Source organism: Rousettus aegyptiacus, unplaced genomic scaffold, assembly GCF_014176215.1.
Source record: "Rousettus aegyptiacus isolate mRouAeg1 unplaced genomic scaffold, mRouAeg1.p scaffold_m13_p_10, whole genome shotgun sequence".
In the NCBI taxonomy this organism is placed as follows: Eukaryota; Metazoa; Chordata; class Mammalia; order Chiroptera; family Pteropodidae; genus Rousettus; species Rousettus aegyptiacus.
This window is the reverse complement of record NW_023416285.1, coordinates 69,370,063-69,442,151: the sequence shown is the minus strand read 5'-3', so window position 1 is coordinate 69,442,151 and position 72,089 is coordinate 69,370,063. Positions and strand designations below refer to the sequence as shown.

At 33.1% G+C, this 72,089-nt stretch overlaps 2 protein-coding genes across 5 annotated transcripts; one reads left to right on the top strand and one right to left on the bottom strand.

Annotated features, from left to right (window-relative positions):
• Positions 1 to 11,810: 11,810 nt before the first annotated feature.
• Positions 11,811 to 35,731, top strand: GUF1 (GUF1 homolog, GTPase). The gene is given in 18 exon segments (XM_036227968.1): positions 11,811 to 12,163; positions 13,880 to 13,991; positions 14,135 to 14,211; positions 14,213 to 14,284; positions 14,531 to 14,611; positions 15,494 to 15,571; positions 16,347 to 16,430; positions 20,367 to 20,431; positions 20,949 to 21,152; positions 22,529 to 22,668; positions 23,816 to 23,939; positions 24,295 to 24,427; positions 25,174 to 25,317; positions 26,235 to 26,368; positions 29,410 to 29,511; positions 30,335 to 30,454; positions 34,253 to 34,289; positions 35,036 to 35,731. Coding segments are annotated over 18 exon segments (2,010 nt in total). The 5' UTR covers positions 11,811 to 11,998; the 3' UTR covers positions 35,174 to 35,731.
• Positions 35,732 to 37,278: 1,547 nt separating this feature from the next.
• GNPDA2 (glucosamine-6-phosphate deaminase 2) lies at positions 37,279 to 65,998 on the bottom strand. Of its 4 annotated transcripts, XM_016132747.2 has the most exons (8): positions 65,875 to 65,998; positions 65,458 to 65,602; positions 63,286 to 63,447; positions 59,324 to 59,425; positions 57,134 to 57,316; positions 51,583 to 51,767; positions 46,255 to 46,429; positions 37,279 to 38,309 (listed from the first exon to the last, which is right to left on the bottom strand). In XM_016132747.2, exons 3-8 carry the CDS (start codon positions 63,407 to 63,409, stop codon positions 38,248 to 38,250), a joined length of 831 nt encoding a protein of 276 aa, XP_015988233.1. In that variant the 5' UTR covers positions 63,410 to 63,447; positions 65,458 to 65,602; positions 65,875 to 65,998; the 3' UTR covers positions 37,279 to 38,247. The 4 variants fall into 4 exon arrangements, with proteins under 4 accessions (XP_015988233.1, XP_015988235.1, XP_015988232.1 ...); XM_016132749.2 differs by lacking the exon at positions 65,458 to 65,602 and having other exon boundaries at positions 65,875 to 65,981; XM_016132746.2 differs by lacking the exons at positions 65,458 to 65,602; positions 65,875 to 65,998 and adding an exon at positions 65,633 to 65,865.
• Positions 65,999 to 72,089: the final 6,091 nt, after the last annotated feature.

Below are 72,089 nucleotides of genomic sequence, written 5' to 3'. Positions count from 1 at the left end.
TATTCTCAATTTTTACCTGGATCTGGTTGTTTGTCCCTAACATTAGCCTCATGGCTAGAGATCAGGTTCCCCTGTGATCTGCTTCATGCTGATTCTCCTCCTTCTAGGACTTGAACTTTCAATGTATCCAGAGCTCAGTAATTAAATTATGTTGTTCAAGGGTAGATTATCTGCTCTTTAGGAATTTTCAACCAGTGTCAAAGGCAGAATAGTAATTTTTTTCCACATTGTTTGAAAACATTTGGAATTTGAATTTTTTTAATTCAAGCTGTTCTTTAGCAGGTCACTAGTCAGGTAACAGTGGATCACACATTTATTGAGGATCTATTATTGAGTATTAGACTATGTTCTGAATGTCATAGTTAAAGAGGGGGACAAAGTAAAAGGACCTGCATTTTAAAGAGATATTTTAGTACTGATTCTACTATCAGGCATTGTTCTATACACTTTAGGTTTAAATCATTTAAGTTTTGCAACAACTTTATTATTATCACATTTTATAGAAAAAGTAATAGAAATTTAAATAACTTGCCTAGGTGAAAGCTAGTAGGTGGAAGAGCCAATGTTTGCAACCTGGTAGACTCTGCCCAGAACCCACATAATTACCCAATAATTTCAGGAATTAACCCAAATCTATTAAGATGTTAGCATATGCTATTAAGATGGAGTGTGCACAAGGGAGAGGAAATGGGCATTTAGTGAGGGGTTCTTAAGAAAGTCATTTGGTTTGAGACCTGACTAAATGAGAAGAAAGAAGATGGTTGAAAGACTATGTGAAAAGGATTTTAATCAAATGATCTAAGATGGCCAGGAATTTGGCACTTTGTGGTTTAGAAAGAAAGCCACACAATAGTGATTTTTGAATCAGGAAAAAGTTAAAGATGAGGTCAGAGGCATAGGCAGAGGCCAGATCATAAAGGTCATGATAAGGAGTCTAGGTTTTATGATAACTAAAATGAGGTACCACTGTGGGGTTTAAGCAATGAGATGACAATGATACATTTTGACAGAAACAGAAAAGTAATAGTGTTTAGGAGGTTGTTACGGCAATAATATGAGATACAGATGGCTTGGACTAGAGTAGCAGTGGAAATGGGAGAACTGGTAGAAAAGCCTTAGGCCATGGAAAAAGGGATTGAAAGGGTCAAGACTGGAGAAGGCATATAAAGAATAAGAGAATTCATTCCTGGAAAACGATAAGTTGTCCGAACTGGAGAAGGTACAATGGAGATAGGACTGAAGAGATAAAAAAGATATGTGGAAAGAAAACTTTATAGAACTCATCTTCTATTGGATGAGAAGAAGAGGACAATTAATGAGGATGATTTATAGCATTCTGTCAACTTTTCTGTCCTAATGTATTAATGTTATAAGAAAAGGCCAAATCTAGATCATATTTTATAGTCTTTCTTTCAAAATTCTGTATGTGAAGACATAGGTCCTATAACAGCAAAGATAAAGAATGTATTATTTTTTTCTGACATATAAATTCAATAAAAAGTTTCCCGAAGATAAGATTTTTAATCTTAAGTCCACTTAATTAAATTTTAAACTTTGTAATTTTGTACTTTTCACCTTAGTTTTTCTTTTCTAAGCCTCAAGTAAACCATAAGCCATGAAACATTAAAAGACCAAATAACTCCATTCTCCTGACCAGTGCCTTAGTGGAACATTGATATGTACACTAGAATATTTTAAAGCTACTCTATGTATGTAACATTATAAATATATAACATATGCATTTAAATGTGTTTTTTTTTTCATTAAAGAAGCATCCAATTGTTATCATGTTTGTTGAAGAATAGAGTTTAAATCCATATTAGGGCCGCAGTTTCATCAATTGATTATTTTAGTTAATCTACTTAATTATTTCTGGGTTCTGAATGATCAAAAAGACTGGATAATATGAGTAAGGATTCTCACTTGATGTAAAGAGCACCATGTTCTACTCACACTTTGCTTTCTTTTCCTTTCCTTTTCTCTTTTTCTTCTCTCCTTTCCTCTATCCTTTCCTCCCTTTCCTGTGCTCTCTCTCTAAACTATATCCTAAGGTGATCTCATCCATACCTTAGGCTTTGTAGACCATCTCTATATAGACAGTTCCTAAAGTCACATACGCAGCCCTTATTTTTCTTCGCAGCTCCTTGATATATCATAGACATTTCAAATTTATAATCCAAATAGCTTTTTTTATTTTTAAATCTCTACCCTCTCAAACCCATTGCTCTCTTCTCTATTCCAAGAAATGACATCACAAACCACTTGTTCACTCAAATCAGAAATCATCTAATCTTCCAAAGAATTTTATCAATTCTATCTTTAAAATATATCTCTCACTAACCAATTCTCTTCATCTCCACTGCTATCATTTTGAGTTAAGCCACTATGTTCTCCTACTTATATTTCTGTTTGTAATTAATCAATAAAGAGAGATAACCCTTTTAAAGAGGCAGATTAGTAGATGGTTATAAATTTAACATAAAAAAGACTGCAAAGTTATACCTTTAATGGCACAGAGACTTGCCAAAATCAGGAAAAAAATTTCTTCTGTAGTCATTGACTGCAATTATCAGTGGGAATAAGGAAAATAATTTCCTTATTTTTTATACTCCGTAATTTTTTTATACTCTGGTGATATGTTAAGTGTTGAAGAGACTATGAGCTGATCAACAGCTATATCTGAAACAATTTGCCCTGTACCTGACAAGTGTGTGTGTGTGTGTGTGTGTGTGTGTGTGTGTGCATGTGTGTAATTAAAGAATTAATGGTTTGATGGATTAATGAATAAACATTACTTTTAATTTTGCATATTCAGAACCTTGTATTTCAATTGCTGTATATCAATCTAAGAATCATACAAGATTATGACATCCATTATTGCAATCCTTTTATATAAAAATGGAGACTCAGAGAGGTTAAATGACTTGTTCAAAGTCATACACCTAGTATGTGACAGAACCTAGTTTGAGACACTAATCCTTCCACTCGGCCCAGTTTTCTTTCATAACTCACACTGTTCCTTCCAGATAACTACCTATGGCTGTTCAAAATACTGGTATTAGAAATGTATCTGTTTGGAAGCATTAAATAATATTTATTCACAAACTCCAAAAAAATATTTTTAGCTGAACAAAGCTGTCAGTGAACCAAGAGAAAAATATGTCATCATTTTCTACCTCAGCTCACAAAAAAATGGGTTGTTACTAGAGTTTAAGAAGTAATTACTTTGGCAATCTGTATTGCAATTTAATGTACACTGATTCCTTTGTATCTATTTTTCTGTCTTAGTAAGACAGAAAAAATACAATATATCTGTGCTCCATTACTTTTTAAAAATACATTTGGTCATGCTTCTTTTCTCTACATACTTCTTTTGTTAATACCACATAAGATTTGTTCCTGATCATCTGACCTTTAAAGACTAGTTTCTATTTTATAAGCCTGAGACTGCAGCCCTGAATACTACCCAGTCACTTGAAAATGGGCATAAAATTCCATTTCAGTACCTGAATTTTAAAGACCATAATGTGTTCCATAGTAAGAACAAAATTAGAGTTTTTCTTCATTAATACTATGATAATTATCTTTGAGCTTTAATTTGGCTATTTCTTGATAGCTTTTATTTTTGTCTTGGAAAAAATTGGAATCTAGAAGAATATTACTAAACATTTATGAGGTTTTTAGTTTGATAATAACTGTTAGTAAAAATATAATTTGTACCTGCAACTATGAAAATTGATATTAATATTTGAGTTGTACATTCTTAGTAACCATATTATTATTATAATCACTTTAAAATGTAATAATAAATCTAATTTAGCAGTCTGATATAACTAATTTTTCTAGGAAACACGTCTTAGGAATTACATAAATTCCTCCATGAGTTATTTAACCACATGGATCCTCAGTTCCCTCCTTTATAAAACAAGAATAAAATTTATACCTACTTCTTAGGGACTATTTATTTTATCTTTAGCTTCTCAACATAATTTTATTTTTCATGTTTTATAATATCTAGATTATTAATCAATACATATATATATATATAACTTATACATGTGTATATGTTTACGTACATAAATACATTTGTGTACAAATATGAGAATTAGATGAGATTTTGCAACAGAAACAATTAATATAGTGGGGGCAACTAGTAAACGTTCAGAAAATGTTACCTGTTATGATTCTACTTCTAGGCGAAAGCAACTTGGGATCAATAACAGGTGTCTGTATTTACCCTTGTGTTCCTTATTTATAGTCACTCAACACATAGCTTTTAGTAAATTCTATTTTGATACAATATAAATCTATATAAAAAATCCATCTTACCAAAAGAAGATGGAGAGGGGAAGGAGTATTAGCAAATGCTGTGTCGTGTAAACAGATTAGACATAAAGTATTTATTCAGCATTCATCTCTTATTTTTTAACAAAGAAATAAAATTTCTAATTATAGAAAGGCTAAGAACAGACTTTATTGCCAGATACCACTTATTTTTTTGACTAAACTCCCTTAGATACCAGTTAGGAAAGATGAAATTATAAATTGGCTATATTTCTTTCAGCAAAGAAAGGCTGAAATGCTCTACCATAATTATACCTTTGCAATTATATCATTATTAAGACTTTTTTCAAGGCATTCCAAGTGTAATAAATATTTTATTATATTTAGTTTGAAAAAGTAGTTATAGCAGTTTGGGGGAAAAGACCAGATAAGGTATATATTTAAGTGTACTTGTCAATAGAGAAATTCTATCTAATAAGATGGTATCTCCCCTTCCTTTTGGCACTAGGACATCGCTAACTACTTATAGCCTGCAGTTTTAACTTAATGGAACATGTACTCAAACACCGCTGTGACATAGAGGAGCACTTTTATGGATAACTCTGTACTTTGCAATACTTATATTTTAATTTACAAATATGGGCTAGGGAAAGTAGTATACGGAACAACAAAATAAAATTTCGAGTACAATTTTAAGTTCTTTAAAAAAAAAATTGTTAGGTATCTGGTTTAAAATGGCACTGGGTTGACTCACAATTCTTAGAAGAATACTTTTGAGTGTTTGGAAAAAGATAAACATTCCACAATCTGAAAAACTAATCCTTGGAATGAACTTGCTGCAGAATTTCTATGATAAAGCTGATGAGTCTGTAGTTAGAAAAATGATTTTTGACCTCCGCATTTTTCCCTCTCATGCAAAAGAACAGCCTACTCATATGAAAAGAAGTAGGAAGATTCAAGACTCCTAGAAACTTAGGTTTTACACTAAAAAGAACAAAGAGCAGCTGTCTCTCTATTGTAAGAATGTTACTTTTGTAAGTGCCATCGGAATAATCCTACCACCTTTTCCTGTATCCCGATACATATTTAGAGAGAGTTATTCTTGATGGGAAAGGGGACTGGTGAACAAAAATATGGTGAAAGGGAACTGGGATATTAGTGGGATTGGGGCGGAGTTTCTTGCTAATTATGGTTCTCTGCATGCTAGGAACTATCACCCTACCCTTCCCCCCCAACCTCATTTCCATTGGTAGGGTCAGAGACAAGAAGCATCCAGTGACAATGTATTTGAAAGAAATAGAGCTTTTTTTTTTACCACGTTACTTTCACTCAGTGATCTGATATGAAAGATATGCAGCACTATCCAGTAAAGTATAGAAACCAATATAAGAACTGCTATTTGTATCTATTCTTATCTCTGAGAAAAATATTAAGCTTTACTAGCATTTAGCCTACAAATTTACTCTGTGCTCCCCCTGTTTGTCAGGGTTTATCTACAGCATTGATGAGGTCCTCTGGAACAGTGGGAGCTTACAACTTGGAGAGGTTGACAGTGGAGCCCATTTTAATCCCTTTTCTTTTATAGGACCACAAGGTATTATGGTTTATGAATGCCCATTAAGTGAAGTTGTGCACTGGAGTTTTTTTCTTTCTTTCTTTCTTTTTTTTAAATTTTTACCTCCTCCTCACTTCCCTCTCCCCTCTGGTAACCACATCCATAAACTTAAATTTCCCTCACAATATGTATACATGGCTTCAAAGTCAAAGTCAGAGAACAGATTAAATGAGAAGACGATGGATTAGAACAAAACAGGAAGCTAACAAAACAGATAGTTGTGTTATTTAGGAAGCATGCAAAAAAAAAAAAAAAAACATTTGGTAAATTCGAAAAAATTAAATCTTCATTGAAAAATAGTAAAGTATAAATGGTAGTGTAAAAAAGTTTAAACAGGGCTATAGAAAACACACTTAAGATATTATCTTCCAATATAGAATAAAAGGACAAAGAAATTAAAATGAAAGAGAAAAGAATGAAGAAATAAGCAATTCGTAATAAGCAAAACCATGACAAATATTAAACTCACTATTAATAATTTTAAAATAAAATAAGATATAATTTAAGTTAATAACATAAAATTAAATGAAAACATCTAGTTTTAGTAAAGATGAAGGCAACCAGAATCTTCATATAAAGTTTATTTTACTATATATTGTTTTAAAAAATCATTAGCAGGTAATTAGACATTTAAATTCACTATAAGACTTGTATATCCCTCTGTCTTATCAAATCCAAGTGAAGAATTTATCCTAAAGATATAATTAAAGACTCAAGTAAAATCTTATACTGGCCAGAATGTTTACTATTAGAGGACTGGTTAAAAAACTCATATCTTTGTAACTGAATACTTTTCAATTTGAACCATAGTAAGATAGTTGTAAATTCTTTAACATTCCTCTTATTAGGAAGCGGGATATAATTCTCTTCATAATGAATATTGGCTGGCCTTAGCGACTTGCTTGACCAATAAAATGTGGGGGAAGTGGTGTTCGCAGACTGTAAAGACTGGATAATAAGCCATTCAGCTTTTCCTGGCTCTCTTAAATACTTGTTCTTGGAATCCAGCTGCCATGTAATAAGACCAACTATCGTGAGATTCACATGCTGGAGAGAACATGTGCCAAGACTGCAGGGAGAGGTCCTGCAACTGAAAAAAAGAAAAAGAAAAAGAGATACTGAGTATTTTAAGTCCCAAGCTTTTTCAGTCATCCCAGTTGAGGTCACAGACATCAGGGAACATGCAGAAAAAAAATGGACTACTATATGTATATAGCTATCATTTACATATTCATAATGGTAACCACAAGCCAAAGATTTAGAATTAAAGTATATAACATAAAACAAGAAGGACCAGAGAGAAAACCTACAAAACCCAACCAAAATTAAAAACACGTACAAGGATAAGGAAGCAATAGAAAGACGAAGCTACCAGAAAGTAAAACGGCTATAGGAAATGAACTCCATGAAATACTAAGTTGCAATGTTACTGCTCTTGCCTAAAACCTCTCTGATCTTGCTGGTAGCTACAATTTCCTGTAACATAAGGCCATGCTCCTCCTTTCATTGTCTGGCTTATTCATTCATTCTTCATTCACTCATTCATTCATTCATTCATTCATTTTCTTCCAGCTTCACATCATTCTGAAGTTTAAATTCCTGCAACCTAGAGTGCCGGAAGTTTCCTGCATATATCATGCTCACATAGGTCTCTGGAATGCCACCCCACACTTTCATTTCTCTGCTTGGTTAAACTTGATTTACCTTTTAACAACCAAACTAGAGAGCATCACTTTGTGATAAATGAAATGGTTTTGAAATCTTTTAGATTAATGTTTGACTATTCTTTTGCTACATACTATTTGTGTATTTAGACACATTATTTAACCAGGCTAAGCCTCAATTTCACCATCTGTAAAACAGGGACAGTTATAGTAACCATGGCGCTGTTTTAAGGATTGAAGTAATATTTAAAAAGTGCTTAGAAGAGGTCATGGCACATAGTGAGTCTTTTTAAATGTGTATAAATAAATATTATTGTCACCTGCTATGTGAAGACTTTCCTGATACCTCCACCCTTGACAGCAGAAGGTGCCTCCTCTCTGTTCTTCTAAAATTAGCTATCCATATTTCTATTATAGTAATTACAGCATTGTAATATAACATTTTTATATATAATGACTTTCTTCCCTTGATTGTGGATCTTTTCAGTATCATAACCACATCTATTTCATTTTTTGCATCCCCATGGCTTAATGTTGCACTCTTGGATACTTAGGGAAATTTCTGAAAAATGTAAACACACACCATACCTGCTATTCTATGACTGTGAGGTTTCTTTCTCTCATTTCACAAAAGGGTATTCTAAGATATTTAGAGTTTTTTTCTCAACTATTTTATTTCTAAGTCTCTGATCTCAAAAAGTCACCCAATACCACAGTTTTTATTTTTTATATATGCTTTCTAGAACTCTAGCCCTGAACTTTCCCCAAGCTCTCTATATAACTACCTGTTGTAGACTGAATATCTAAATTTTACATCTGGTAAATATCAATTACATTTTCCAATATACCAATGCTAGAGATTTGGAGTTATCTTGGACTTCTCCCCCTCTATATACATCAAATTAACCCTGTTTAATTTTATCTCCAAAATGTTTACCGGTCACTCCATCCTTGTATTCTGTCAGTGATCCAATAAAGTCCTTACTGTGTCTCACCTAGATTATTAAAATCGTAGACTTTCCTCTCTTTCTGTCTCCTGTTTCTCTCATCACTTCATTCACTTTCCCCTTCAAAGCATTTACACGTCATTGTTAGAATAAGCTTCCTAAAGCCAAAACCTGATGTGTTATATCTACACTTACAATGGCTTAGGTATAGTACATTGGTGAAATGCTAACTAGCCAGAACCAACCGATGGCCCTTCACAAATGTGGCTGAAATTATTATTTCTATATATAGTTCCTGCAACTTTCCTCCTCCTTTCTCCAAACATTTTCTATCTTGTCATTTAAAAATATTTAAAATTCCTATTCATGTCCAAAATTTGAAGCTATATAAAATTCTTTAAAAAAAATCATAGAAGATTTTAAAAACTGGACAAAAAATGAACTCCAATCTGTATTTTCCACTATAGACATATAGTAGCACCATTTTAGCTGCCTTACAGCAGTACTGGAGATCCTTTAACATCCTATGAATATGTTACAAATTTGTGCATGTGCTCATGATGACTATTGTGATATTAAACATTTACTAATGGTATGTTAGTGTTAAAAATGTTCCACAATATCAACAACTTTAAAACAAAATTTAGTGGTGATAAAAATCATAATTTATATATTTATTATTATTCCCTTTGTTAGGAGCTGAATTGTGTTCCCCTCCAAATATATGTGTTAAATTCCTATTCCCTAGTACATCTCAGAAGGTGACTCTATTTGTAGATAATTTTTTAAGAGGTAATTAATTTAGAATGAGGTCATTAGAGTGGGACCTCATTAAAAAAAATTAGGATGCAGGCAGGTACAGAGAGAGAAACGTGTGAAGACACAGGGAAAAGATGGCCACCTACAAGCTAAGGAATGAGGTCTCACAAAAATCTAACCCAGCAACACCTTGATCTCAGACTTCTAGATTCCAGAACTGTAAGAAAATACATTTATGTTGGTTAAGCCATTCAGTCTATGGTACTTTATCATGGTAGCCCTAGCAAACTAATATAGTCTTCAAATATGTTTAAAACCATAAATATGTCTATAGCCATGCTATCCTCAACAAGCCCAATCTTGTCTGATTTCAGAAGCTAAGCAGGGTAGGACCTGGTTAGTACTTGGATGGGACCACGTAGGAAGACTAGGTGCTATATGTGTAAAATAAATAAATAAATAGATAGATAAATAAATAAATAAATAGATAAATAAATCAATAAATACATCAAAGATTGTAAGCTGGCAAAGTCCTTGCAGTCTGTTAGGACAACCGAGGGTTGCTTTGCATAAGCAACAACAAAATAATAAAAAAATAAAAAATGAAAACATAACTACAAAAGTGTGGATTAATGTAGTATGTAAGAATGTAATCTCCCTATTATACATTTATGCCTAGAGGAATATTTGTCTTGGTTTATGTATATTCTTAACTATGTGAGCTCTTTAGAAATCATTGCTTCAAGTAAAATGCCACTGTCCTAAATCTTGACCATTTTCCTTTACTGACCATTAACTTGGGACCACATATTTTTACTAACTTATTCTTCTTAAACAGAGTTAATGGAGTGGTTAAGGGTGCAGGTTCTGAAGGATGCCTGAGCTCACTGTCCACTTCATCAATGTGTGACACTGGGCCACGTTTTTCTCAGCTGTACAACCGAAACATTCATAAGAGTACTTGCATTAGAAGGCTCTGTAAGGATTAAGTAAATTGATATATACAAATTGTATAGGACAGTACTGGGAACATAGTGTACATATGCTGTCCATGATTCCTCTTCTTGATTAGGCTCCAGGTATCTCTTTGAGAAACTTTTATCCTTTCATGCCCAGGAAAAAATATACCTCCTCTTTGAAACTTTAGTGACTCCATCTCTTTTTTCTTCCCAGGTTGAATATGAAATAAACTTGTGCCATTAGACATAATGCAGAGGAATGAGTCTTGGCTTCCAACAATCCAAATTCAAATATAGATTTTTTTTTCCATTTGCCTATCATACAATTTCATCAATTTGCTTAATTTCTCTGAGTTTCTATATCTAGTACATTACCTAATAGAAGGACGCTTTGTATTTTCCTAAGAAAGACAGACTTTATCTGTGGGTTTAGAAATATGTCAACCAAATAAGATGTTGCAGTGTACCCAAAGTGTAAGACTAACGGAGGTGCCAAAATGATTTTGGATGAGGCACACATGGCATTAAGAATACTTAATCAAGCAGGGAAAATTCTTTCAGTTTTATTTTAATACTGCTTTGTCAGGGAGAAAATATCTGTTTGGCGCTATGTTTTTAAATAATTATTGAATTCTTGCTTATCTCTGGTTTTAATCAAGAGATTCAGAGCCTTAGCAGGTAACATCCTAGCTAGAATTGAATCATCTTTTTGTTTTTTTTAATTCATTACACTTATTTTTACTGTTATTTATTTTTTTAACTTAAGTCAAGTCATAGTACTTTTCCCATTAATGATAATGATACAAATTTTTATTTTAAAATAAACTAAGTATAAAAAGTAAGTTGATTTAAAGAAAAATATTGAGTAATAATAGCAACATGAAGATATGGGGAAATCAATGAGAATATGCGACTTATTGAATTTGGGCAACATTGATTTATATGAACTATTAGGAATTACTAGGTAGCTCTTATGTTCATTCTTTAACAAAGGTGACTACTAATTACTGGTGTATCAAGTACCATCATAATTTATAGTAGTTCCAAGAACAAACTAGAAACATTGCTAAAACACAGCTGCTATCTCCTTCCTCCACACCACACCCTGTATAGTCCAGAAAATTCCACGGGAGTTGGTGGACTAGACGCTAGGTGTCGGTCGAATACAGATCTCATTCTCTTTCATTTACTTAACCAGAGCTCTGCGTTCTGCAAGGTAAACATCTGTTGAAGTCGTAACCTGAAGATGATGGAGACATTAGGGTGTTCCGGTTGTAACTTTTTTCAACCTTCACTTCTGGCCAAAACTTTTCCAGGTTACACTGTAAGCAATTTTACCGCCCGTTTCCTTTCAAACGAGCTAAAATATTAGCGACATTACTGACAACGTGGGGAATAAATTTAGCCTTCCAGATTTTAAAACAATTGTAGTATCACTTAGCCATCTATTTGGAGGCAAAATCCCACGTTTAGCTAACAGCACAATTAAGATTGCTTGGGAGCGCTTCCTCTCACGTGATTTCTTAACACCCTTGCGCAGAGGCACGCTAACGTCAAGACGTCTTGAGACGTGCGAACGTCGGCGTGCGGTGCTGCGTCTCCGACCTTCCTCCTGAGCGGCTAGTTGCGGATCGCAGTACACAGCAGGTTTTCGTCAGGTTGAATTTTGTTCCCCGGCCCCTAGCCATAGCGTCTTGGAGAAAAGTGAGCCGCAGGCGATAGCGCTGTAGCCTCTGGGACCCTCTCCTGACGCCTCCGTAGCCTGGGAGGATGCGGATTCTTGTGGGTCGAGGCTGGTGGCGCGGACGCGCGATCACGGCGTGGGTCTCCGGGGCTGCCTGTCGGATGCTGCCCTGGCCTCTCCCCGCGCTGAGCCGCGGGGCTGCTGCCCACTCCGGGGCTCTGGAGAGGCGCTACAGCTCTGCAGAGCGCAAGGTGACCCCCTTCCCTTTTAGTTTCACATTAGCTACGTATTAAAACTTGGGAGGGTGCACCTTGCGAATTTGGAAATGTGAAGGGTTTCCTAGAACTACCTGTGAAATCAGGTTACGATGTTGAAAAGGAGGCGGAGCTGAGCGCACGCGCTCCGCTGAGGTTTCTGAATTCTTGGTTGCTCACCTATGATCTTGCCCGTCACTCCTGAGTTTCCTAATTTGTAACGTCAGTAACTCATAATTCATGTGAGTTACTGATCTAAGCACTTTGCGTATATTACATTACTACTAAAATCCTACTGAAGAAGATTCTATTTGCATTTACCTGAAATTTATTAGCTTTGTGTTCTGGGCAGGCAAGCTTGTCCTTTCTGTGAATGTTTCTTCATTTATTAAATGAGGTACTAATAAAGCCATCATGCCCATTTATGAGGATTACACGATGGAAGGCATAGAACTTTGAGTCTAATACTAAGAAGATAAGAAAAGCTGGATACGCCTTAGCTTTTTATTACTGTATTTTGCATCAAAACAAACTTGTATAATTCTGACTATTCTTGTGGTTGGAGAAGGTAGGGGTTCAGCATTGTAGAAAGTACACTATCTGATAACTACGAAGAGATAATAGATTAGAAAGAAAAGTGAAGTAGTTGATTGCAAGTTATGAGTAATTGGAGAAAAATAAGACTACATAATGTTTTGCCCTTTTCTAAAATGCCTGTGGAATTTAAAATGAATTTATGTTGCAATTCAAACTTCTTAAATGTGGTGCAGTTCTGTATCTTTTGAATAGAATGAGGGAGAAATCTATAGGGCGAACAAATCGTTTAGTTTTTTCCAGAATTTCTTTCAGATATAGTCGCACTGTTATTGTCGGCCTTATAAAAAGGGAAACGTCAAGCTTGTGAGAATGTTGTATTTTCATTGTTATTTCAGGGACTTTGTGTGTGTGTGTGTGTGTGTGCGTGTGTGTGTGTGTGTGTGCGCGTGCCCCGACTATAAAGTATAGATTTTATTGGAAAAATAAAATGTTAAGAGTCCAAAAAACTGACATTTTTCTTGAATATCAACTTTTTAGCAGTTTTTGTAATGAATCTCAGTAAAAAACTAAAGATGCATGCAACTAAAAATCAGAATTTACGTTTTAAATTATTTTTGAATTTGAAGTTAGTAAATAACCTTTTTTTTAGCGATGTAATTTTTTTTGTCTTTCTAGAGAAGTTGCGAGTAACAAAATTGTATCTAATTTAAACTTTTGAAGGCTCTTCGGAGCACAGAGTTTTAAATAGAGTTTTAAATGTGATAGAGATAAAGGATTTTTTTTTTTCTTTTAGCTTTTCTGCACCTTTTTGCCTCAAGAGGTTTTATTAAACATGGTGGTCTAAGGCACTTTGTGAATTCTAGGTATCTTATGTTCTCCTTTCATGAAAATAAATTCAGTTCCTCATAAGTGGTGGAAATATTATAAGGAACTTTTGTTTAGCTGTATGGTCACTTTTGACAGTGAAACTAATGTATTCAATGAGTCATATTGTAATTCACTGTAATATGAGTTATGCCATACATTACTTTGTCAGAAGAATCATATAAACAATATAAATGCTATTAATGAAATTGTTCAAAGGAGGCTAAAAGAATATTCTTTGAATTAGTGTACTTATTTCATATTGTGTCAGATTTATAACTCATAAATGTAATATTTCTCTCCCCTTTCTAGGAAAAAGTTGACATGTCTAGATTCCCTTTTGAAAATATTAGCAATTTTAGTATCGTTGCACATGTGGATCATAGCAAAAGTACTTTAGCTGACAGGCTCCTAGAATTGACAGGTATTTTCATTTTATTTACTTAATTGATGGCGATGAGTAATTGATAATTTTATCATGCTTTTTACAATTTGTTTTTAATTTTATGTGCACAGTATTGTTTCTTTTTAAAAGCCCTTAGATATATCATGCATTTCTATTTAAAGGGACAATTGGTAAAACAAACAATAATAAGCAAGTTCTTGATAAATTGCAAGTGGAAAGAGAAAGAGGAATCACTGTTAAAAGCACAGACAGCATCTCTCTTCTGTAATTGTGAAGGAAGCCAGTACTTTTTACATCTCATTGATACACCAGTAAGTTGAATATTAATTAATAGTGTAAACAAATCCTAGTTTAGTTTTCAAACTGATATTAGACACCTAACTTTGCTTTTTGTTTTCTCATTGTTCTTAGGTTAGTGTAAGTTGTTTTACAAATGTGGACTAAACAAAAGAAAACTATTAACTTTTTCTGGGTGGAGTCAATAGGTTTGCCATAACCTAAGCTGAAACAATTATAGCTAATATTTAGAGGTATCGATATATTTTTTTCTTTCTCAGGGTCATGTTGATTTTAGTTATGAAGTATCCAGGTCACTGTCTGCTTGCCAGGGTGTTTTACTTGTGGTTGATGCAAATGAGGTATGTACTTTTAATTTTATATGATGTAACATACTGTTTGGTTGTTTCAAGAGGTTATTTTTTAAAGTGTTTCAGAAATAGAATTTTTATGTTTGATAAAAATAAGATTTATTGTATTAACCAAAGTTTATATGCTTTGGTCCTTTTAATTTGATGTTATTTTGTGAAATTGTCTTGTTCATCTTTTAAAATTTTTTTATCTGATCAGAGGAATTATTCCATTGTATTTTTGTTGAAGTATGTCATATTTTATATCCTACCAAAAAACTCATTTGTTAAGTTTTTAATCTGAGTTTTCCACATCAATTTTTAGCAGGGCTTGAAAGTATGTCTTTATTTTTGAGGTATTTTTTGGATGATTTAAAGGTAATAATATATGAAGTGTTAAAGAAACATATCAATAACATTACCCATTTATTTTGTGGTATGAATAAAACCATAAAAGCATATTCAACAATTGACCATATAAGAACTATGATATACTATTTAAGATAAATCTTTTGATATATCAGTTTCTCACAAACTCTTCATCCAAAACCCAAAAATGTTTCATTTGTTGTGTTAAACCTTTCCTGATTCTGTCAGAGAAAGTCAGTCTACCTTATATATGTGTACTGGGTTTATAAACTGCATCACATGGCTCTATCCTTTAGTAGGCTTTGATGACCTGAGTCTTTGTGTGTCTAATGCTGAACACAGTTCCCTCCAACAGATGCTTCTTGAACTGAAATAAATTTCACAGGGAATAATCCATCTAAGTATAGATGCCATAGTTTGCCTTATATTGTGCTTTCGATGAAGATGTGTGGTATAGTCTTGAATCACATGTTTTGTGACAGATGATAGAATGAGCCTCTCAGTATATTGTGTTGCTATTTCCAGGGTATTCAAGCCCAAACTGTAGCGAACTTCTTTCTTACCTTTGAAGCACAGCTATCAGCGATTCCAGTTATAAACAAGGTAACAATGAGAGAGCAATGCTATTTATTACTTTCTAAAAGTAAATTTAGTGTTTGAGTGTCAAGTGTACTTTTTTTATATGAGGGATTTTCAGCTGTTTATTAAATATATTGATGAGATTTATGTCTTTGAATTGCACGTGATAGAATTGTAACTTCTATATCCTTGCACGTAGTTGACAAGATAGTTTCTCTGAATTACATGGAGTGATGAAAGGCTGTTTCTATAGAAAAGGTATATGTGCAGGGCAGCTAACATATGTCTGTTACACTAAACTACATATAGGAAAAGAAAAGGAGCTTGTGATCTAGGAGGAAACAATGTAATACAACATGAAATATAACAGTAAAGTGCTAAAGTGAGCACTGTGTGTAAATTGTAACTTTTATATTTTAAAATGAATAAATTAAGAAATTTTATTTAAAAATCTGCATTGCATTGTTATATTTTTTGATATTGGGAGTTATGTTTAAAAGAAGTTGGGTTGCTGATAGGTAAGACTGTTGTTGTAAGCTGTACCTAACTTAATGTCCTCTTATATGGTGTTAATTAATAAATTGTTATTGAACTCTTCTACTGCCTAAATTTTTTGCATGCTCTTCTGTCTTCCCTGTTTTTCAGTGGCCATGCTTATTAAAATTGTATTGACTATATATAAGTCATTTTAATACTTTTGAAAGAAAAATCATGGATAGCTTTTAACTATCTCCAAATACTCTTAATTAATATTTAATACATTTTATTTATTAAGTTAAGACATGATTGTTTTTTTAAGATAGATCTGAAGAATGCTGATCCTAAAAGGGTTGAAAAACAAATTGAAAAGGTGTTTGATATTCCAAGTGATGAATGTATTAAGGTAAAATACCTTTATTTATTTTATTTATTATTATTATTTATGCCTACAGCACTTGGTGTTCATAGGTGGTCTTCCATCAAAGTACTAACCAGGCCCAACTCTGCTTAGCTTCCAAGATCAGACATTGGGCTTATTCAGGTTAGCATGGCTGTAGACCATGGACTGTGGCTCCACTGGGGTGCGAACCCAGGACCTTCTGTGTGTAAAGCAGTCTTGCTAACTGCTACACTAAAGAACCATGTCCCCTTTATTTATTTATTTATTTTAAAGACTTGGTTATACTTTTTAAAACCTCAGATATTTGGTCTAAGTGAAATTTCATAGTTTTTGATAGCTCATCATTATGTAATATTTTCAGTTTTACAAAGTTCTTTTTACTAATACTTCATTTGATCTTCACCCAAAATCCTCGTTGCATGGTTAGGACAGACAGGAATTATTCTTGTGATTCAAAGGTTTTGTCAGTTAAAATCAGACAAAATCTTAAGTTAGCTAATTTGTCAGGACTAAAATGTAGATTTTTCTGCCACACATTACGATATTTTTTGTATGCCATTTTGCCTCTATGGAAATATTGTCTTCGAAGAGCAGGTCCAAACTAATTTTAGGGCATTTATATGTTGGAATTGACAAAGACCTTTTATTTTTCATTTTTTAAATAAAAGAGCTAGCTAGAGTAATAATCTTAGGAAACAATAAATTTTATTTACATCCAAATAATACTATTTAAATTTGAATTTCTAAATTTACTTTTCAAATGTTGGTTTGCTCATTAAATAGCCACAGCTAAACTATGCTACATGCTTATATAGTAAGTATGTCAGTGCAACAATATGTTTAGATTACACTTTCAATCTTGTTTGATTTTTGGAAAAGCAAGTTTCAGGTGTTGAGTGTTTTTTGTTTGTTTAAACTTCACACAGTGGATGATTACATACAACTTGGTAATAAGTGAAAAAGCAATAATTTTTTTTCTTAGACACACATACACACAGAATTTAATGGTTTTTAATATGAAGTGGAACATCATTATAAGGCATTCCTGGAATTATGTTTTCATAATTTGGATTGTGTTATATTAAAGTATAATTAACTATTCTGATTTTAATACATCTTTATACAATTCACTTAGATACTTATTTGGTATGTTACAGCCAGGGGCACAGCAATGAACAGACAGACAAGACACCTATCTTATTGTGTTTATTTTCTACTTGGAAGTGCAGCCATTAAATAGTAAATAAAGAAGTAAGCATAATGATTATTGAATGAGACAGATGTCAAGGAAATTCATACAACAAATTGTATTTTCAGGTGGAATACCATAGTTAACAATGGAAAAGTCCTGTTTCTTAGAGAGATGCTGTGATACAGACTAACTTAGGGAAGATCTCTCTGATGAGCTAAGGTTTGAAGAAATGAAGAGTTGGGAGAAATGCATTCCAGGAAGAAGAAAGAGCAAGTGTAAAGGCTTGGCATCTTTGGCAAGAATTGGCATGTTTCAGGGACAGAAAGCAGGCAAGTTAGATGAGTTGGCTTTGAAGTAGCCAGGAATCAAGTCATGCTGGGACTCTTGCTGTACCAAAGAGTTTGAAAATTATTCTAAGATAATAAAAGATTTTAAAGCAAGAGAGGAAATAAACTGATCGTTCAGGTTTCCTTATAGAGAATGTGTTGGAAAAAAGTAAGAAGAGATAGAGGAAACCAGCATGCAATAATAGCCCAGGTGCAAAATGGTGATGGCTAAGTATATGATGGTAATGTTGGAAAAGGGGACAAATTTGATGTATATTTTATAGATGTAAGAAATTTATTGGTGAGTTACATGTAAGGAAGTGAAATAAAGGTAAGAATCAGGAATCTTTGGGTTTGAACAATTAATTGAATACTAGTGTTAATATGGAGTGGACCTGGAAAGGAACAGATATAGGGGGAAAATAAAAAACTCTGTTTTGGACATAGTGTCTACTATTAGAAATGTCTACTACACGTCCAAGTAGAGATAGCGCATACATCTACAATTCAGGCATTCACAGAGAGTTGGTTCAGAGATAGATACTTAGAAGTTATTAGCATTTTTGTGGTATTGAGGCCATAGAAATGGATGCAGTTTCCTAGGGGTAAAGTATAAATAGAGAAAAAGGTCCTAGAAGTCATGTTACATTATTGTCAGTTTTTAGGGTGTTTTGAGTAAGAGCTTGAGGAGGATTAGAGGGAGTAAGATTCAGAATAGAAGTGTGGAAGGATTGAATTTTCAGAGAAGTGGGTATAATTCTCGTTATAACAAGAGAAGGCAAAGAAGTTGTGGGTATAGGTGCAGATGGATTTATATGTTTGGATAAGGGAGTTTTTGATATTTTCTGTTCCCTTAAATAAAATGAGGCAAAATTATCAACTGAGTGAATTCGCCAGAGGAGAAAATGTAGAGTGAAGGAAAGTGGTGTGAATTATCTTACTGAATGGCACTGTGAATTTACTAGGGGACATACCCTGGGAGTGCCAGGAAGTGTTAACTACATAGTGAGATCTGTGGTCATGAATTCAAAGAAACTAGCCGGACCACTTACTTGATTTTTCTTCACTAATGTTAAGCTGCTCTGATAATAAGCATAGAAAAGGCATATAGTTGGATGCATCCACAGTTGAGATTTTATCATCTGCATATGCTCTTTGAGAGAATAGAAAGTGGTTGAACAATGATTCTAAGTAGTGGACCTTGGAGTCTCAGCTGGGAAAGAAGGGGGCAGAGGACTAATGAATAATGAAAAAAGTAGTCCATTCAATGGATTAGAGGTGGTGGTCTTAAAGGATTGTTGCAAAAAAGTTATTAGAGTCTGGAGCAGTGGTTCTCATTAGGGGTCAGTGTTATCCCCAGAAAACATTTGGTAATGTCTGGAGACTTTTTTTCTTGTCACACTGAGAAGTGAGTGCTACTGGCATCTTGTAGGTAGATGAGATTTCATGGTTGCTGTTAAACATCCTACAATGCACAGAACAGCCCGGCTGTCCTTGCTGAGTTGTGAAACTGATATAGAGGGAATTTAAAGTGTAAGAGGTGGTATTCAGATAATGATGGGTTTTGAAATCAAGATTTCAGAGACAGTCCAATTACTGGTAATGACAAAGGTCAGTCATGCACATGAGTTTTGAGTCTTTTGGCTTGCTTTTTCAGTGAGAGAACAATAGTAATTATATACTTTATAATTATTGTATGTCATCCACATATATTGCTTAATCTGTCCATACAACAACCTTGAGGTTTAGGCAAAATAAGAATAATCACTTATCAGATGAGGAACTTGAAGCTCAAAGAAGTATGTATAGGTCAAAGTCATACATTCCATGCAGAATCATGATTGTTAACCTAGAATTTTTTAACACTTAGACCACTGCTTTTTCAACACCATAATCAGAATGCTTTTATAATTTAATCCAAGAACCACAGAATCACCTAACTGTACTGGAAGGACATTTGTCAATACAATATATGCTTTGTGCTTCCTTTTACTATGTTCAAACAAATTGTAATTGTTTGTTCTTTCTTTTTTCTGATCATAAAGCTCCATCACTAGGGTAGAAGAAAAGTAGAGCTTTAAATTTAAATGTTTGTTTTTTTCATGTGTGCTTCCAGTTCTTTTTTATTAAATTTATTGAGGTGACATTGGTTAATAAAATTATATAGATTTTAAGTATACAGTTCAATAATGCATCATCTACATATTGCATTGTGTGTTCACCACCCAAAGTCAGATCTCCTTCTGTCACCATATATTTGACCCCCTTTACCCTGACCTACCTGCTTTCTGCCCCTCTTTCCCTCTGGTAACCACTAAACTGTTGTCTGTGTCTGTGAGTTTTTGTTTGTCTTGTTTGTTTGTTGCTTTTTAGTTTTATATCCAACATATGAGCGAAATCACTGTATGTATATATTTTTAGATTTCTGCTAAACTTGGAACAAATATTGAAAGTGTTCTTCAGGCAATCATTGAAAGAATACCCCCGTAAGTATTTTGCTGTTTTTATACTGTTCAGTAATCTTTAATAGTGCACAGACCATCCAGTTGATCCATTATTGTAGCTTAGTTGATATGGGAAATAGACTCTTGTGGTCAATAGGAATAAATTTTTAAATTTATTTTTAGTAATGTACGGAGGGCAAACACTACAGAAAAATAAGAAAAAACAAGGATAGAGATCTTCTCTTAACAATCATTGTAATAAAGAGACTTGAACATTGACAATTACTGTTCTTTGCTATAATACTGAACAAATATATTTCATCAGTTTTGTAAGTAATTTTAAAAGTCATTTATTTAAAACATGAGGTTGAATTAAAACTAATATAGAAATAGGCATCGTACCTTATTTTAGAGAAAGATCCTTTTACTTTGGCTATCAGTTATCAACCTTTCTTAAGTACTAGAATGTATTAAGCATAATATTTGAGTTTTAAAAAAGGCATTTTATTAATATTTTAATTTACTATGTGTGTATTTACTTTTTACTTATTTTTAATAGTCCTAAAGTACATCGCAAAAATCCCCTGAGAGCTTTGGTATTTGACTCCACCTTTGACCAGTATAGGGGTGTGATAACGAATGTAGCATTGTTTGATGGAGTGGTTTCCAAAGGAGATAGAGTTGTATCTGCACATACTCAAAAGACATATGAAGTTAACGAAGTAGGAGTTCTGAATCCTAATGAGCTGCCAACTCATAAACTGTAAGTAATATACATTAGTAATTAAAATATCCTTGTGTTTCTGTTTAAATCTTTCTCAACTTGATATACTTCCAATGATCCCAATGTGGTGACTAATTATTTAATGCAACTACAGAGTGAATGCTCTTTTAAAAAGAATCTCATGTGTGAAGGACAGTGGAAATTTGATATCTTTTTATTCTTCCTGACTAGTTACAACTAATTTTATGATCTGGTACAGAGTGGATTCTGTATTGATATATTTGATGAGACAGTGAAAGAAATAGTTCCATCACCTATATCCATATCAGGTATCATTTTGACAATTTTTTTGTGATTAGATTTTTTAATATAAAAGTAAAGAAAATATGATAATTCTTTTCTTTAGTATAGAATTCATGGTAAAACTTGGATTAACTAGAATTCGTGGCCCATGGGGTTAGCAAGGTACTGTGTATTGGAAAAACAGTTCTAGTTCACTTATTAATATTTGAGTGCCTACTCCATCAGTACTTCAGATATTGTTGAGATAAATTACCTTGGGCAAATAGTTGGAGCTTTCTATCCTCGTCTGTAAAAATTAAGGTATTGAATCAGGTGACCGTATTGGTCACACTTGATAGTTTAATGTCATATGTCTAAAACTAGCATGTTTTGCTCATTGCATTTTTTTATCAAGTTATAAAGTATTCTAATTTTACTTAAATATTTCTAAAGTCTATATTCTGCCATATATATCCTATACCAACCGTTACTACATGTCCAATTAAGAATCTCATACTAAATGTAAATTAGTTTATTATCATGTAGGAAATTTACTTAAAAGAAAAACAGAATAAACATTACTCCAAAATGTTGAGATTTGCTCTTAGAACCGGAATATCAGATATAAGTCAAATTTGTTGAGAGTTCACATATTTCTGCTTGGTTAAAAATTAATCTTATTTTTTCTTTTAAAGCACATTTGTAACACAATTTGTTGATAAAATAGTGTTTTGCACCACATTACAAGAATTGTTTTGTTTCTGCACTTATCAGTTTCACTATGTTTACACTGTATTTTACAAGCTGTTGTTTAATATGCAAAGGTGGGCAAAGTCATGAAAAAGGTCTTAAGCTTGTTGTGTTGTAGAAGTCCCTGGTAATGGATTTTAAGGCATTGTATGTTCTTTTGCTGCTAAGCCTTAGAGTTGAGAAGAGATATGTAGCACTTTTAGTTTCATGGAATTTTTGTTTAGAAAGTGATCATTTCCTGGAAAAGTAGAGCTTATTGTAGCACTTTCAGTTTCATGGAATTTTTGTTTAGAAAGTGATCATTTCCTGGAAAAGTAGAGCTTATTGTGTATGCATTTGAAACATTAAAGCAGTAAATATTTCCATATAATAATTTTATTTAGATATGCAGGACAGGTGGGCTATCTGATTGCTGGGATGAAAGATGTCACTGAAGCACAAGTAGGAGATACATTATATTTACATAAACAACCAGTGGAGCCCTTGCCTGGGTTTAAATCAGCGAAACCAATGGTATTTGCAGGTGAGGAGCTCACAGATTCAAAGAATGAGGGCCAATTTATTCTGTAAATTAAAATAAAAATTACTAGAAATACTCATTTTAAATAACAGCTGTTTCCAAGATACTCTGTTTTTGTGTGTGTGTACTATTTATATGTTAGCCAATTTCATATGTATAGTAAAACTTTTTTGTGGGAGATAATTTCTAAAAAATTTTTAGGACTTCATAAGAAACAGGCTTTTAAGAAACAAGCATTTGATATATGGAAGGGCATACTAATATCAATTTTCCAAATGGTTGGTCCCTATATTTGATGTATTTTTCTAATTAGGATGTTTTTTATTACTTAATACCTCCTCCTTAGCTGGCCTTTCTTTAATATTGTAATAGTGTAGATAAGGCAGAGGTTGTCACCTCACATATATGTAACTTCACATCCTTTTACTACTGTGTGGAGTTATAGATATTTGAAAAATAAGACCTATTTGAAGGTCATCAGGTTACTCTGTGAAGGGTATCCAACCAGCCCTTGTTTTTCTACTTTTAGTATCTCTTATTGGGAATTATTAAATTCGTTTATCTCTGCTTTTAGGCAAAAGTTAGTCCTTTGGATTTAGAGTTCAGAGGTGAGGACTTCAGGTGTCAGATGAAAGAAAATCTGAATAATCAATAACTTCATAGTTTTTGTCAGCGAATTAAAAAAAGCAAAATTTATTTTTGTCTGTAATGGATAATCTGCCCTAGAGAATTACTAACTAATTCAGTGTAGGTTTTTTTTATACTCCTATTTTTTATCTGCTAATGCAGTTTCATTTGCAGTTGTGGAATGTCTTCCACTTTTGTTTCTGGAAATAAACAGAATGTATTTTCCTAGGTCTAATTCCCATCGTTCTTTTTTGTTTTCCCTATATTTTTGCAAAATTATAAAAACATCACTTGGAATATTAATCCAGTGTACATTCATTAAGGGTATGAAACTTTCAATATACTTTGAAGTCAGTGTAACTTAATATTCATAGTGTTTTTTTAGCAAACCAATATTTTGTTGAATAAAATATAGGGAAGTTATTGAAAAGCTAAGTGATTGATTTTGACCTCGGAAGCATTGCATATTTAGTTCTTTAGGCAGCTTTTCACATGTGATAACTAGAAATCTTTATGTTCTCAGGAATGTACCCTGTAGATCAATCTGAATATAATAGCCTGAAAAGTGCTATAGAAAAACTGACTTTAAATGATTCCAGTGTGACAGTTCATCGGGATAGTAGCCTTGCCCTAGGTGCTGGCTGGAGGTAAGATTTACTTACATTCTGGTTCCCATTTTTATTGAAAAGTAAGTTTAAATGGTTTATTGCTCCTGAACATTTCTGAGGATAAGTTCATATTAGTGTGAAGTGAAATAAAACGATATCTGCCTATTTCACACTGTGGATTCATATCCAATGGGTAAGTTTTATAGTAATTTTTCAATAAAATCCCAGTGAAACATTTGAATCTTAATAAAATTATGCTAGTATTCAATTATGATGGGAATTGCTGAATAACTCTTTATTCCACCCCTTCCCCACAAAGTAAAAATATATTCATCAAAAAAAAATAGAGTCCATGGGACAGAAACATTTTGGAATTTGGCTTTTTCTCCCTCAGATTGGGATTTCTTGGACTTTTGCATATGGAAGTTTTCAACCAGAGACTAGAGCAAGAATATAATGCTTCTGTTATTTTGACAACCCCTACTGTTCCATACAAAGCTGTTCTTTCATCAGCAAAATTGATAAAGGTACTGTTGTGAATCAGGAACAAGGGAAAACGGTGCGTGTGTGCACGCGTGTGCACAGAATGCAAGAGAAACTTTTTGTATACCATTAGCTGACTAGGTGTCAAAGCTAAAGATTTATTCAGTATTCTTAACTTGATAAAATCTCCACATTATTATTACTGGTCTGTTACTTAGGGTAAAAAGTAGCCTTAGTAATTAAAATGCTATTGAAAAGCCAGTGCAAGGACGAAGAATCTATTTTTGGTCATGAGTAATTTATTTTATAAAAAGTGAAACACTCATTCCTACCTGGCAGTAGAGCTGTAGGAGAGTTTAGATTTCAGGTTAACGATAAAGACAGTATTCCATCTAAGTGGCAATATGTTAATTTAAACAAATGTTAACTTTGGCATTGATAAATATTTTCCAACAAAATTTACTTAGGAAAGTTATTATAATGCTTTATAAAAGGCAGATTAAATTATAGTATTACATCATACTTTTCTAAATGGTACATGAAATGTGTTTCGTAAATGTCAATAACCAGAATATATTACTTATTATAATTTTTATTAATGTTAAATGATTATAATTGGAGGTTTTTTTAATCTAAAGCATGTTAAAATAATATTAGAACATTAGGAATTATGTTTATTCCAATACATTCAATAACAAAATAAATTCTAACATATACTATAAATTAAAAGCAAATTTTGAAACAATCATTTATTAAGATTTTAATTATTGGTGATTTTTCTTATTTTTAGGAATACAGAGAAAAGGAAATTACAATCATCAATCCTGCACAGTTCCCTGATAAATCAAAAGTAACAGAATACTTGGAGCCAGTTGTTTTGGGTACAGTTATCACACCAGATGAATATACTGGGAAAATAATGATGCTTTGCCAGGTATAAATGTAATATAGTTTAATAGAAAAGTAAATTTTACTTCTTTCAAGCAGTGGTTCCCTGCTCAGGTTTTGAAAGATTTTTCTCTGTGGAGCACACTGAATTTATAAGAAGTTTTCATAAAGAGATGTACACACATAGATAGATACATATACTTTAAAATTATTTTTATTTTAAATTTAAAAAAAAGAGCCAGAATTTTGATAATCTTTGTTAATTTACTGAATGGATATTTTTGCACAGAGGAGAGAAATTTGATGTTTATTTATTTTGAGTAGCTAAAAATATACTTTCTCTTAGCTTTATTACGACTTGATATTGAATATGATAATTATAGTGAGAGACCTTTGGGAAGTATTTCCCATATTGCTTTAGTTCTCGCCACATTGTAATAAATGATTTGTTCCAAAAATGGGATGTAATCATAATCCTCAAAAATATGTTTTTGAAATACTCTGTCATGCATTCGAAAGAATTCTCAAATGATGGCTAGTGGACCTGAATCTTAATTGTTAATCACAAACTAGATTATAACTTTGTTTAATCAATTCCTTTCCCTGGACCTAAGTTTCTTTATTTGTAAAACCGGAAATTAGAACTTCGACTTTATCTGTAGTTATATTTGACTTATTTTTAAATGAACTACTCTATAATTAAAAAAGATAAAATTGTTAGATAAAGGATTAAAAGCTTTAGTAGGAAGTATATAGTAATTGAAATACTAAATGGTTCTCCCTGTATTATAAATATTGCTTGCAAGTTTTTATTAGGCAATTAATAAAGAAGTATTCCTTCATTTTGTACACTCTTTATTAGGACTCATAAGGAAATTTTTAAGTTGGCAATTGACATCTGTTTATATTTTAAATCATTTGAATAGGCTATAATTAAACACATTTTTTTTCTGTCTTTTTTAGGCTCGAAGAGCAATTCAGAAGAATATGGTTTTTATTGATCAAAATAGAGTTATGCTTAAATATCTCTTCCCTTTGAATGAAATTGTGGTGGATTTTTATGATTCTTTGAAATCCCTGTCTTCTGGATATGCTAGGTAAAAATTTAATGGGAAATTGATATATTTGGACAGTTTTTTAAAAAATACTGACCAAGAAGAGTATCTTATCTATCTCTCTTTGTATTCTGCATAGTATTTAATATGGTACCTTTTATACAGTAAATGCTTAATTATGTTTGTGGAGAAAAGAAAGGATTTTAGCAACACTTTAGGAAGTAATCTTTTTTTTGGAGTACTAGTATCACCTTGTGACTTCCTTGCTTAAAACTTTTAGAAAACATTTGCAACTCTAGGCACTAGCTTGTTTTAAAATTAAGACAATAGTATATTTGTTCTTGTCCATAATCAGAAAGACATGTAAGCATAAGTCAAACCTGTCTATTTTGATGAGTATTGTAAGCTTTTACCATATTGTTAATATTAATAGCTGCCACTTACTAAGTGCTTATATGTGCTTTGCTAGGCTCTGTTTTGTTTTATTATTATTTTTTTTTTATTAAGTTGATTGGGGGTAACATTGGTTAATACAATTATATAATTTTCAGGTGTACACCCACAGTCCAGTTTCCTTCAGCTACCATATATTTGATCCCCTTTACCCACTTCACCCTCCCCCTCTCTCCCTATATTTGACCCCCTTTATCCCATCTGCCTAATCCCTCCTCCCCTACCCCCTGCCCTCTGGTAACCACTAGTCTATAGTCCATGTCCATGAGTCTCTGTTCGTGTGTCCTGTTCATTTGTTCTTTTTAGGTTTATGTTTCACATACAAGTGATATCATGTGATTTTCAACTTTTTCTGTCTGGATTATTTTGCTTAGCATGATTACCTCGAGGTCCATCTATATTGTCACAAATGGCAGTGTTTCATCTCTTCTTATGATTGAGTAATATTCCATTGTATATATGTACCACAGCTTCTTTAGCTAATCATTCATCATAGGACACTTTGGTTGCTTCCATGTCCTGGCCACTGTGAATAATGCTGCTATGAACATTGGTGTGCAATTATCTTTTTGGATATGGATTTTCGAGTCTTTGGGGTAAATACCCAGTAGAAGGATTGCTAGATCATATGGTAGATACATTCCTAGTTTTTTGAGGAACCTCCATACTGTTTTCCATAGTGGCTGTACCAATTTACAGTCTCACCAGCAGTGTATGAGGGGTCCTTTTTCTCCACATCCTCTTTAACACTTGTTATTACTTGTCCTGTTGATTATAGCTGTTTTAACATGTGTGAGATGGTATCTCATTGTTTTGATTTGCATTTCCAAAATAAGTAGCGATGTTGAGCATCTTTTCATATATTTGTTGGCCATTTGTATGTCCTCTAGAGAGAAGTGTCTGTTCAGGTCCTCTGTCCATTTTTTGATTGGATCGTTTGATATTTTTGTTGTTGTTGTTGAGTCGTATGAGTTCTTTGTATATTTTGGATATTAGGCCCTTATTGGAAGCATCGCTTGCAAGTATATTTTCCCATTTAGATGGCTGTCTCTTTACCTTGTTGACAGTTTCTTTCGGTGAGCAGAAGCTTTTTAATTTGACGTAGTCCCATTCATTTATTTTAGCTTTTACTTCCCTTGCCTTTGAGGTCAAATTCATATAATTTTCTTTATGTCCAAGGTACTTGAGTTTAGTTCCTACGTTTTCTTCTATGCAATTTATTGTTTCAGGTCTTATATTCAGGTCCTTAATCCATTTTGAGTTAATTTTGGTGTGTGGGATAGAAAGCAGTCTAGCTTCATTTCTTTTTGCAGATGGCCTTCCAGTTTTCTCAGCATTATTTATTGAAGAGGCTTTTCTTTCTCCACTGTATATTTTTGGCTTTTTTGTCAAAAATTATTTATCCATATAAATATGGGTTTACTTCTGGACTCTCGATTCTGTTCCACTGGTCTGTGTGTCTGTTTTTCTGCCAATACCATGCTGTTTTGATTACTGTCCTTTTGTAATATAATTTGAAGTAGGGCAGAGTGATGCCTCCAGCCTTGTTTTTTTTTTTTTTTTTTTTTTTTTTCCCCTCAGAATGGATTTAGCTACTCAGGGTCTCTTGTACTTCCATACAAATCTGATGATTTCTTGTTCTATTTCTTTAAAAAATGCCATTGGGATTCTGATGGAGATTGCATTATATCTGTATAATGCTTTAGGTAATGAGGTCATTTTAACTATGTTGATTCTTCCAATCCAAGAACACGGAATATCTTTCCATTTCCTTGTATTTTAATAGGGTCTCGTAGTTTTCATTATATAGGTCCTTCACATGTTTCATTGAATTTATTCCTAGGTATTTTATCCTTTTTGGTACAATTGTAAAAGGAATTATTTTTTCTACTTCTTTCTGACACTTCATTATTAGTATAGGAATGCTATGGATTTTTGAACGTTGATTTTGTATCCAGTGTCTTTACTGTAGTTGCTTATTGTTTCTAGTAGTGCTCTTGTGGAGTCTTTAGGGTTTTCTCTGTAGAGAATCATGTCATCTGCAAATAGTGACAGTTTGATGACTTCATTTACTGTTTGGATAGGCTCTGTTTTTAAACACTTTTTATATATTAGGTACTGTTCTAGTGTTTTACATGTATTAACACGTTTCGTTATCAAAAAAAGCTCTGTGAAGGTTCAAACTGAAGAGCCATATCTGAAATCCAAAAGTTATTAATGGCTGTTTGTTAGTGCCATAGCATTTATTAGAAAACTAAAAGAAATCCAACTTATGAATCTGAAATGACCCATTAGTATATACTATTGTCTATAGCCAGCCAGCTGCTGGGAGGGAGCATTGGGAAAAGTGACATTTGCCTAGAGTGATTCCTAAACTTGCTTACCAGTTTCTTTTCATTCTGTATATAGAGCATGTTCCCCTTGCTTTTGCCCTTCATCTCATAAATGTAAAAATATGGTGAAGTTTATTCTGTATAGCGGTCATTTAAATCCATTCATCTGAAATATATATGTAATATTTTGATGGAAAGTGAGACCTGTTTTGGGAAATATGGGGGATAGAAAAAAAAAAATGTAACCTCTTGGGAAGTGTAATGTTTATTTATTACTTGGACATTTTTCCTTGTTAGTTTTGATTACGAAGATGCAGGCTACCAGACTGCAGAACTTGTAAAAATGGATATTCTACTGAATGGAAATATTGTAGAGGAGCTAGTAACTATTGTACACAAGTAAGTTGAATATAAACTAATCATGTAATGTGAAAGCAACCACTTTTAACATATTTTTATATAATTATTGGTTGCTCATTTTTGACTGTATATTTTGAAAACTTAAAAGATAATTAAATTTCTCTCTACCAGTTTTTCCTTCGATTCTTTTTCCTTCTCTTTCTAAACTGTTAAAATGTTAAAGGGAGATTGGAAGTACAGTAGTCAGAAAGAACAGCATCATAGGAAGAAATGTTTCCTTTACCATGTAAGACAAATTAAAAGAAAATGTTTTTAAAACTTTATGACAGATTTAGAATTGAGAACAAAGTTTATAAGACTCATAAAAAATTATAGTAATAAAAATGAAATCCTGAATGTTCAAGAAATAGATTGGTTAAAATAAATTGTAGTGCACTCATATCTATTATTTTAAGCCATAAAACTATATTGTAGAGTAATAGTGACATAAAAATGCCTATTAAATAAAAAGGTAGAATATGTATATACTGTGATCCAAAGTATAAAAAATTATGTAGAAAAATATAACAGTGTATGTTTAACAAAAACTTTTTATGATGTTTAACAGTGGTTTTCTATGGGTGAGGGGAAGGACATCAGGGGTGGTTTTTATTCTCTAATGTATGTTTTCCTCTATTTTCTGTAACAGATTGAATGTTATTTTTGCAATTAGAAAAGTCAGATATGATTCAGAGAGCAAGTGATGTTTATGATAAATAAACATTCCTTAAGGAATCACCTTTACATTGTTATGCATATGGACTAGAAAGCTACTTAAACATTCTAATTTAGCATATGTAAATAATTGCATTTTCTGATTCAGAGACAAAGCACACTCTGTTGGCAAAGCGATATGTGAACGTCTGAAGGATTCTCTTCCCAGGCAGCTGTTTGAAATAGCAATTCAAGCTGCTATTGGAAGTAAAATCATTGCAAGAGAAACGTGAGTTGAAATTCATTTTATTTCAGATTGGTTTTAGAAATGATATACCTAGAAAATGAAATATTGAAAGATTTAACTTAACATTGGCCTAAGCTTTATTACTGCTTGTGGAAACAGTAATCTTACTCTTAATTCTATTAACTCAAGTGATGACTATTACTTTTAATTACTTATATAACACTTTGGGTGATATTATTTGTGATTATTAATAGAATGTATATGGGTTTGAGGAGTTGCTGTATTTCTACTTGTTTTATCGAACGACTACTGAATTTCTTGGTTAAGGACCTTTTGTACAGTTCTATGGTATTATCCCTTCAGGTAGATTATAAGCTAATAAGAACAGAAACTAAAAAAGTTTTGGAGATATTCTTATAAATGATAAAACTAAGTTATGATTTTTTACTCGAAGTATTTACTATCACTTCCTCAGAGCTAGTCAGGTTGTAACTCTGAGAGAAGAATGCTAACATGGTAAGGCTTTTGCATTCTAGATTAAGGACCTCACATATGATAATAGACATGGAAGATAGGCTAATTTGTTTAGGAAACTGGTCTTTTGTATGTTTCTTGATACATAATGTATATAAATCAGGACATTGAATAAAATGCTCTACTAATAAGTGCAGGAAGTATCTCACAGCATTTCCTATTTCCTTTCCTTCATAGTCTTAATATTTCTTAGAAATCAAGTCTCTTCAGTTGGAAGTTGCTATTCATTTCTAGTTTAACACAAACCTAATGTTTCAGTAGTAGAGTCTTGGAATAAATCATTTTTTGTAAAGTCTTGGAATAAATTTTATGCCTATATTTGCAATAAATTTAATTCTCTAATACCATTTTACTTTAGTCGAGTTATTTTGTATTTCATAAATACCCAGAGATTAGGCAGAATGGAATTGATAACCAATGGAATTGATAACTTAGAAAGTGCAATTTAAAACAGCAAATGTAATTGTGTTGAAGTAGAGAATACCATAAAGAAAAGAGAATTTTATCGCTTCTTATGGAATACATAAATATGGAGCTATTTTCAAATTTCTTATCCTTCACAATTTTCAATAAACATTATAGAAATAAGTTAATTTATAACTGCTTGTGTGGATACATTAAAATATTTAATTTATCCTGAAGTTGGTTATATAAAAGTAATATTATGTTCTTTATATTCCTAGTCACTGTTGACCCACATTAGGTAAATTTAGTAATTAAGATTATAATGATTTTTAATTTTTGCAAGTAGCAGTTGTTAGTGGTAGTAGTTTTTGAGTTGAACCAGAAATGACTTTATATAATTCTTATAATCAAGGTCACACCATGCTTGAATCTGGCCTCATCAGGCCTACCCACAAGACTTGACCTTCTTATTATTAATAAAATATATTCATGTTGAATTTTCTATTTTATCTCAAATACATTAGGATAAAATACTAGAGTATTTGAGCTACTTAATTATTTGCTTATGGCAGTTTTTAAAGCTTATTTTAATTTCAAGTATACAATACATTGGTTAGACATTTATACAGTTCATAAAATGATCCCCCCAATTGCTCCCTCCTCCCCTTGCCCTCCACCTAGCCACTGTATTAATGCTAACTGCATTCTCTATGCCGTGCTCCTCATCCCTGTGGCCTAACATCAGCTACTGATTTGTACATCTTTAACCCTTCACCCCATTCTCCTAGCCCTCTAACCGCCCCTCCCCTCTGTCACCAAATGTCCACTATATTTATGAGTCTGTTTTGATTAGTTTGTTCTTTTTATTTAGATTCCGCATGTAAGTGAAATCATATAGTGTTTATCTTTTTGTGACGTAAATACCTTCTGGGTCCATCAGAGCAATATCTTTTTCCATCCCATTTCTTTAGTGTGTGTGTGTCTTTTAATCTGAAGTGAGTCTTTTGTATTTTTTCTTCTTAAGTCCCTCAACATTTCCTGTAATACTGCCTTGGTGTTGATAAATTCCTTTAGCTTATTCTTATCTGGGAAGCTCTTTATTTGTCTTTCAACTCTAAATACTAGTTTTGCTGGATAAAGTATCCTTAGTGTAGATCTTGGGTGTTCATCCTATTGAATATTTTTTGCAAAGCTCTTCTGTCTTGCATAGTTTGTTTTGAGAAATCAGCTGCCAGTCTTATGGTTATTTTTTTATAAGTAATTATGTTATTCTCTTGCTACTTTTAATATTCTTTCCCTGTATTTAACCTTTGGCATTTTTATCAATGATGTAGCTTGGTGTGGGCCTCTTTGGATCCCTGGATTTTGGAATTCTCTGAGCTTCCTGAGGTTTTATGTCCATTTCCTTCACAGGTTAGGGAAGTTTTCCATCATTATTTCTTTAAACAGCTGTTCAACATCTTGATTTTCTTCAGGCACGCTGATCAGACAGATATCTGGACCCTTAATAATGTCCCATATGCTCCTTAAATTATTTTTATAGTCTTGGCATCTTATCTTTTGCCATTCTGATTGCGTGTCCTTGACTTTCTCATCCTCTAGATAGGATATTAGATCCTTTTCTTTATTCACTTTGTTTATTCCTTTGTTTATTCCATTTAATATACTTCTCATCTCAGATAATATGTTCTTCATTTCAGACTGGTTCCCTTTTATAATTTCCATTTCCATTTTTATGTTTTTTATCTCTTTGCTGAATTTATCTACACTTTCCAAAAGTTCATTGAGCATCTTTATTTATAACCACTGTTTCGGACTCTGCATCTGTTAGATTACTTGACCGTATTATATCTGAGTCTCTGTTCTGTTTTCTCATATGGTTTCTGCTTCTTTGTCTTCCCATTTTGGCTGGCTTTTTGTGTCCGTTTCTATTTACTAAGCAAAGCTCCTAAGTCTCCTGGTTTTATTAGTGTGGATTTGTATAGTAGGTGTCCAGTGGCACAGTCCTGAGAGGGGTTCAGCTGCAGGTCAAACTTAGTCCAAGCCTCTACCTTCTGGGGCCACCTGTTAAGATTCAGCAAACAATCCACAGATGCTGTGCTTCTAGTTGCCTCAAAATGCTACACCAGAAGCTAGCTAGGCTTCTGGTGTGAGTCTAGGCTGCTCAGCAAGGAGCACCTCACTCACTGAGGATATACCTGGATGTGGCTTGTGGCAGAAGGGCTGTGTTGGGGGAGGTGGGGTTTCAGGGAATCTGGGTGGAGTACCTCTGTTATCCAGTTTGGTGACCTCATGGCTATGGTGGCGCTGTGTCCATGCACTGGTATGGGGGAGGGCTCAAATGGAAACAATGGATACCACCAGCAGTTCTGTGTAGAGCGAGTTTCACTTTAGCCCTCACTCTGACAACCTCTTTCTGTAAGTCTCTGGTACCCCCTGTGCACCACGGAATTGGCACCGGTGCTCAGAGCAAACAGATTCATCACTATGAAAATTTGCTTGTGGACGCAGCCCCTTTAAGAGGCTTCTGCTTCTGCTGCTGCTGCAGCCTCCCTCTCACTCAGCCACTCAAGACAGGGCAGCCCCGTGTCCTTGCCCTGTTCTACCTTCTGCTGTTGCAGGGTGCTTTCTTGTATTTCTCCCTAGCGGTATGGCTTGTTCATCTAGATCCCAGGGATTTTTCCTTGCCGCTGCTCCTTATTTCTGTCACAACTTTGAGTTGGTCGCCAGAGGACTGAACAGAGCCTCTATCATCTACGCCATGTTTTTCCTGCTGCTTGTAGCAGTTTTACATAGGTCTGACACTATCATTTAAATCTTTAATAAAAGGGGAAACTTTGAAAGTAATGCACTCTTAAACAGTATAATGAAATTACTTATATAAATTTTTCTCTTTTACAGTGTGAAAGCCTATAGGAAAAATGTTTTGGCAAAATGTGTACGTATTTACCTGTATTCTACTTTGTAATATTTTGTCTATTTTGTGAGTTTAAAACGAAAGGCTATGTAAATATATTGGCTTCCATTGTTGGTTTTTATAATGCCCCTTATTTCATCTTGGCTATGATATCATTCATTTTGATCATGTTCGTAAATATTTTTTTATCTTATAAAAATTTCCTAATGTGCAGTATCTAAGAAAGTATTTTATAACAGTTATGAACTGAATAACACATTTTGTTATCTAATTTTTAGGAAAAGATTTCGAAGACAATGACTATTCTTACAGTGGAAAGAATATGGCAACTAAAATCCACCTCCTACATTGCTTTGTCAAATTTGCTTTCTTGTCTATTAAAAAGTTATTAATTGGTTATTATGATAAAGGATAAGTGCTTTTTCTAAATCCTCTACGTAGGGACTGACACATTTATGCCTATGTGAGTTTCTATATTAGATTACAGCTATGTAATCCAAAACTTCCTGATTCAGTAGAGATTGATAATTCTTTGACATGCATAATGTGGTACTGTGCTTCCATGGCCATAGTCATCTCCAACCAAAAATAAATAAAAGTCTTTATCTTTTAGGCAGTAAAATTAAGGCTAGGAGTGGAATACAGAGGTGTTTTGGCAGATGCCTATTTCATGTATAATAATTGCAGCACTGTTGTATTGATGTCACTGTAATTTTATGATGTTCTGTGGAGTGATTTGGACTTCCAATTTTTAAAATATTTTTCAGTATGGTGGTGATATTACCCGAAAAATGAAACTTTTGAAGAGACAAGCAGAAGGGAAGAAAAAAATGAGGAAAATTGGCAATGTTGAAGTTCCAAAAGATGCTTTTATAAAAGTTCTGAAGACACAATCTGATAAATAATGGGAAAATATAAGGAATTTTTATAAATTAAAAATTGTGTATCCTTTGGTTTTTCTTAGAATTTGTTGAAAACAATGAAAATTATAAAATTTGCTTGTTACTAGGGTTTTCAGATTTAAATAACCTAGGGCTTTCTTTGAAAGATAGTGGGTAAGAACTTGGATTCTGAAGAAGCCATATTAACAGCTTCAAATTTCTGTTCAACCACTTACTAGCAAGGTAAATTTAATTACCCTATTTACTCTTTAGTAATATCAGGATTACACTATTACCTCCATAGGCTGCTGTGAAGATTAAATGAGATAATGTTTAAAAATACTTAAAAGAGTATATAACACATAGTTCTTACTGAATATTAGTTTGTTTTCATGAATATGTTATATATATAACATATATGTTATTAAGTAAAGTCAAATAACATACTATCTAGACATGTGTTGCAGTTTTTGATAAAATTTTTATAAATGTTTGAAACTGGAGGTTTATTTATACATCTAAGTTAAAATAAGGGTGGGGGTGTCTTCTTTCTGATAATTAAAATGCACTTGCTTAAAGTTATAGGTGTTTTGTATTAGCAGCTTTTATTAATGACAGTTTAATAACTGCTGTCTAGATTTCATAATTGAAGAGACTGAGCTTTAAAGTGCCTTACTTGAGGTCACAACGCCAGTAAATGGCTGTCCTTACTTCAAAGAATGTACTATTAACTTGTATGTCAGTAAAACAACTTGAGAGCAGATTGTATTACAGCAAAATAAAATACAGTTGATCCTTGAACAACAAGGGAAAATTAAGGGCACTGACCATCCATTTTAACTTAAGGTGGTGCTCTGAATATGTGGGTTCCTAATTGCCTGTTGACCCTTTAACAGTGCTGGTTTGCACTGAGAGGATCAATTGAACTATGCAGGCTAATTGAAAAAAAATCTAAGTGGACCCACCCAGTTCAAACTCCAGTTTGAATAATAAAGTATTTTTCAGTTTTTTTTAGCATAAGCTTAAGTTCTCCTTAGCCACACCCTCAAACATGATTTTCATGATTTTGTGTTGCATGCCTTCCAAGTGTATCCCCCAGAGGACCTTGTATGACTAAGAGATTTGCAAACATTAATGTAAACTATATTAGAATGACCACCATTTATTGAGTTTAATATGAGACAGCTACTGTAATGATCTCTATAGGCATTTCCTCATTCAATCTATAAAACAAGGGAGGTACAGGTATTATTGCCATCCCATTTTGTAGGGGAAGTAGCTCAGACTTTGTATTTCCTAACATCACGGTTACTGACAACTGGGGTTCAAACAGTGATTTCTTTATTCTTAGCTACCATTCTTAGCTACCATTCTTTATTCTTCTTATGGAAATATCTTCAATGAGCTTCTTAGTTCTTTCCTTAACAGTAGCTTAGATCCTGAGTAGAGGAGCTAGAGTGGCCAGAAAGCTGTTTTGATGAGCTTGATTACATGGACCTAAACTAGCCTCCTAACATCAAGGGCAGTGATGGAAAGGAGATCCTTTAGACTGTTTCAGCTAGAACATTTAAAGCCAAGTAATAACTGGTGAACCATGCACCAAAACAGGTATCTTTAGCTTTTTCACTATAATACTATGTGGCCTTCTAAGGAACTTAGGATAGTTTTCAGTAACTGATACTTCATTGCCAAGAGTGACTGGAAGATTATAATGAATCACTAGTCATTTAAAACCCATTTATAATACTTAAAGTTATTAGTTTCATTATTTGGAATTAACATTTATCCTAATGGTTTTACTTATTTATTTAACTTCTAACTTATTTGCTATTTAAATATTTTAAGGAACTCAACTGTAAATCATTTTAATCACATAGGCAATTAAGCAGGTACATAAGTATTGCTTCTACTAGATGGGCTTATAATATGTAAAATGTGTAGAGGAAAATGAAGTACTTTTTACTCCTCAAGGAGCAAGACTAAGAAATTATAAGTAGAGTCATTGTCTTTTAACTTAAATTTCCTAATTAGATGATGGCAACAAACAATACTTAAATGCAGGCTCACAGCCACTATTAAATTGTTGGAATCTCTCAAGACGCGTGTATTCAGTTTCAGTTCTGAAAATAAAATTTAGATGACTCTTTATTATAAGCTTTATTTGAGTTAAAGATAGAAAACATACTTTTATTTTCAGTTCAATGATGCAAGTTCTTATGGCAACCTAAAACAGTTTACAATAATTACTTTTAGATATACTTCATTATCTTTTTAGAACTATATGTAAGAAATAAAGCTAATCATTTATGAAGTTAACAATAATCAAAAATTGTTCTTCAAAAGAATTTCTTTAAGTGTGTTGCTACATATAAAGCTCATAATTGCCAAAATACTTATATTAAAAGCATGAACCTGTCATTAAATAAAAACAAGAGCACATCTATAAAAAAGTACTATAGAAGAAGGTGCACAAAAATCATGCACTTATACTTTCCAAAAGGACATATATGTACTTTTAGGCACTGTCAGCTCTTCAGATTTTCTTTACCAACAATATATAGCAGGACTTTTGATGTCCAGATGCTACTGCAGGAAGATGGCTAAGGCAATCACGTGCAGAAAGCTTATGTAATGCACAGAAATGATAAAGAGAGCGTTTCAAAAGTAAAGGTTCGCAATGATAGTTGTTTGATAACTGAAAGACTTAGAGTGTTTTCATGTGGTTGAAAAATAAAAATCTAACAACGCCACTGGAGTTACATGAATGTCTTTGATGTACAGTCTTCACCTTTAAAATGACTTTTTAAATTTTTAAACAGGCAGACATTTCATTTCTGTGCTGTTTTATAGAGTGGTTATGTGGCTTCTGTACTTTAATATTAAAGAGCTAATTAACTGTGAGAGCCAACTACTTCTCCTAAACCCTAATATAAAGTGGACACATTCTAAGTATGGAATGTTTAACATATAAATATTAGACTTTAAAAATGACAACCTTCAATAATTCTCCATGTTTTATCATATTGCATAGCTGAAAATTCATCTACTACTTATAAAAGTGTTCTGTTCATTCAAGTAGAATTTTGCTCCAATCTCCTTCAATTTCCTTCTTTCATACTGTATAGTGGATCCACAAGTTTATTGTGCACATGCATTAAACCTTAAAGAAAAAAAGCACAGTTCTAGTTGTATTTAAAATTTTGAACTATATCTCATTTACTTAGAAAACAAGATTTTTATAAGATACAGCAAGTATATTGGGTCCTATCTGATATGTTTATTTAAAAATACAAATAGAAATGTTTCAGAATGTTTAGTTTCAACTACCTAGTAAATATCAATTTACAATTATTTATGAATCTATAGATCAAAAATATGTATGTACAGGTCCTTTGTGAGTAACCAGAAGTAGGAGCAGGTGTCTTCAGAGCTTCAGTATGACAAAATAACACATTTTAATACTGACTTGGTTAACATGTTTTAATTACAACTAAGTGTTGAGTTTGATCCTCTGGCCAAATCCTCCTCCAGACTCCAATGAGGGGCTCAGAATTGTTGCTACAGTAGGATATAGCATTGTAGGACATTTGGTCCTGTCCAAAACATTCAGAGAGATACCTGGTCCACATCAAAAGGTCCTTGAAATTTGGTCCTATCAAATATATCCATGCTCAGAAAACATCCCTGTGTTCGAACAGCCCATAACACTATACAGGATTAATACACAAATATCAAGGACCTTTTGGCTTGGATCACATGTCTCCTCCACGGACTTCTTGGATAGGACCAAATCCTAGAATAGCTTTAGTTCTCCAATATATTACTGTATCCATTAATCTGGCAATTTACCACCATTTTGACATGTATTTACAATAAAGGTTAATTACAAGCCACACTGAGGGGAGTTACTAAAACTGAGGTCTACTTCAGCAGAAGAGAGCCTATATTAAATACTAATTTCCAAGTTCATTTAAATTTCATCTTAAAATTGGTATGCTTCTAAATTGTTCTTATTAAAGCTTCTTAAGAAATCTCTTCTATCTACTCATGTCTTAATGCATATAAAATATGTTTGGGGGAAAAGAATGCCCCAGTTAATAAACTAAATATATTTTGAAGGTCAGATTTTCCAGGTTAAGAACATGGAGACTGGGGAGGACTTATAAAGTGGTTTTCTCAGGAAGTGGGATTATTGGATTGGGGAGACAGGTACTTGTTAGTAAGCAAATGTTCCTTGTCAGTAAGGCTGCAAAAGCACTCTAAAATCTAAGCTAAGTTAAGACCCCCTTTGAAGAAATAAGCAAAGACAGGGACATGCAAAGAACATGGAAGTGTTCATGTAGTAAGTAGGAGGGGAAAAAAGCAGAAGAGTCTAAAGAGAGAAAATTCATCACTGTACCTGATACTGAGAGAATGCTAACTAAACAGCCTACTTCAGTGTCTAACAGCACCTCAAATTTAACAAGGTCCAGACCCATTTGTTCCATTCCAAACCTTTGCTTTGAAAATTGTGGTATATGGATAGTGTTCTCCTTTAGTGAACTGCTAAAGCCAGACAATTAAAATCCAGTTTTGACTTTTTTTTTTTTTTTAATTCAGCAGCAACACCAGTTGGCACTACAGATGCTCCTTGATTTACCATAGGGTTACATCTCAACACACTCAAATTAAAAATATAAGTTGAAAATGCACTTTATACTACACTGTAGAGTACTAGTTGTTAACTCTTGTGAATGATCACATGGCTGTCTGGGAGTTGTGGCTTGCTGCCACTGCTCTGCATCATGAGAATATTAATTACACTGCATATCAGTAGCCAAGGAAGAGATCAAAATTCAAAATGCAGTTTCTACTGAATGTGTATCCCTTTTGCACCACTGTAAAGTTTAAAAATTGTTAAGTCGAACCATCATAATTTGGGGACTGTGTTCTTTCAAAATATATTCCCAACTGGCCACAGTTCTTCATCTCCAAGGCTAGTTGTCATCTCTAATTACCTCCGGTTCCCTACTTTAACTCATTTCCCCATCCCATAATACAATTTTGGCATAGCTGACAACCTACTCTTAGAAACTTGATTATATCATTCCTTTATTCACTTGCTCTGGTAACAGATAATTTAGATTTTATTCCGTTGTCTTTATCCTGATCTCAGGTCCTCTTGCTTCTCCTTTTCTGCTGGATTAAACCCTAGGTTTGCTGCTGTTACCTCACAAAAGCTGAGCTTGGCTCCAGTGCAGGATCTTTACACTTGCTGTTTGATTCAGCCTGGAATGTTGTTCTCCCTGAGCAAAGCATGACTATCTCCTTTTTGTTTATTAGGTCTCAGCCCAAATATCACCTTAAAATGAATTATTACTTCACTTTTTTTAAAGCAATTTTCAGTCTTAGAAAATACAATTTTTTTACCACGTCTTCAACTAGAAATTAAGGACCAGTACCCTATAGTCACTCACTGCTCTAAATCCTTGGTTGATAGGTCATGGCACACAGTGGAAGTTTAATAAACATTTATTTTAAAGTCTGTGAAGGTTCAGTGAGATAGTACTATCTATAGTTTAGTTTAAAATCAATCTAGACCATATATTGATAGAAAGGAACCAGTAGAAAAGGTGAAGATGGAGATATACAGAAATTCTTATAGTTCGTGATCCTTAAGTTAGGATAGAAGAGGATCAAGGGCTTTGGCAGAATGGCCAGACCTTAAAGGGAAGGATGCTTAAGGATTAGGGTAAATTTAGAATCTTGAAAGCAGGGCTGTAGGGGAACATGTTAAGGCTTCCATGTTGCTAGAGGGAAAGAAGGATCAGTTCAAAAGGTTAAAGTGAATAATGGGAAAATTCTGAAAACTGCAAAACTTGGGAGCAATAACTAACCCAGGAAATATAAGGATTTTTGTATAAGAAGTACTAAACTAAAAATAAAGACACTTGATTGGTTCAGCCTCCATCGCAGGTATATGGCAGCCATTTAGCTATCTGGCCTTATTTATAAAATTGAGCAATCTCGGCTCAAAAATTCAAAACAGAAGCAGTATACTCAACATATTACATAAAATTATTATGTTTGGTTAATATGTCTTAAATAACAACCTCTAATACTCAAATATGTCTATAGTTATAGTTCCTATAAAGTTATACATCCCTCCAACATGCTTACTAGTGCTTTGAACACAAAAATGTCTGTGATAAAAATCCATGAATATGTGGCCAAACCAACAAATATTTCATTCATTAGACTTATGCAAAGCTTTCCCTGTGGTTGGATTTAAAATACACTCACTGGCATTTTTTCTCTGATCAGTATTTAAAATTATTTTTCTCAGGGTTAATAAAACCCCTTTCCAATACCCTTTTGGTGCTACAAAGGCTGCTGCAGTTAATTTTACACCTCTATAGGGAAGAAATTAGGTCTTGGATGTTCAAATGCAAGAGTTCTGAGAGAAGCCAGAACAGAATCAATCCACGAGCATTCTTTCAGTGAACATTCTTTTGTGTTCTTTATGGAGGCTAGTTTTAAACTACACTAGCCCTTTTGCCTGTGGCCTACATTCTAATACTGAGATTTTTAAGGTTAAAAAAAAAATCTAATATCCCCCCCAAAAAGTTAAACACTACATGTTTAAATACTACAAAAGAGCTACACTTAGAATGCAGGAAAAAGTAGAGCAGTCAATACTGAACCATCTCTGACTCCCAGACTGATAAGAATTAGAAGCTGTCCACCTGATAGAAATCAAGTACAGCACTGCCTCTTAGCCTAGAAATCTAGGATATAATAGAGCTAGAGGAGGTTCCAGGAGTCCTCAAACCATCTGCATTAATACACAAATTTGTGTGTGTACATTATGTATACATTTTTCTGAAGATGGTCTTTTTACCAGATTCTCAAAGTAGTCCATGATCTAAAAAAAGGGAAAAGCCACTAACATGTCAGCCCTGATTTGCCTTTTTGCTCTTCATCTATATATTCCCTTTTGTTTTTAAAGTATAATCTAGCACCATTTTATCAATACACATTAACTGTTCTCTATTCTATTAACAGGAACTCTTTCTGCTCCTATGTTAGCTCATCCTAACATCTATGCTGTTGCTCATGCCCTATCTTTCCAATCTAAATGCTACCCTTCTTCGAAGGCTCTCAATACCATCATCAGCTCAAAGTTTTCTATAACTACTATTGAATACTCTCCTTCATTTAATATCCTTTGGACTTCATAGTGTGATTTACACAACATAGCATGTAATTATATGGCTTCTTAGTCATGTGTTCATCCATCCATCTACCTGTCCAACCACTCACAATTTATCAAGTGCCTCAAATGTACCAGGTACACAGCTAGATACTGAAATAATGCAGTGAACAGAACTAAAGTCCCTACTCTCATGGAGCTTTTATTTTAATGCATTGCATTTGATTTTCTCAAATGACTTAATAAGCCAACTTTTTATAAAGAATGTCAACTACTGTTAGGGATACTTTTTATACTTTTGATTAACCCCATGTCAGACCCCATGTAATTGAAGGCACTTTAACCCATTTCTTGGCTAATGACACTAACTTGAAAATTACATTTACCAGAAACATACACTAATGTATATTTTGTAGTTCAAAGGAAATATCTGCTTAAATGAAAAAGATTTACCAGATGATAGCTCCAAACAGAATCAATCTTATTTTAAATAGGATTTAACTGAAAAGTTTAATTCATTTTCAACAACCAGTATGTAAAGAGAAGTAAAATGGAAGGTAGAGAGACTTAAGAAGAGGGGACAACAAAGACATTGGTTATTGCAACCTTGTGGTACAGATGATGTTTTGTTAGAAGACTTGTCTTCTAAGATAAGCCTTTAATGATCATTCTACTTGACACAATTCATTTATCATTTCTTAAAGCTTTGATCATGGAAAGAATACATTAGAGCTTTAAGACATCAGGATAAACCTTAAAAATTCAACTCCTTTTTCAACTTTTTAACTATACATTGGCTATATACCCTATATATGAGATAAGGCTGCTTCCAAACTACGAATCTTGAAAATTTTATTATTTTATTATTTTTTAGTAAGTCAAGAATTCACTATAACTTAAAGTAAAAACTGACAACTTTCTGTGCAAAAATTTGATAAAAATAATTGCTATTTAAATCATAAACATTCTTCTGAGTATTGATAAAATATATAGACTTTCTGACATGTTGCCAGAAGAAGAGAAGTTAAATATCATAGATTTTTAGATGTCAATTTTATGGTTTTGGCTCATTCTGAAATCATTCAACCTCTGTCAAGCTATTGGAGTAGGGCCTAAAAAGAGGATGAAACAAACAAATGTTCATGATGATGATGATGTCTTAAAATATATTATCTCAAACAAATGAAAAATTTTATTTTAAAAAGCAAAAAAAAAAAAAACCCTAAAAAACAGTAAATGGTAAAACAAATTAAGTATTGCACTATGTTTTCCTTTGATTTACTTTTATCTTTCAAAAGGCATATTTTGAAATAAACTTCCATTTACTGATGATTTTTATTGTTTTAGATGTAGTTAACCTACATATTCTTCTGGAGTTAAATAATCAGAATCTTTTAAGATTCCTGTTGGCACTTTTTAAAAATGGCAGAAGAAAGGGTAGTGATGTGAATGGACTCTGAAGAATTACAGACGATAACTACAGTATTCATATCCTCCAGTATATCTTGAAGTGCTATAACTCAATGAGGATATGGCAAATATATAAAACTATATAATATGTATAAGTTTATGCATATTAACGATTCTACCCTATATCAAAATACCTTATTGTAAAATGAGTTTTATATATAGCCCAGAACAGTATCTCAATTCCATTTTCCTTCAAATTAAAGAAGGCATCCTGACAGAAGCTGATACCCTGAGTCTCTTCAGAAATATATACATCTCCAAAGTGGAAAATACAGTCCCTCAAAAAGGCAATGCAGCAATTCTTTCATGAAGAATTGTACATTTCAAAATGTTTCAGAAAAGCTTATACTCTGGAGAAGTGAACTGAAAGAACTAAATATATATAATCATCTACTTCCCTTCTGTTTTAAATTATCTTTATCTCATGTCTATACCTTTTGGGGTACAATAATTATGGCATGAAAAAAAGGACAGGAATATAATTTAGATCATACCATAGTCAGAACTTACCCTTTTAGGAAGAAGCATTATAACAGTGGACTAAAGCCCAGACTCCACATAAGCCTGGTTTCACTTACCCAGTTCACCCATGTATGAGCTGTGTGACTTTTGGGTGATTTAACATCTCTATTAAGCCTGTTAAATCATCTGAAAATGACATTATAAGAGTGCCTACTTCATAGAATTGTGAGAAATCAATAAGTATAATGCATTTAGAATAGCATCTGATCACGTAAGTATTGGCTATGATTATTAAACATCTTAAAAAATATTTACTTCACTAGAATGTAAAAATTTTCTGATCAAAACCAAATTGACAAAATCAGACATGTACATGGTTTTACCTGGGGATGGCTGATAGTAGAAAAAATTGCAATGTTAAATGAATCTCCTTAAAACTCATTAAAATATGTGGATAAAAAGGGTTCCTTCTATTAATGTTTTTGAAAGAATCTAATATTTTGATGAATTCTGAAGGACTACATGAAAATATATGGGTAAAATTCCATCCGAAGGCTGTCTTATTCTTAACTCATTACAGATATTCTATATTTTTATCTGTCGAATTACTACAAAGCTAACAATTGTTCAGTTTATTTGGTCTCTTTGTGGCTTGGTAAAAAAAATTGGTAATTTAACTGATAAAAATATAAATGGAAATAATCTAAGTATTTAACATTGAGAAAATATTTAAGTAAATTACATGCCTACTTGACTATTATATAGCCATTAAAAGTGCTTCTGAAGAATATTTAGTAAAACAGGACAATCCTCACAACAGATAAATGCAAATACAAAACAATATACATATGATCAAACTTTTATTTTAAAAATTAGACTACTTTGACTGCCAAATTGTTTTAAAAATGATTATTCTGACTGTCAAACTTCTATTTGTGTATCACCTTCAAGATTTTTGCCATTTTCATACATTTATATGAACTATGAATTACTAGTTTCCTTTAAATTGATTTATAATTTTAAAGTTTATACACTCTATTTCATGAATATGAAATGCCGAAGACTGAAAGACACACCATTATTTTATGCACCACTAAGAAAAACTGCTACCAGATAAACTATGATATGACACCAATTTTAAACATATCCCAATTTTGAACAAGATAAATGTGAAAAAAGATGTGTCATAGAGGCAATTAAAATATGGTAAATTCTTTAACCTGGTCAAAGTAATGATACCCATGAAATACAGGTTTGATTGTTTCAGTATAATTTTTCTAATACGTTAAATAAATCTCTAGTTACTAGAGTAAAAATATTACAAATATATTCATTCATGTTATTATCAGCTGTACACATATCACATACTTCATAGATTACTCAACGATATGTATGACCAATTACATAATATTTTCATGTCAGCTATATAAATACAGGTATTTTATAAAGAGTATGTATATAGCTTCTTTATGTGTGTGTGTATTTTTATGTGGAGGCGACTCTTAAAAAAGCAGTAGGTTCTAAACTGTAGTCAAAATTTTCCGACTAGATTCTAAACATAGCCTGGGGAAAGAGGTAGGACAGGTAAACAAAATCAGGATACGCATGCACACGCGTGTGCGCATGCACACACACACACACGATTTCCTTTTGGGTTATTTAATCTTGTGTATTCAACAGGAAAGTAAAACTTATTAAATTTTGGAGTTCAAGAAAAATCCTGTTTACTGAATATATAGGTTGAAGAGATTCTCTTCATGAAAAAAGGCATAGGAAACTACTCTGAAAGCTACTGTTATCTGAGGTGAGCTATTCCTTGAATACTATTTGTATTTCTTGAAAGAACTGGCTGTTGTGTCCACACAATGCCAGTTTTCAGTAGGCCACAGTGCAGGATGTAACTCCATAATCATTATTAAATTTTAATTGTCATCTACAATGGAACATTCCTACATTCTGCTTTTAAAATTTCAGGGCTCACCTTTAAAGTATTTCACAGTTTTAACTCTTAATTCTAAGGTAGCATCCTCATCACACACAAAAATAGTTTGGGGATGCTGCTGGAAAGCTGAAACAGTCCACATGTGATTGACTCCTTCTTCTATTGCTTTGTAGAGAGCAAATGCCTTGTGTGCGCCTGTTATGAGGATCATTACCTGAAAAATCATGAACATTACCTGTTAATTCTTAAAACTTATTCCAAGTAACTGAGAAGCTCTATCTTTTTAAACAAAGACTTTAATAACAATATTAATCTGAGGGCAAAATAAAAATAAACAGGCCCATATTTTTCATAGTTCAAAGTATTTATTTCTATTCTTTAAGGTAACAGCAAAGTACAAAGTGTATCTCCTGGTTATCAAAGTAAAATAGTATCTTATTATGTAATATTCTGAATACTGATGTGCATAAATACTGATGTGCATAAGAACTGGGAGAATGAAGAAAAACAAAAGGGCTGTTTTGCAAAAGCAGAATTACAGATCAACAAAGAATTTATATAACCAGGAATGATATACCAAAATGTTCTAGATCAGATAAGCAGTAAATATTACTTTGGAAAGCATAGTAATCTAGAGAAAGAGGCCTGAAGACTGTGTCATGGAACATGTGATCTCTAAAGTTGTCTAGAACAAAACTAAATTTAAATGATTCTAGATCTACTTAAGTGCAGGAACTAAGCTTTAAAAAGGACTATCTTATTAACAGGAAATCCAAGTTCTTGGTTCCAAATCCCTACTGTAAAGAACATGCAATTATGAGTGTGTGCATACGTGTCAAAATGAAGCTTTTATTTATGTAAACATGTTCACAGATCTTTAAACATGATTTTTTTCTCGTTATGATTGTAAACTAAAAAAATGAATGTTAAGGTTGATGTAATTCTAAAATATCTATAACATAAAAATTCTGCACACATTTTATAATCAGATCTAAAACAGGGAAGAAATTAAAGATTGCTCGACCAGATAGTACTGTATTTCTTTTGTCAAGATTCATTATTCTTCATTTTGAAGGCACATTTTGATTAATATCAAAGCCCATGAATGCACGAGATATGTATGAATTTCTACTCATGTCTTTATTGATATTTCCTGTTCTTAATAGAGGAATTTAATCATATCACATATAATTAAAAGCATTTTTTAAAACAAAGATGAACTGTGTTCAATATAATAAGACAAGCACAATGCTGATTAATGGATCTGTTAATTAGTTTTCCTTGATGGACATGTTTTTTCCCCCTCTTAAGATTGATGTAATATGTGTTACAGAGGAGTTTTAAACACACACACATACACACATACAAATTCAGGTTCTTTGCTCTATCATTATCTTCTGATTCAGAATCTCTTAAGTAAGGACTCAGGAATTACTGTCCTAAGGGATTACTATTCACTCTGGCAAAAGTCCATAGACTAGCACTTAAACAGTCTCCATAAAACCACTTTAATCACACTTTCATTTTCAATAAAAATATCTAGTGACTGCAGGATGATGGATATTTTTTGAATTTTTTTTTCCAGAAGAATTTCAGAATATCATTTGGTAGTTTCAATGTTAAATACTGAACTCAGCACTTTAACTATTCAAAACAACACTATGAGATAAATACTATTCTTCCTCATACTTTGCAGATAAGGAAACTGAGACAGATATTCCGTAACTATTCCAAGGTCTTGGTAAGGATATGACATAAGCAAGAGGTCTGATTCCACTGTCCATAGCCTTAACTACATTATATTGCCTTGAGAGAGACAGAGAAAATGTTAAAAGGTCTACCAATTAGACAATATGAGCTAAGAATATTTTCTTATTGAAGAATATAAAAAGTTGGTAAATTCAACATCAGTGTATATTGAGAAAAACAATAAAAACACAAACATTTATTGTTGAGAAAGGGAAAATATATAGTGATGCTGGTATTAACATTATGAAGGAAGGAAAGAAAAGGAGGCTGGTGGAAGTTCGCAGTGTGAAGAATTACTCATTAGTGTGTGTGCATGCATAAGACGCACACAACCTTTAAATGAAAATTAAATTTACGGGAAAGCAAAAATTTAAAAAAAATTGCTCTCAGAATAATTCGACATTGATATGTGCTTAGTTCTAGCTTACCATCTCTACTATTCTCTAGGAGAGTATTTCTTATATCATGGAAAAGTTTTAGAGTAACAGCTCTCTGAAACCAAGTCTTAAGGATAAGAAGAAAAACTCCACATAGGGGTATTTCAGACAGTGACAAGGTGGACAATAAAACCTAGAAATCTGCTAATGCTGGAGCAAAGGGAAATTAAACAGTTGAACACTTTTTAAAATCTGATAAGATAGAATCTTTTTATGTTGGAGGCTAGATTTCACCTTGTGATGAATGACAGGGAATCAGAGACTCTTAATCAGTAATAAATTGAGCTACATTTTTGAAAAAAAAAAAATTGGGGCTGTAATATAGAGAATAGGATAACCATGACTTAAAATGGGTTTGCAATAATCCTTGAAAAAAATTACATATGACAAAGATTTGGATTAAGGCAATATAGCCTCAATCCTTATCTCCAAGTTATCTGTTAAATAGTGGGAATTAGATGTGAAGAAGCAACTGAGAAAGCCACACATTATAAGCTTAGATAATTTTCATGGAGAGTGTTGCTATTCACCAAGGGAGGGAATATTCAGAAGAAAGGCGATTTTGGTAGAAAGATTAAATTTGGGTAGTCTAAGAATAAGGAGTCTTAAAACATCTAGATGTCAGCTGGCAGTTGGAAATATAAAATCTGCAGCTTCAGAAAGAGGACTGGCTAAAGATAATATAGGTACTTATCATTGAATTGAGAGTAGTTTATCTTTTCAGAATAATGATAAAAGTACTGACTGCTATTGACATGTTAATTTTAAAAAATAAGGTCATGTAGAAGACTGCCAAAAAGTATGCAAAGTGAATATACAGTGCTAGAAAGAAACTCTAGGGAACAACATCCAAAAGGCAGATGAAGAGCCAGGAAAGCAGACCGAGAGGGAATGGTCAAAAAGGAAGAATAATAATGACAGAGTTTTATAACAGAAGAAATGGTCAATAGTTGATGATGAAAAGAGGCTGGCCCAGTAGGGAAGACCTGCAGAGAAGATACTGGTTTTTGCAATTAAGAGGTCACTGGTAACCTCTGTGACTTTCAGTAAGGCAACAAAATCAAAAGCAAATTTTTAAGTTTTATTGGTTTTTCCTTATGTCATCATAAAATATACATCCAAATTATAATTGTATATAACAATTCTAAAGATGTTGCAATAGTGAAAAACAGTGGGTCTTTTCTTTTGAAACTACCTTTAAAATATACAGCATTATCTTAAAAATATATCGGTAAAAACAAATTTTAATCTTTTGAATGTGAAGTTGACATTTGGCAAACAACCAAAAGTCAATAATAATAAGATCTGGTGGTTCCGGTGGATAACCAAGCTATGGATGGAATCAACTTTGTCCAACATGAATTATGAACATAAATAACTCATTCAAATGATTCCCAATAGTTACTAAATACCTATTATGTAACAGCCAGTCTGAAGTGCTAGATATACTTGACCCATAAACTCAGGGAGATATTAAAAAGTATTAAACCAGTGAAGGGAAAGATATTAAACCAGTAAACATTAAAAAAAAAATTAGAAGTTGCAAAAAGTGCTAAAGAAAAAGAGCAGAGTGGTATGAGAGAAAATAAGAAAATTTTGATTATGAGGATTATGGTCATTAAAGGGAGCTCTGAAAGTTGAAAACTGGTGCCATTTTAGCTAAGCAAAGACTGGAAAAGTAGAACATTTCACACATACCATCAGTGTAAAGGCCTCAAGGCAAGGGAAGAGTGACAACTGAGGGTAGTGACCTGTGTGGTTCCTTATCTAGCTAATTCCCAAATCTTGAGGAAACCTGTAATAATTTCCAGGGTGTCACTTCCAGGATATGTGCGGAAGGTTCTCATTATCTGAACTGCCAAAATGTGAAGATACTAAGCACTGAAAAATTTAGTTTCCCACTCAAATCTATTTTCCATTTAACAGTAGCATCAGCTCCACACATGAATTCAAACTTTAAGTATATTCGCTATTAATGAAAATAACTGAAGAACAGCTGACAGCAGGGTTAACACCACTGGTAAATGGAAATCAGTACAAATTAAGCCCTCCAACTGAAGATAAGAAAATCATTAACTATGATGACATATTTCTTTCAAAAAAAAAGCTATGAAAAATCAAAGCGCCAAGGCCCATGAGAAAATGATGAAGCTCTAGAACAGTATGCTATTATTTTCTTTATAATCATGCTGGGAACGAATACTGTGAGGTGAACAGCCTCATTTAATTTTGTAGGACTGATCAAGAAAAAAAATAGATATCTGAGCAATACTCTGTTCATTGTAGGAATTAACATATGAGTTACATTATAACTTAAATCTTGTTAAATGTAGGAAATCTATTTGCATAATTCTCAGTATCATATTTTAAAAATAAGATTGCTCTAAAATGTATTTCCAACTTTTTTGCTAAAATATTTCAATCTTTGAAAGGTTTTTCATATACTGATGACTTTTAGGCAAAAAAACTACATTCTGAATATTTGTAAGTCCAAGTCCAGGTATAGTTACATTAAGATCAGTTATTAGTCATTATTCCCTTGTCTGTACTCTTTCCTCTGAAACTGTCCCATCTGGCTGCCAGAAAGGAATGGAGTTTAAAGTTTCCATGTAATCTAACCACTTACAATCATGAGCTGACTATAATTTGTTTTGTTATTCTCAGGGAAGGATAGCCCAATTAAAAATTTAAAAATTAGGCAGGGTCTACTGTTCAGAGCTCTTGTCTTTTTAAATATAGCAAATTTAGAACAGATCCAGTCCTAGCTGGGTTCTTTTTCTGTTGGAAACCAACTGGGATACCCTCCTAAATTATACTGAGACTCCAAAAGGGGTTAGTGTTAACTAGTATTGCATCTTTGTCCCAGCAGTTTTTCAGAAGACTTTTCACTTAAAAACAGGTCATGTGTGATCAGGATGATTCTAGGACATCAAACCGTAAAGCAGGAATAGGCAAGTGAAGCATTATCCTGAAAGAGGTGGTGCCTAATGCTTAAGTTTACAGCTCCAAAAGATTAGTTGAATTCTAAATATGACAGTGAGACTGATAGAAGTTACTGAAAGCTAGACAACAATTTAAAATGTGAACAGGATTCAACCAAACTATCACTTATTTGGCACCATAAATCCTCCAGAATCTACAGATATCAAAAGAAAAATGTTAAAGAACTTTTAATTCTTACTTCTCTAGCATCCATCACTGTCCCCACACCAACTGTTAGAGCCATTGTTGGCACCTTCGATAAATCTCCATCAAAATATTTAGCATTTGCCAAAATGGTATCCATGGCTAGAGTTTTTAATCTTGTCCTTGATACTAAACTGGATCCTGGCTCATTGAAAGCAATATGACCATCAGGACCAATTCCTTTCAAAAGAAATACACAAATATACATAAAGTAAATAAGGTTTCTCAAAGTTCAACATGTTTTTAAGGTTTCTCAAAGTTCAACATGTTTTGAAAATAGTCATATCATACTTACCTTGTTTTGATAGCTGAATTTCTAATGCTGCCTTAAAATATTTGTTCCTGTATTTGATTCGACATGTATTTCGATGTTTTTCATATGCTTAGCATTGAGCTAGCATGATTCTAATAGCAGTAAAGTTAAGTATCTCCTTATATTAGAACACTTTACAGTTTATAAAGCATTTTCACACGTATCATCTCAACAACAGATACCTTAACAAACTAGTGAGATAGATTAGGCATACTTATTTCCCTCATCTCCCCCACCTTTTTTTAAGCTCAAAAGGAAAGTGATGCTCAAGAATAATATACGACTTGTTTAAGGTAACAATTTAGTATATATAGAGAGGACCCTAATCTAAATTTTCTGATTCCTACCCAGTGATCTTTATACTCACACTTTAATCTGCTTGGTTCTAGCCTAGATGGGGTAATTAACTACTGCACCTCCCTGTAGGTACAGTTTCCTCAATTATTAAAATGTCTAGACTGGACAAGATACTATCTAGGACATAAGTTTTCTTCAAACTTCTTACTATAACCTCATATAAAAAATACATTTGATATTGTAATCTAGAACATATACACACCCATACACACATATAAATACAATTAAAACAAGAATTTCATGAGACAATACCTACCTTTACAAGGAGCCATACTAGTTACATTGGCTACATTTCATTTCATTAACAAAACATACAAAACAGAAACACTGGATGAGACTGACTACATCAATTTCATAACCTAATAGTGAGTGAGGACTAATTGAAAATAGTTGTTTGAAATTTGAAAATACAGCTCTAAGATCTGCCAGCTGTAATACTCTAGGACTGCCTATAAAATTTAGCTAAAATATGACATTTCTTATTTGAAGAAAATTGGAGATAAATATTTTTATAAAATCAAGAACTTTCTATGGCATAAATAAATCAAGTTTCATATATATGTACTCTACCAGCTAGTCAGATTTCTGGAAACTTTATTCAAAAAGTAACCCTACAAGTTCTCTGAGTCAAAATATCTGTTGCATTTATAACCTGCAAATTTACTCTAATGATAGATATGTGTGTTTTACTGATTCTTAACATATAACTCTAATAAATTTTCCCAGGCTCCAAAAAGGTAAAATATGATAAAGAGTAATCTGATTTCAAAGGAACAAAAAAATAAATGAAAACCTCAGAAAGCAAATATACAACTACTAAAGCACAACAATCTGGGAATTATTAATGTGGGGACATAAAACCACTTACATGTGGTTAACATGTATGGACTGTTTCCACCATTAAGTTTGTGTCTGCCTGTAAATATATTTTAAATTACGGATATACATTTCTCTCTAAATTTGTAAAACTGTTCTGTTTCACCTCTTAAAGTACACATCTGCCTAAAATATTTGTATTTATGTTTATCTATGTACGTAAAAAGAGGAAAGGATGAAACAAGGAAAACAGAAGTTCCAGGAAAAATAAGAAGTCTCCCAAGATCAACACCAATAGTCTCACTAGTGATCTGAGTCATACAAAAGTATACAGCAAAACTGAAATTATCAGCAATGGTTCATGATGGAGTAAGGGTCAATACATTCCTTTCCTGACCATTAGTAATTATCAAAATCTGAGCTTCCTGATATAAACTTGTATTTTAAAAATGTTTATAATGTTTTAGAAAGCTTTAAAAATAATTATCAAATCTAAAATCAAAGACTATACAGTCTTTAAGTTGAAGCTAAGACATCATCAATACTTCTATGAAAAATCTGTGGGGGTAAAATGTAAACTTCACAAAACTAAGGATTTCAACCTTCTCCATTACTATATTCTTACCATTTAGAATAAGACATGACACATAGAAGGCTCTCACTAAATAATGGCTGAAAAAATGGATAGTTGCTCTTCTTTGATATGCTCATAGTTTCTCCCTGCCGCTTCTACCCTGCTCTGCTCCCCTCACAACAGGGGATAGAACAATTATAATACCCTTTATCTCTCTTAGGCAGAATGATTGTGGTCTAGAGATAAGTACTTGTCTCAGGTTAAAACAATTAGAATTTCTCTCTGAAAACTCTGAAACTTGACCAGGGATACAGAAAGAAAAAAGGCATCTGGGGCTGTGGCACTTGATGACAGCATGGTAGGAAAGGGTTGATGAGTTCCTATTTTGGAGATCTAATGCTCCTAAGTTCTTGTTTTTCCAAAAACTTGTTTTTTCCAACAATTCTCTGAGTTGCCCCCAAATCATTCCAATTAATTCAGTTTTGGTCCCATTAGCAGATTACTTGTAAACCAAAGCATCTAATCATATAACCAAAGGAGTGGGTTAAAGTTTTCCCCATTGTCTTCTTCTATTTTTTATTTTAAAAATAAATTATCTTAAGATAATTTAAAAGTTAATGCTTTTAGAGTCTATTTATAAATTTCATGTTTGTGTATTTTATTGCTGGGGTGGGTCAGGGATTGCATTATACACTTTACCCTTTCTCTTAACATTTTTGTCCTTAGAGGAAGGAAATGAACTTTTGAGAGTATATTCCATCATTTCTCTTTTCTACTGAGGGAAGGGAACTCCTGCTTCAGTCCCCAGGAGTGAGCAATGGTGGACTAAAAATCTTGAACTCTTCTTTCTCATCCAACTATTTCCAATTCAGAGGGAAGGTACAGGAAACCCCATTTTGGCCTCAAGCCCAACCTACAATCTATAATCCAACTTTACCTTTAATAAAGCTGACATTTTGATCCCATTTGGTTCAGTTCTTAGTGTTTTTATTAACCAAACCCTGGAACAAAAGAAGGGTAAGTGGTAAGACCCAGATACCAAACCTCATCTTGAAAATCCAATGATAACAAACCTACATCAACAAAGGCAAAGAATCAAATGAGATTCTTTCATGAGTATACCTCTAATAACAGGGTATTTCAAATAGGAAATGTTCAAAAAAATGCAAAAAGCTAACTATTTGTCCCTTTCATTCAGAGTAATTATGTCTTTTCGATGGTAAATACAAAATGTCAGACTCTGAATCCTCATCATGTGACTAGTAAAGACATTAATGGAATAGGCAAGGAAATCCTCTTAATTTTTTGTTTGTTTGTTTGTTTGTTTGTTTTCGGTGGCGGAGAACTTCAGGAAACCTAAGACAAAAATTGGTTAAAAATAAAGTACAATTATTTTTATTAGTAAGAGCTATTAGTAAGTAATTATAATTTATGCTCTATCAGTTTCAAAGGGAGAAGTAGGTGGCTTATACTAAGGAAATGCACCAAGAAGTGTTAGCTAAAAAGAAATGAGAAGTGACTTAAAGCTGTGGGGAAAGAAGAAAGTTCCACTAGAAATCTTTTATAAGGGAGATTCAGCCTCAAACATTATGTTAAGCTATAGATACTTCTGGAAAGCAGGGAAATGGATGGATATACTGGAGTTAAAGAGTTCTTATCAGTTTTTCCCCCAGTAAATTCTATTTCCCGGCCTTGAGTCCCCACGGGATGTGCCACATTGCTCCTTCTGTAAAGTCAATAAATTAACAGGAAAAAATCCTCAAATGAAAAAGTAAAATAAAAAAGACATTTTTCATGCAGCCATTTTTAATACTGAACCTCAAATAACTACATGTCTTTTTGTATAACAGCAAATGAGTGAAAATACTTGATAAAACTAAGGTAAACAATTTAGGTATATAATATTTCAGTAATTCTACTTGATTTTGGTATGGAGTTTAGAAAATCTAGAGAATACATAGGTAATGCCCTCTTTAAACATTCTCAAACATCTAATACCTTAGCCTTGATATGGGCAGATGTAAATGGTAATTATCTCAGAATGGACAAAAGTGGAGTGTAAATGTTTTCCAGGAATATTGAGGTAATATTAGCAAATTTTATTTAAAATGTAGATAACTTTCTATTTGGGAAAGCAAAATAGTTTAACTTAGATTATTCCTCAACAAAAACCATCCCATCTACACAAGTAACTGATTGATACTGGTTCTGCTAGGCAGAGATAAAAATTTCCTTAAAGAGAAAATTCCAATCTTGCTAGCTACCCTTAGAGGTAATCCAGTAAAACAACTAGGACATTCAATGAATTAAGGACAATTATATCAAGTATCTACAATTCAGAGAGAAAGAGATTGAAGTAGCACTTAATGGAGTAAAAACTACATACCAACTATTGTGTAAGCCATTTAATACATGTTTTAATACCATTAATTCTCACAAATTTTGGAATGGTTACCATTAATCCTGTTTTACAAATGGCTTAATTAAACTTCCCAAGATCATATAGGCAGTAAGTGGACAAAACATGATGTAAATTTATGTCTGAGAGTAAAACCCAATTTTTCCCAAGGGCAACCAACTGCCTAAACCATACTTGGCCACCTTGACAATAAATGAACATCACACGGCTCTACTGAAGATCTAATTTATGTAATTTTTGCATTCTCCAAATTATTTATAAGATATAGCCAGAGAACTTAATGTTAATTTAGAACTTTAATATTTAGTTGAATACTGAAGAATCTGCCAAAAAAACAATTTTGGTTTCAGTTTAGTTGATGTTATTTTATTGCTACTATCCTATTCTCATGGTAATTAGCTGTATCATAGGCTTCATAATGATGACAGAAAACTCTTGTCATTACACAGGAAGAAATTATTCCACCTATTTTCAATGATAACTGTGAGCGTGTGTGCACATACACACACACAAACTTCAAGTGTAATTTAGTCAGCATTTAAGCACTTCAGAATTTAATTGTACAGCTTAATTCATATTAATTAAAGGCTGATGATAAATAAAATCTTACATCATTCTTAACTGATTTCTTAGTGAGATAAAGTAATTTAGTGACCAGTAGAGAAATGCTAAAATCCACTTGTTCTACATGCAAACTTTGAGAGATTTAACCTCGTAATTTGATAAGAAAGCTGGGTTAAAGTTTTAAAGAAATAGTACAAGGATAAAAACATCATTTAGGAAAAGAAACACATCACTTGTTTTGTAAGATACGGTAAACTGTCAATTCTAAGAATTAGAAAAATTTGATAAGGACTGGGACCTATTCTCAAGACATAATTTAAACAATTCCAACTCACACATTTAAGATTTCTTGATAAAAATAAAGTAAAATAGAAATCAGTAGGCGAATAAGTAGGTATTATAGACAGAGGTGTTCTTTACATAACATAAGGGGAAGATTTTTTTAATTCAAAGCATCTCATCCACATACTAACAAATGATGAATGACAAAATGTTTTACATACCTCCAACAAAAAGATCAATTCCTCCAGCTTCTTTTATTTTCTTTTCAAATGCATCACATTCCGCCTGTAAATCTGCAGCATTCCCATCAAGAATATGAGCATTATTAGGGTCTATATCAATATGCTTAAAAAAGTTATTCCACATGTAAGAATGGTAGCTTTCAGGATGATTTCTGGGAAGTCCTAAAGTTAAAAGTAAAAAAGTAATTATTTCCAGAAATAAATCTAAAATTTACTTTTCTGATTAAACCATAAATGCTATTTAAACACACACGCGCACGCGCGCGTTTATTGGGTAACATTGGTTAATAAAATTATATGTTTCAGGTGTACATTATCATTTGATATCTGTATATTCTATTGTGTTCACCACCCAAAGTCCAGTTTCCTTCAGCTACCATATATTTCGTCCCCTTTACCCACATCAACCTCCCCCTCCCCTCGCACATATTTGACCCCTTTTACCCTACCATCCCCCTCCACCCCACCCCATTAGTAACCACTACTCTACAGTCCTTTGGTAACCACTAGCCTATAGTCCGTGTCCATGACTATGTTTGTTTGTTTGTTTGTGAGTCTCTGTTTGTCCTGTTCATTTGTTGCTTTTAGGTTTATATCCCACATATAAGTGATATCAAGTGATTTTCAACTTTTTCTGTCTGGTTTATTTCTGTCTGGCATGATTATCTCAAGTTTCATCCATGTTGTTGCAAATGGCAGTATTTCATTTATTCTTATGGCTGAGTAATACTCCATTGTATATATGTACCACAACTTCTTTAGCCAATCATCTATCGTAGGGCACTTCGATTGCTTCCATGTTCTGGCCACTGTGAATAATGCTGCTGTGAACATCGGTGTGCAAATATCTTTACAGATATGAGTTTTCAAGTCTTCTGGGTAAATACCCAGTAGAGAAATTGCTAGATCATACGGTAGATCAATTTTAAGTTTTCTGAGGAATCTTCATACTGTTTTCCATAGTGGCTGTACCAATTTGCGGTACCACCAGCAGTGTATAAGGCTTCCTATTTCTCCACATCCTCTCCAACATTTGTTATTGCTTGTCCTGTTGATTATAGCCATTCTAACAAGTGTGAAATGGTATCACATTGTGGTTTTGATTTGCATTTCCCTAATAGCTAGGGATGTTGAGCATCATTTCATATATTTGTTGGCCATTTGTATGTCCTCTGGGGAGAAGTGTCTGTTTATAAACTTTCTATACCATATTCAATATAATGTGGAATTTTTTTTTATGTAGAACATATAATTATTATATGCCAGACATTATTTTATCCACTGAGCATGTATTAACTCAATTTGTTCAACATCTATGAAAAGACTATACCATTCCCATTTTATAGATGAAGAATAGAAGCACAGAAAAATTCAATAACTTTCCTAAAGTCACATAGCTCACAGAGGGGCTAGAATTCAAACAGAAGTCTAGTTTATGTGCATTTAGTCACTATATTTCTCAAGCACAAAATTTTAACCAATGAAACTGACTTATGTATTAAGCTCAGCATATATTAATAAACCATACAAGTGAAATGCTGGTCCATGTTTCTCCTGTATTCTTCCTATGTGTTCCAAAGAATGTTGTATCACAACAGTTCTTTGGGTATCATTTAGGCTACCATTAAAAATGTATTATTATATTTAAGTTTTAATGTAGTTTATATGCATCATAGATCTTTCTAGGTAAGCAAGTTAACAATAAATGAATTATAAAACTTTCACAGCTGAAAATATAAATAGCCTTATACTTGAAAAATCTTTTAATAATTACTTTTACATACATATTAGTTTATTTTTCCCCCGTAAGACTGGTTTTAACTTTGCCTTAAGAAAAAATTTTAAAAAGAGAGAGAGAGAGAGAGAGAGAGAGAATATGGATGTGAATGTGAACAGATTAGATTAAAGTTACAAGACTGGTAATTTACGAAGCTCAAGATGGATGTAGATATTGATTGTTAGACTCATATTCCTTCTACTATATTGTTCCATCATCTCGAAAATATATTTTTTAAATATAAACTCCTAACCTCATCACAAGGTTGTATATTATACTCTAGAAATATATTCATATTATATTCAAAACATAATTTCAAATAATTATTTTAAAAATATTTATTTTATTTAAAATACAATATCTAAATAATACAGTCAAATAACATAGCTTACCTACATATTCATCCATGTTAAAGGTCTTCACATATTTAAAAGAAAGGTCTCCATTCTTGTGATATTCTATTAGTTTTTTATAACATCCTAAAGGTGTACTCCCTAAAACAGATGAAGATTACATTTTCTAACATAACTTGAGTATCTAAAAAAGTTTACAGTAACTTTTTTCTTCTTAATATTCTATGTTTCTAAATTATTAGGCAAACAATTATTAAGTATGTACTCAATTAACATACGTTGAATTAGTCTTTTCAAGGTACTTCAAAATTTTAGTAAACTATAATTTGCTATGAAAGCTGGAAATCTGTAAATAGAAATTACAGTTCAGAAAATTATCCTTGAGTTGTTGGGTATTTAGAATTAATGTTGTACATTCCAAGATTAGAAACTTTTAGAGAACACATATGAAAAGAAAATATCTACCTTTTGAGAAAAAAATTTAGATTTGTAGTATAAACAATATATAAATGGGTCAAGTGCTGACCATTTATTTAAATCAAAAGGGAAACAAAAGCTAAATTTAAATATTGTCCCTACTCTGAAACTGGCAACAACTGAGTGAGGAATCTTAGCTTTTAAGTTTTTAACTGGAGCTCCTATATCTCATTTTGTGTTATCTTCAGTGTGTCAGCTAAAATGTATAATGTAAAATGACTTCTAAAAAATGGCATCTCAGTTTTGGATACTTCATCTGAATTCCTGATTTTGCTGTTTTACAAATGTAATTTTTATACATGTTTTATAAAATTTAGAGATGTTTGATAGTGCTTCATGATATGTCACAATAAAGATAAATGAAGTTAGCCTCTTGAGGATGGTCTCCCTTTTTTTTCTGAATTTGCTATATTTTTTCATTTTAACTACAAATAAACATTTGTTAGCAAATAAACACAAATTTGTTAGGCAAATTAACCACAAATAAACATAGGCAAATACAAAATAACCATAACATAAGGAAAAATATTATAAATAATCTACCAGAAATCTGGAGTCCAGTCAATCGAAAACTATAGTCCTGCTTGTTGGACTATAGATCACCTGCATTCTTATAGAAAATGACCTAGCCCTCCAAATCCTGGTTGGGGTATTGATTCCTAGTCACCTACCATCACAGAACAGAAAAAACACCTGTAGACAAAATTTCTACTGAAGTGGCAGACATAAGTATGATAGAACTAAACAGTTCCTGGCCAAAAAAAAAAAAAAAAATACACAAACATGCACAAATTCTAGAGTAGTAAAAAAATTGCTTCTCATTTGAGATGACAGAATAACAGAAGTGGCTATAAATAATAAATATCTCATAGACAGGTTCAGAGAATAGAAGAGTAATAGATTTTCTTAAAGTTAAGCACAATACTGTTTTTAAAATGAAATTAACAATTTCAAATGTACGTGGCAAATTTTACAATTCCATCTCTAAGAACTATTCCCCACGAACATGAAACCTGGCTAAAAGATGGATAGATATGGTTTTCCTTATTTCTTCTAGAAGCATAAATATTCTGTCTTTTAGTGTCAAGGGCATAGTTATAGGATTCCCTCCTTAATTTAAGGATATGTAAATTTAAAAAGTGAGAAGTTGCTACAATGGTGATGACAAAAAACGCATTCATTTTTTACTTTTGTAATCAAAGTTGCTGAAGAAAAAAACAAAAGATATGGTACAGGGTGTACCGATTAAAGAAACTTCGTTTTAATTTGCTTTGGAATACTCATTTACTAACATAGCTAATATTTAGCAAGTGCTTACTATGATTCAAATAAAACAAAGATTAACACTATTTTTATGCTAGAATAACTCACAAAAAAAGAGATAGGCAAATACAAAATAACCGTAACATAGGAAAAATATTATAAATAACCTATGTGAAATCTGGAGTACAGTGAATCGAAAACTGTAGTCCTGCTCGTTGGAAGGAGGATAAAAGAAGATGACATTTCAACTGAGCCTCAAAGGAATGGAATTCCAACAGTCAAAGATGGGGTAAGTTGTAGGAAAAGATGTGGGAGGTCATTCAGAGATGATATTTATATACCTACCAGGTGCTAGATGCCATTTTAATATTTTTGTAAATTAGTTCATGTAAATCTCACAACTTTGGGAAGCTGGTATTATCTTTTCCAGTATGAAGATGGGAGAAATGGGTCTAAAAGATTAAGGAATTTGCCAAACACCAAATGGCAGTAAAGCCAGAAATTCAAGAGATTTTGTCTGATTCCAGAACTCATAGAGTTTTCATTATATAACACACTAGCAACATCAGTGAAAGTAAAGCCAGCAAGTTTAGGCCTATTTTTTGAACTAAAAGCATACTAATTTGCCCATCATGATTCAGTTTCCAAGAACAGTGGGAATAAGTCAGGGAGGTAGGTCAGGCCTACAGCATGCAGGCCCTTAAATGTCAAGCTTGTCAAGAACACATCAATAAACATATAATGAACAGATATTCCTCAGAAACGTGCGTGGTGGGACGGCATAACTACAATACATGTTACTTGCAGTTACAGAAATATATGTTTAAATTTCAAAAGCAGGGCTGGGGATACAGAGGAAGCATGATGAACATTGATCAACGGACAACGAAGGAGAAAGCAGAAACCATCAACAAAGGTTTTCCAGAGACATTCCCTTGGCAAGTGTATTACTAGGCAGTTTTACTATCCAGAATAAAGCAAAATTTGTATATATGAATACACAAAAACATGTTTAGAACTGCTGGCATTTATGACTCTGAAGCCATTCCATCCCTAAAGTCAGGTTACTATTTCTACATCATAATTAAGACAGAGTGATTAAGTCAGCTAGCCCAAATGTGGCACAGGTTTACTGTATGCAAAATGATACAGAGATTCAAACACCAGGGCAGGGCTCACATATCAAGAGCCAGGGTTGCTGAGGAGGCCCAGAACTGGTGTGTACAATTTTTAAAAATAGCTCTCTGCCATCCTCATCAAGATCTACTTCACTGGACCAAAAACCAAAAGGCAAAACAAACAAAAAAAATCAACTTGGTGAGCTAAAGGGTACCTTTAATGGGAATTATGGAAGTGTCAAAAATATGATAGTACCTTTTTTGTAGCTGGCATGTATGGGAGGAGGAGCTGGAGAAAATACTGTTTAAATAAAACACACTTATGGGAACTTTATATGGTAATTACAGTACACAAGAGACTTGTACAAACTCTTATTTGAGCCTCAAAACAGATAGTCAACTATTATTATCCTTATTTTCCTAAAAGGTAAGAAAACCAAGGCTTAGGGATGCAGAACAAATGCTTTGCAGTAACTAAGAAAGTAGCAGCTCTGATTCCAGGTCCAATACTTTTTCCTGTGGAAATCCACAATATCAAATAAAGTGCCACAAGATCAATGATACCACTTGGTTATTTTTTTAAGAAAAACCTTAACAGAGAACTAAATCCAATAAAATATTTAAGTAATGCATAGGTTTACTGTCATGAAGACATACCAATCTGAAACTTTTTACTTATAGTACTTCTATAATAGAAAGAAAATAAACATAGAAATTGCAAAGGGCTAATACGGTAATATGAGGCAACAAAAGAGGTAAGAGGCAGCAGCACATACTCTAGGTACCTCTTAATGATTAATAAGAAGGCTAATCTATTAAGAAATTACATAAACAATGAAAGTGACATCCCTAAAAACAAACAAAATACTACTAGAAAAAGGTACAAAAATACTATGACCATCATTTGTTAGAATATTTCCTTTTGTATTTTGGAGTGGTAGGTAAGATGGAATTTAAACAAAGAAACAGTAACAAAATGTAGATATTAAGACATATATACATATATATATTTCTTCTGGCTTTATATACTTATATGTTCAATTACTGATAAGGCAAGAAATAAATGGGAAATATACTTTATTAAGGAAAACCCTTCAATCCCACAACCTTAGGTATCTAAAATGGAAAAAAGTGGTATATTACCTGTTGGTAAACCCAGTGTAAAATATCTGTCCTGTCCAGGTTTGAACTGAATGATTCGATTACAGATGTATTTGGCTGCCCATTCACTAGCCAAGTCATAGTTATCAAGAATTACAAGCCTCATTATGGTGATGCAGGGCTTCCAGGACAGGAAGTTCAAACCTGAGAAAATTCCATTGTAGGACACTTTAAGTAATTTACAGACACTTAAAAAATGTAATACACTGATGACTTAAAAAGGACATTACTTATGAAAGACATGCATGTATACAAATCCCATCTGTACTTTTACAGTAGTAAGAATAGCTGTTCTCTTTTGAACAGAACTTGGGTTCCTAGTAGTAGGCTGGGTCATTTACATATGAAAATTCTTACAACAATCTTCTGAAATAAATATAACACCCAGTTTTAGATGAGGACAGGGAGTCACTCAATTTTAGGTCACACGGTTACTAAGTGATAAAGCCAGAATTCATATCAAGGCAAATTTACTGTAAAAACATCACATTGCACTGTCTCTACAAGCATATTGTATAAAGCAACATAAAACAAACTTAAAGGCAAACAAAGCAGTAGTCATATCTTGACTGCAAGACAATGGTAATAATAATTACTCAGCAACTTTTGGGTTACTTACTAAAATTCAGAACTCTCCCTATAAAGTCATAACCAAACCACCCTTTATTAAACAATGTTTTTATAAAAATGATACCTGCACTTTTAAAAAATTTCAATCACTATAGAAAGATACAAAGTAAAAAAAACAAAACAACATTTGACCCAAATTCTACCACTTATAAAATAATTCTCATTGTTATTAGGTATCAATCATTCCAAATATCTATCCAATTAAATATAAATAGAATGTATATAATTTTTAATAATTTGATCATACTAGATATGCTATTTTTAATACAAAGCATAACATTTAATTCTTCCTGCATGCAACAGAAGAAAAAGAAAACAAAGTGAACAAAAGAAACTGCTGATCTTTAGGAAGAAAAATTTCTTCGTAAAAAACAATTCCAGTTCCTAAAAGAGTACTCTAAGGTTAAGAAAAATTATTAAAATATTGAGAGAAGAGTCATTTAAAAACTTTATGATTCCATCTTAGACAATGTGGACTGACCTACTATCATAAAAGAGAAAACTGCATTCTTACACTGCCTTACATGTCAATTTCTGTAAAATGAATTTTTTTATATTGTCAAGATTTACAACACTGACACTATAGTTAAATCCCAGATTTTAATTCTTAGTTTTATACTTCCACAATTCCCAGATTTTAGTTTTATAGTTAAATGAACCTGTCACCCAAACCAATTCTTTTACATATGGCTTCAGCAGTCCTGAATTCTGTACTCACATACTGTACATACAGTAATAAGTCGAATTTTTTAAATTAATGAGACTTGTTACAATGAATATATGGAATCTGAATGATGCTCTTAGGAACATAATAATTTAGAATTCTAGTATAACTACAAAAAATTATGATCACCATGATCCAGAATTCTGGCACAGTAACACGAGATAAATACTATATGCTTGTTAAAAATATAGATTCCGAGGCCTCTCTCACTAGACATAGTATTTCTGAAATAGGGTCCAGGGAGTCTGCACTTTTACAAATATCACAGGTGATTCTTACTATATCAGGTTAAATTTAGATACCATACAAGGTGACTTCATTGCAGAGGTTCAAGTCTCTCAAGTCATGTACAGGCATATTTTGTTTTGTTTTTTAAACTCTAGAGAGCTCAGAGTTCACTCTCAAAAGTCCCAAATGAATTATCTCACCCAAAATAAAGTAGAATGATTTTGCCACATTTATTCAGATTAAGATATGTTTTGTTTGTTTTGTTGTTGTTTAGTTTTGCCTATCCTGAGATCCAAACTCCCGGGGTCCTGGGCAATTCTCTGGCATCACAACCAGACAGCACTCAAAAAATGACACAGCACTATCCCTTTACTCATCTTCCTCAGGTGCTGATTCATTTTTAATGTGCACTACTTGGAGAAAGAGCTGCAGAAAACGAATCTATGAACTTTAGAGCTGGATGAGAACTTCTACATGACTTAGGTTATAGAGCAAGTCTAGAATCTATACGAGAGTCTAGACTTCTAGAATCCCTGCTCTTGGGCATTTTCCCCACACCACACTATACTTGCCCTAAAAAGGTCTCCGAAGCCGGGACTAGGAAGGTGGCGTGCGAGGCAGGGGTGAAGATTCCGATGAGGGGCGAGAAGCAGCAGCAAGGCAGGGGCTACAAACCCCCCTACACTGAGCAGCTGCTGGGCCCAGTCACTCTGCAAACTGTAACGAAAGCAAATGAGGATGACTTACAATTTTTTTTAACAAGTGTCATGAGAAAGCCGCCGGAGAGGAGGAGCTAGGGAAGCCCCCTCTCGGAGGCCTAGTTCCACAGAGGACGATGAGCGCCAAGTTTGGTGCCCCGCGTCTGGAGGCTCCTGGGACCCCAATGCGCTCAGGGCTCCGCGTCTGCGACTCGGCAAAAAGCCCATCCGAGGGGACAATGACTATCTGGGTCCCCAGGCCGACTCCCTTTCTAGGACCCCTGGACTCACCGGCTGACCCAACAGCTCTTCCAAATCGCAACAGCGAGAAAACCCAATACACAGCAACCCCCGAACGACCCCGGCCGGCGCGTAGAGCGCTAAGCCCAAAGACCCGGATGCAAACCGAGACGCAGGAGAGAGGGCGGTGCAGCCTAAGGGGGCTGCGCATGCGCGTGCCGCTGGTTCGCTCGGGTTAGGGTCGTGGAGGTCTGTCTTGTCAGAGTTGCGCGTGGCAGGAAGACTCTCCCACAAGGGAGTCTCCAGATACGGGGCCATTACCTTGACGCTACTCTTTTTTTCCCATCTATTAAAGGCTGAATTGATTTGGCTTCTTTGGGTTTATGAAATTTAGCATGTAGGGCTACAGTGCTCAAACATAAATATAATTTGATTGTTGCTCATAGCTTAGCGCTTTTTATCCATAGGCTCATCAAAGTTAAGTTTGTTAAGTGCTTCAGAAAGGCATAAATAATGTATACCATGAGAAACCTTGGAGCGGCTCGGTAAGAGTAAACGTAGAAGATTTTAATGGGATATGAATTTGTGCCGAATGGTTCTGAAAAGGGGGTAGAAGAAACAGAATCACAGATCTCTTTTCAGGAGGAGGAAGGAGAAAGCAGGACTGGGGAAGTGAAAGCAGCAATCACAAAAGAAGGATTGAGTGGCTTCACTATGTCCCATTAGGAACATCTAGGGTTCTTTTAGAATAGTCTATCACCAGCATGGAATGACAGGCAGACTCAAGGCGCTGTCTCCTTGGACACAATAAAGCTAAAATAATTATGAAATGTTGTGTCCTCAAACTCCTTATCTATAGTTCTGTACCTGGGGTGTGAATCCAGCCTGCTTCTCTGGGTCAAATGACCCCTTTGCTAACATTCTGTAGCCAAAAAGAGTAAGTGCTCCATTTTCAACTATATGACTTCAAACAGCAAAGTTTCTCATAAACTGATATTAGAAGACAAGCTTTCTTACCACTGCATCCTGTGTTAGTTTACAAAAGCAGTTTTTAACATCTTTCCAGTACAGTAATGTATCATTTAACAAAAATCTGTTATGAATCTACTGTGGTCAAAGAGCCTTGCAAGCAACAAAAAGCTTTGCAGGGAATATTATTGGATCATAGTGGGATATTTATGAAATGTATTCTTTCTCAATGGGTTTACTTTATGAGTTCCTGACACTAGAAAAGTAAGTTCTGTTCCTACTGTAAGTACTATTAAAAATTTTGTTTTGATTATGCTATATCATGTCCTGTCTGCCATTTTTCTAAATTGGTGTGTCTCTTGCAACCCATATGTCATGCTCTTTGTACAAAGTTTAAAGCAAGGAGTTGCTGCCATCAAGAACAAAATATTTAATACTAAACAGAAAAATTATTTTTGAGAAGAGTGGGAACGTATAAGTTGAGTCATTTGTTTGTCCATTCAATAAATATTTACTGAGACCCTATTATGCATCAGACACCAACATGAGTATAACAGACAAACAATTCTTGCTCTTAGTGAACAATAGTCTTCTAGGAATGGAGACATCACCTGGTAAATCCTAATAAGGCAAAATAATCTAACTTGGATATTCCTTTATGTTTGGGAATGACTTGAGCCTAGGAAGGACCTGTATCATGTTCTCAAAATAAAGCCTAAAGAATGACAAGACTACTAGAAAAGTCCTTCACTGAACTATGGTTTTGGATGAAGAGTTTTGCAGAAAAGTTTTAACACGTTGTCACTCAAGCAAGGTGACAGATTTACGGTGGCATAGGTAGAGTAAAGGTGGCTATGTAGGTGACAGGAAAAGATACCTGATCACAACCCTGGTCTACTACAGGTCACAGAGAGAAGCATCGGACAGCAGTCATACCCTATGATTCTGAATAACTAATATAGAGCTGTAGTTAGCTGACTCTGAGCCTGAAATAGTGTTTCAGGCAACACATTATACAAATGTAGGCCAATGAACAAATGAGTTTATATGCTTAAGACCAAAAAACGCAGGAAGAGATAACTATCATAGTGAATGTCAGAGATGCCTTTGCTTATGTAGACACCAGTAGCCTCCCTATTTTAGATGCTATCCTGAGTCGATGTGGGGAAGAAGGATACTCAGAAATGACAGAATTTATACTTGAAATGACTAAGAAAACATTGAACAAATGAAACTGAAAACAACCAATTTAAGTTTCCTGTTCTCATGAGAATGGGGATTGAGGGAAAGATTTAAGTAAAAGTTATATTAAAGATATATTAAAGAAAAATAAGAAATAGCATGTTAAAATTTATGGCCTATGAAATTTGTATATGCCACAAAAGGTTTTAGCAAGGGTATACCAAGATAGAATTTGTACATAAAACAAAAATAATACTGTCTGTTTGTAAAGAACAGATTGAAATTGGATCAGGAGTAAATCAAAGTAAGATGGATTTTGCTAGAAAGAGAATATAGAGGACAACACTCTAAGCCCAGAAAATACCTTGCATAAAGGTATGCAGGCAAGAAAGTAAAAGGCATACATAAGGAATTCTAAATGACTCCCATGTAGGTAAGAATAGAATGTATTTCAAAAAGTAGAAGAAATTAAATTTTGGAAAGAAATCGAGATGAAATGAAATGCTTTGTAGGTTATGTGTAGAAGTTAGACTATTGCAGGCAATGGGCGGCCACTTAAGCTTTATGAATGCCATAAAAAACTAGCAGATTGTGTTTTGGAAGGGAGAAAGTAGAACAGGTGGGAATTGTATTACAGCAGTAAAAATCCAGAAACAGAAGGACATTGTATTTTCCCTGTCCCAACCCTAGTATTAGGCATTTCACTAATGGCTGATAGGTTTTTTTGTTTGTTTTGTTTTGTTTTTACCAAGAATGGATGTTACATATCAAACACTCTTTGCATCCATAGAAATGATAGTATGGTTTTTCATTTTAGTCTGTTGGTGAATTACAGTCATTGATTTTGAAATGTTAAATATACCTTGCGTTGCTGAGATAAACCTGACTTGGGAATATTTATAGTCTTTCAGCCAGAGCAATTGAACATTTTGCCTGTAAACTTTTTGACAAATGCCTCTTTCCTCCTGGGTTTGGCTTTAGCACTAGGTGGGAATTCTGAGTTGGACAAAATAAAAACAAGCCTTTCAGTGGCTTCTTCAAACAATCTTTTATCTTAAATAAAGAGGTTAAGTAATGGCTGTTATTTGGGAGAGGGTTTGAAAATGTTCCAGCCTGGTTTTGCTCCCCATAGTACTAGGAATGTATGTTCCCCCACAACCCCCACTAGGCTACCATCAATCTGGGAGCAAAGGATGAGACTAGGATAAGTTAAAATACAGAAAACTGACTGTTCTTAATGATGTTCAGCTAACTTTTATTAAAAACAAACAAACAAACAAACAAACAAACAAATAAATAAATAAAACCCTCCTCAGCTTGCTGAAAGTCTGTTCAATTTCCAAAATTCTCAAAATTTTTATTTTGATAATTTACCAATTCTGTCTTTGCTTTTATGGAGGGAAAGGTTTTTGGATATCCTTTGCCGTTTTCGTTGATCTCGGTTACTTTTTGAGTGAGATTTGATAGCTTGTCTTTCAAGGAATTTTAAATTTTCTATTGCCAAAATTACTTGCAGAAGATGTTTATAATATTCCCTTATCATCTTTGCAATTCATAGTGATTTCACCTCTCTCATTTCTGATATTGGTAAATTGCACCTTCATTTTCTCTCCCTAATCACTGTGTTTAGATGTTCATTAATTTAATTGATCTATTCAAGTAACTACATTTTGGATTAATTGAGTTTTGCATTATTTTTTTGTTTTCTATTTCATCGATTTCTACAGCGTTAGTGGCAGCTCACAAATTTTGATATTCTGTCTTCATTTTCATTCAGCAGAAATTATTTAATTTCTTTTTTATTTCTTCTTAATAGTATGTTCTCAGTTTTCAGTTATTTGGAGACATTCCAGATGTTTTTCTGATTTTGATTTCTATTTTATTTAATTTGCGGTCAAATAACATTCTTTTCATGACTTCATTCTTTTTAAATGTATTAAGACTCATTTATAGCCCAGATTATAGTACTTGGAGAAAAAAAAAAGTGAATTCTGCTTCTTTGGAGTAGATTCTTCTATAAATGTCAATAGATAAGGTTGGTCGATAGTCTTCAAGTCTCCTATTTCCTTATTGATTTTATGTCTACTTATGAGAGTAGAGTTGAAATTACAGATAGTTATTGTGGATTTGTCTACTTTTTGTTGCTATTTTATCAGTGTTTGGTTCATGTCCTCTGACACCACATTATTAGATTTGTTATATACTCTTGATGACTTGAGCACTTTACCATTATGAACAGATCTTTATCCACAGTAATCTTTTCTTTGAAATCTTCATCTAATATTAATATCACCATTCCAACTTTATTCTGATTTTCTCTCAAATGGTGTAATTTTCCATTCTTTCATTCTTACATATTCGTGACTGTGTTAAAGTTTTCCATAGTAGCTACACCATTTTATATTCACACCAATAGTATCCAAGGGTTCAAATTTCTTCATTTCCTCACTAACATTTAATATCTTTTTTTTTTCTTAATAATAGCTATCTTGATTGGTGGAGGTGATATTTCATTGTAGTTTTAATTTGCATTTCCCTCACGATTATTGATATTGAGCACCTTTTCATGTTGTCCATTTCTATGCTTTCTTTGGAGAAGTGTCTATTCAAATGTTTTGCCTATCATTGAATTAAGTTATTTGTTATTTCGCTATTAAGTTGTAGGAGTTCCTTATATATTTTAGATATTAGCTTTTAATCAGATATGATGTGCAAGTATTTTCTCTCATTCTTTACATTACTTCTTGATTCTGTTATTATTTCCTTTGCTGTGTAATAGACTTTTTTGGTTTGATGGAATCCCACTTGTTTCTTTATGTATTTTTTTTTTTTTTTTTGCTGCCTGTGTTTTTGGTGTTATTTCCAAGAAATCATTGTCAAACCAACATTATGAAGTTTTTCTCCTACATTTTCTTCTAGAAGTTTTACAATTTCAGGTCTTATGTTTAATTTTTCAATCTATTTTGAGTTGATTTTTGTATCCAATTTTATTATTTTGCATGTGGCTATCCAATTTTTCCAACACTATTTTTTGAAGAAACTAGCCTTGTTCCATTGTGTATTCTTGGCTCTCTTTTCAAAGATCAGTTAATCATGTATGTATGGATTTATTTCTGAGCCCTCAATTCTGTTTCATTAGCCTATATGTCTATTTTTATGCCAGTTTCATATTGTTTTAATTGCTGTAGTTTTATATTATATTTTGAAATTGAGAAGTGTGATGCTTCCAGTTTTGTTGTTTTTTTCTCAAGATTGCTTTGGCTAGCTGGGGTCTTTGGTGGTTTCATATGAATTTTTAGATTGATTTTTTTATTTTTGTAAAAATTGCTTTTAGGATTTTGATGGGGTTAGCATTGAATATGTAGATTGCTTTAGGTAGTATGGATATTTTAACAATATTAAGTCTTCCAGCCCATTAACATAGGATGTCTTTTTATTTATTTGTGTCTTCTTTAATTTCTTTCATCAGTGTTTCATAGTTTTTAGTGTATAAGTATTTTACCTGCTTGGTTTAATTTATTCCTAAGTATTTTGTTCTTTTTGATATCATTTCAAATAGGATTGACCTCTTAATTTCCCTATTTGTATAGTTTTTGTTAGTGTAGAGAAATTCATTTGATTTTTGTATGTTGATTTTATATCTTGCAACTTGCTGAATTTATTTACTAGTTCTATAATTTTGTGGAGTCTTTAAGATTTTATGCATATAAGAACAAGTCATCTGTAAACAAGACATAATTTCTTCCTTTACAATCTGGATGTCATTTATTTTCTTTTCTTTACTAATTGCCCTTGCTCACACTTTCAATATTACGTTGAATAGGAGCGGAGAGAATAGACATCCTTGTCTTATTTTCGATCTTAGAAAAAGTGCTTTCATTTTTTTCCACTACTGAATATGATGTTAGCTTTGGGCTTATTTAACATAGTCTTATGTTGAGGTAAATTCATTCTATACCTAGTTTATTGAGAGTTTTATAGGGAAAGTTTGTTGAATTTTGTCAAATTCTCTTTCTGTATTGAGATGATTATGTGATTTTTTTATCCCTTGTTCTAGTAATGTGGTATATTACAATTAATTGATTAGCATATATTACATAATCCTTGAATCTCAG

Excerpts from the sequence above, each read along its gene's own strand:
- GNPDA2 (XM_016132746.2), bottom strand. The coding sequence starts at position 65,654 with ATGACACTTGTTAAAAAAAATT. Across the intron at positions 51,768-57,133 it reads AATTGATCTTTTTGTTGGAG|GAATTGGTCCTGATGGTCAT; the intron begins GTATGTAAAACA and ends TTCTTTTGAAAG. Across the intron at positions 38,310-46,254 it reads AACTGTGAAATACTTTAAAG|GTTTAATGCATGTGCACAAT; the intron begins GTGAGCCCTGAA and ends TTTTTCTTTAAG.